This window comes from Cibotium barometz, chromosome 6, assembly GCF_041138505.1.
Source record: "Cibotium barometz isolate CiBa-2024 chromosome 6, ASM4113850v1, whole genome shotgun sequence".
Lineage (NCBI taxonomy): Eukaryota > Viridiplantae > Streptophyta > Polypodiopsida > Cyatheales > Cibotiaceae > Cibotium > Cibotium barometz.
The window spans coordinates 61,955,471-62,027,559 of record NC_141051.1 but is presented as its reverse complement, the minus strand read 5'-3'; the positions used below and the strand labels follow the sequence as shown (position 1 = coordinate 62,027,559).

The window sequence follows — 72,089 nt, the reverse complement described above, 5'->3', positions numbered from 1 at the left end:
AAAAGTTCCACTAAAGACACTAAATTCAAGTGGGAAGACACTATTAGATTGTATTTCTAGGGTCATGACTCGTCACTCTTGAATCATCTATGATATAATTTGAGGGCACAAAGAAGAGTCTATTTTACCGTGCAACAAGACAATGTATAAAAATATTATATCTACAAGAAGAGCTAGAAACATGAGAAGATGCATGTATGCAAGCATTAATCCTTTTAAAATGAAGATCATGTAAGAAGTATTGGTTTACTTAAAAATAGAAACAAAATGAAATCCCGTTCAGAATTTAACACATTGTATAAACTATCATTGAGGTAGTGGCTCATTACTCTATTCAGAAAAGCTCAAAATTTTAGTAAAAAACTCACATAGTAAATTTAAATACTCTAAAAGTGTTATCAAACTCAATGCCACACTACTTTTTCATTTAGTTAGTGTGCCTTGCACATGCTTTTAGTAAGATTTTGATGAAAATCCTCATAAACAAGTTACAAATGCTTTTTATACATTTGTAAAAGATGTCTTGCCTACTCTATGTCTCTTCTCTCTCTCCATAAAAATTTGTTTTTTTCATGTAATTTTCCTCTCTCTAAGATTTTGTCCCTCCCTTTCTCTAGATTGCAAACTATAAGACTCTATCAATGCAAGTTTATTCATGGGTGAATAGATAAGAAAATAAGTTTAACCATAAAAGCTTAACAACACCCTCATTAATCTTTGAATTTTTCATTTCTTGTAGTAAAAATGTGAATCCTTAAAATGATAAGATGTGGAAGTTACATCGACCATTGTAATTTGAGATTTAAAAATTAGAAAGTACTAATGAAAAACATTTAAAAATAACAAAGCCAAACAAATTCAAATTGACTTTTAGTGCTTCTAGGCTTTATCATTTATTTTAAGTGATAATGTTTATACAATTTTGTGTTTAGAATGTCAAATAGTTTTAATCTCTCTAGATATTTATTTCTTTATATCCAATGTTATACATCTTTTAAACTTTCCTTCAAGCTCCATTACCCTTCAATAGGATACCAAATCTTTTTAAAAAAATGGCATTAATTAGTAAAGAATATGCCAAAAACCTGCTTGATATACAAAAATTGAATTTTTTATAAAATTTTAAGGGTCTATCTCTCTCTCTCTCTCTCTCTCTCTCTCTCTATGTATATATATATATATACACACACACACATATATATATATATATGTATATAAAGCTCTCCATCACCATGGGCTGTGGCTCTCTTTCTCGTGTGCCCTCTGTCTATCCTCTCTCTCTCTGTCTTGAGCAAGTCCTTCATGCTCTTGCTAGCCATTTCTTGCTAGCCATTAGGCAGGCCATGGTTTCTACACGCTCACGCAGGGGGGATGAGGGGAGGGAAGGAGAGAGAAGAGTGCAGGGAGAGAGACATAAGCGATGGGGAGAGATAGAGAGAGAGAGTGGGAGAGTGGAAGAGAGAAGAGAGAATGGGAGAGGGGAAGAGAGAGAATACTTAGGGAAGAAAGAGTGTTAAAGGGGAAATTTTTTTAACCCTATTAAATTAATGCATGGCCATGCATTAATTTAATGCATGGGTAAATTAAAGAAAAAAATTTCCAGTGTCTCTATTAATTAAAACAAGGTTGAACAAAAAAATTAAAATTGAAGGGCTTTTAGAAGGGTTAAACATTGCAAATCTGAAGGGTTTAATGTAGACCACCTGCTTGTATGCTCACCTCACCACCCTACCCTAGCTCCATCTCTCTCTCTCTCTCTCTCTCTCTCTCTCTCTCTCTCTCTCTCTCTCTCTCTCTCTCTCTCGCGCGCGCGCGCGCGTGCGCGCTTTGTTCTATGCACACGCTCTTGGTCTCTGTGTGTGGGCAGCAGGTAGGAGGGTGATGGCAGCATTAGAGAGTGGAGGTGGGCACTAGGGCGTGATGGGTAGGAGGGGAGGCGATGTGTGTGGGCAGCAATAGCAAGTAGGAGGGTGATGGAAGCAGTAGAGAGTGGGGATGAGAGAGAGTAGAGAGGCGATGGCACAGCAGATGAGAAAGAGTAGAGAGTGGGGATGAGAGAGAATAGAGATAGGGGAGAGAGAGAGAGAGAGAGAGAGAGAGAGAGGTATTAACGTCGGTAGAATGCAACACGAGGGCATATACGACCAACAGTGGGACTTGAACTTGGGTGGATCATAGCCTTTATAAGGGCCCTCGCACTAGCCAATCTACCCTGAATGTGGGTGGCAGAAAGGTAGTGCGAGGGTCCTCTTTTATTACACACACACACACACTATGGGAGAGAGAGGTATTCATGTCGGTAGAATGCAACACGAGGGCATATACGACCAATGGTGGGACTTGAACTTGGGTGGATCATAGACTTTGAGAGAGAGAGAATAAGTCCATTAGGAATTTTTTAAACCCCCCATATGGCCCCATAGGTAAGTTGGGGGCATTAGTTAATGGAAAAAATTTGATGTGTATAGGGGGGTATAAAAAATCAGTTTAACCATAAAAGCTTAACAACACCCTCATTAATCTTTAAATTTTTCATTTCTTGTAGTAAAAATGTGAATCCTTAAAATGATAAGATGTGGAAGTAACATCGACCTTTGTAATTTAAGATTTAAAAATTAGAAATTACTAATGAAAAACATTTAAAATCACAAAACCAAACAAATTCAATTTGACTTTTAGTGCTTCTAGGCTTTATCATTTATTTTAAGTGATAATGTTTATAAAATTTTGTATTTAGAATTTCAAATAATTTTAATCTCTCTAGATATTTATTTCTTTATATCTAAGGTTATACATCTTTTAAACTTTCCTTCATTAGCCTTCAAGCTCCATTACCCTTCCCTAGCCTTTACTACACTTAATCATGTAACACTATTGCGAGCAAAATAGGTAACTGACGAGGGTTACCTAAAAAGATTCCGTAATACCATATTAGAGAATTTGGGAATCTCCCAATTCCCATTTTTGAATACTAAAAAAGGGGGACATGGAAAACATGTTTGTAAGTTTCTCAAAGCCCTATCATGTGATCTATCATTGGAAAGCGCTTGAAAAATGGGATCTAAAGAGCCATAAACCACTCATTTTGGATTAATGGTGTTCAAGTTATGGAAAATCCAAAGTTTTGACCACATGTCCCAAACTTGTCGGAAATTCCCATATTCCCCAATATGGTGTTCTCTCCTAAAATGTGTGAAATCTCAAAAATGGCTTAAAATTTTAGTTTTTTGAAAACACATCTAGAATTCCATGTATAAATTGAAAAAATACATGAATTTTGCTATTTTTTTCAAGATTGAAAACACGTGTGACCTTTGTAGATTTATAAACTATTGTTGTTTGCGACATAAAAATAAACTTGACTTACAAAATTACATAGGAGTCTACATAACTTAAAGAAATATCAATCTTTTTTAAATAAAAATTATTTTATAAATTTCATGAATATAAGACACTTTTTTTAATGGACTTTTTGGGACAAATTCTACCACTATACATAAATATGCACATTATTTGATAAGCACTCAAAAAATATTAGAATATATAACAATATAAGCTCCATAATTTATGAAAAAATCTACAAACATCCTTGAGTCTATTTCTAGACCCAAATAGAAAAGCCTTTAGTATATACTTACCTTGAAAGTTTGCATGATATAATCATTTGCTCTATTATTTATAAGCAGATAATGGGCATGATATACAACCAATGCTAAGAGTTTAAAGAGGTCAGCTTATAGGTGTGCAAAGGTAGACTTATATTCATATATATATGTAGAAGATGGTAACTATGGAGCCTCTAAGTAAACCTAAACATGTTAAAAGGAATATTTTTTCAACAGGACAATCTTAGAGGCAGACATCATGTAGCCTATGGGTGTAAATTTTGACCCACATAGGCATTTGTTTTCATGAAGGGAAATTTTGTTATGCAATATGGATGAGGGTGGTGGGAAGAAATTGTAGCCTATATCATGCACATATGTGGTGGTAGCAAAAATCTATAGTATGCATATGTTGATGTTTGATCCCAGATAGCCATTATCATGAACATAGGTGATGGTATATCTAAGAGTAGTGTAGGAATGATTTCTAGTTTTAATTATTTATAGTGCATGTGAAGGATGTTAAAAAATGGTATGTCTAAGGGTAGTGTAGAATGAGCTCTGGTTATAATTATCTAGAGGACATGCAAAGGATGCTGAGAGATGCAATCTTCACTCATGACATTGTCTTTGTGTACGAAGAGAAAAAAGAGGAGCTTAGGGATTCTGGAATGGTGGTAGAGAAGAGCTTAGAGCTTTCACGATGACGGTAGATTCAAGGTCCCCTATGCTGGAGAGCATACTACTGCACATAGACATGGCAGAGTCCAAGTTCACATACACACCCCTCCTCGACATATATGGTCGTACCACGTGTATTTGCTTATAGTTCTTCAACTTTAAAATTGAATTGTAGAACAAAAATCAGGATTGGCCAATTAATCAACTTGTGGTATTCCAAATCAATGGAACCTTGTACATTTGGATTAAAACCAATGGATTACAGGTCATCATGGATGATCTCATCTAGCTCTTCTCTTATCATGATTTTTTGGCATCTACTATGTAGCGATATTATTTATGATACAAAGGTTACATGGTTACATAGACAAGCATTTTTTTTAATGACCTCCTCTCAAATTTGTAGTCAAAGGTTGCAACCATATGTGTTTTTCACGTCCTTAGCCGTAAACCTATGTTCTACCTATATCACCGTATCTTAGGTATATTTTTTCTTTAATTCTACACAAACATCAAGTTTTATGAAAAAGTTGATGTTTTGCATAAAATCGATGTAAAACATCAACTTTTTCATAAAACTTAATGTTTTGCATCAACTTGATGATGCAAAACATCGAGTTGTGTGGAAAAGTTGATGTTTTGCATCAACTTGATGCAAAACATCAACTTTTAGGCTAAAAGTTGATATTTTGCATCGAGTTGATGCAAAACATCAATTTTTTCACACAACTCAATGTTGTACATCGAGTTGATACAAAACATCAACTTTTCCACACAACTCGATGTTTAGCATCGAGTTGATGCAAAACATCAACTTTTTCATACAAATGACCTGTTTTAGAAATTCCATCCGCGTTAGCATACTCAGACGACCTATTCCATAAAATTTGAGTACCAACACGACTATGTTTCGATGTGATTTGCTGATGTCATAAAGTGATCTTTGTGACGTCTGCAAATCACATCGAAATATAGTCGTGTATGTACTCAAAATTTGTGGAATAGGTTGTCTAAGTACGTAGGCCGTTTATGCGTAGGCCGTTTATGAAAACTGATCTTTGATCCTCCTACTTTTTTCTCCAGAGCATTTGAAACTTGATACCAAACATCAAGTTTTGTGGTACTTTTCCACACAACTCGATGTTTTGCATCGAGTTGATGCAAAACATCAACTTTTCCATACAACTCGATGTTTTGCATCAAAGTTGATGCAAAACATCAACTTTTTCACACACCTCCATGTTTGATGTTTTGCATCAACTTTCATGCAAAACATGGAGTTGTGTGAAAAAGTTGATGTTTTGCATCAACTTTGATGCAAAACATCGAGTTGTATGGAAAAGTTGATGTTTTGCATCAACTCGATGCAAAACATCGAGTTGTGTGGAAAAGTTGATGTTTTGCAATGCAAAACATCAAGTTTTATGAAAAAGTTGATGTTTTACATCGATTTTATGCAAAACATCAACTTTTACATAAAACTTGATGTTTTGCATCAAAGTTTATGTAAAACATCAAATTTTGTGGGAAATTGATGTTTTGTATAATGTTGATACAAAACATCAAGTATTGTAAAAAGGTTGATCTTTTGCATAGAAAGTTAATGTTTTGAATATAAAGTTAATGTTTTACATCAACTTGATGCAAAATATCAAATTTTCGTAAAAGTTGATGTTTTGTATCAAGTTAATAGAAAACATCAACTCTTAGTTGAGAAGTTCTTACTCAGCATTAAGTTGGCCGCAAATGTTATAGCTAAAATATCCTTACTATGTGTAGTAACCAGTAGGATTTGAACCTAAGTCCCTGCCTGATATTTTATAAAAAAGTATTTTGGAAAGTATAAACTTTTGTTTCTTAAAGAGACATTTTTTATACTTTCTAAAATCATTTAATAACTAAAATTACCATTTAACCCCTTTTTTTGTCACATCGAGGACACATCTTCTTTAAAAATGAGTGTGGAGTTATTTTTCAAAACTAGACAACTTTTAAATAGCTTATTCATGATGTTTTAAAATTTATATGTACATAACGAACTCTTTTTAAAAAAGTATATATTATTAATTAAGAAATTGTGATACTCAAGAGCTTCAAAATGGATTTTAATACTACTCTCATCATCATCAAGAGCCAAAATAGGGTTTTACAATTAAGATAATAGTTGTATCAAGATAACGCATTTGTAATATAATTATACAAATAGTTTTTTATAGTTGCACTCTGTAAGTAGCACATCCTCAATTATGCTAACATGGCAGATAACCCAAGGAGTCTAAGCTTCAAGTGTACACATAGAATAAAAAAATTGTATTTGTAGATAGTGAAGAAGAGGATGCCTCGTCTACCTTCTCAGGGAAAGGCACGTCGACTAGTGATGGTGTAGCAATAATTATGAGGAACCATACCTATGCCATAAGCTATATGTTTAGAAAATAGCTTCTTTTATAGTTGTATCATTTTTTAAATGGATTGAAGATGGAAATAATAAACATTTTCTCTATTTTGGCATGTTTTTTGAAAACTTATTGTTAGAGTTTTAATTATAATCTCAAAAAGTAAACAAAACGAAGTCTTTTTTTTCATGTCAATTTTTGTAAGGAACATGTAAAGTGCCCAAAATGCTATCGTTTTTTGATAGTGTTGTACGCATGCGTAGACCACTTTTTAAAAAGAGGTAAAAAATTTTAAACTTTTTTTATGGAATCTTTGAAAGATGGCAAATGTTTCTCGTTTTCAAAAAATATTACCTATTTTGTCCACAACAGTGTTATGTAAGACTCAAGATGCTTTAGGAGATTCACTTTCTTTATCTCTCTTCTTCCTTTTAAAATGATAGCCCTTTGTTACATTACAAAAAAGGGCTAATGATGGCCCAAAGTCTCATCCTTTAAAAAAATATAAAAAAAACATCACTTTCCTACATGACAAAAAAGGGCTAATGATGGCCCAAAATCTCATCCTCTAAAATTTTTTAAAAAGCATAATTCTACGTCCTGCAACCCAGAGCATATCAACAATGAGATCTAGGGGTTTCTTTTCCTAAGCACATGACTTTGAAGAATGAACATCACTCTCCACTATAGTCCTATCAAGGGTGGACTAAAAATATCCTTTATTTTTTAAAGCTTCCGCACCTTAATGCCTCGTTGCATCTCTAGAACAAGAATGAAATTTTATTAAACACTACTTACTAGTTGTTAGATTGATGGAGGATCAAAGACTAATCCACCCCCCCATGACTAGTTGGCGTGACTAATCAGACAGAGAGAGAGAGATGGTTAAACAGAGATTGTACACAATGTCAAGAGTTCATTTGGGAGATGCATATATTCACATATGATTGAGAATACAAGAGAATGAGGCCTATTAAAAAGGCAAGACATACAAAGAGTTGAATTTCTCCACGACTAGGCATAGAGATAAGGAGGTGGATTTAATACTTTTGGCATAGAGATAAGGAGGTGGATTTAATACTTTTGGCATAGGCTAATTTTTATGCTAATGTAGAGAAATAAGCCCTTGTTCCTAACACCCTCTTCAAGGGCTTGCCACAACCTTCCACTCAAGGATTAATCGATTGGTCTTGGAATCGTTTCTCATGTTGTTAAGAGGGTTAGCTAGGGTAGGTACAAAAGTGGAAACATGGGCCATTAAAAGATATTTTGAAGATAAAAAATGGTGTGTAAAAGAGTGGTTCAACGGTTCATGGACATGGAAAATAGCGCTCAGGAGTCCAGAGGAACATAACCAACAATCACCACCATGAATGTGAGGGTAATGAACAAATCCCTTGCCAAAAAGGTTAACCCCTCCTAGATTCAAAATGCATGCTCATTTGGCCACATCACAAAAATTTATTGAGAGAATAAGAGTTATGCCCTCCTAGAAGTGAGAATCACAATGATAAAAAAGTGCAAAAGATATTATAGATTATTTAACTATACATAATATTGTGGTTTTTTGTTTTGATTTTTTTATTTGAATAAGAAAATGATATTGCATAATCTAGTTTATAGTGCTAGGACATGAAAAGGTAGTGTAAAATTGTGGGAAAAAGCCCTTATCTAGCTAATTTTTTATTTTACTGTGTGGGAACTCTCTCTTATATTAAGAGGGGAGAGTCAAGGGGGGGACTTAGGAGAAAAGGCTGCCCACATTTGAATGTAAGCATAGGCTTTACCGAAAGAAATATAAACACGCCGCGCAAGACTGAGCCCAAGATCCCACAATAATGAAGTAACAATTGCCAAGTTAGACCACACTTTCACGTCACGGATGATGTTTGTCCGATCTGTTATTAGCCTAAAAGGCTGGCACTAGACACATTGTGTATGACTTCAACACTATTTGCTATACTGCCCCGTGGCAATGATGCCGTCCTTGAGAGACTCGTTGCAGTGTTGGTAACTCGTGAGTGACAGAGTATGCAATCGCAAGCTGCAGCTTTTATAAGAGGAAGGTGGCTCTTCTGAAGAAAATGAGTTGTAGAGAAAATATTCAGAGAAGAAGCACACGGTTGCAGGCAGAGGAGAATGCACATGAGACCACACGACTCTTGTACCCTCCTTCTTGCTTGTGCAAAGATTACATAGATATGGTGTTGCTTATTGTGTTGTTGACCTTGGCTTCATTTTTTGTTACTCTACTAGTCTTCTACTCATGCACTGCTGCCCTACTAGTCGGTCCAAAGCTACTACTATTTGAATTGCCAAAGCCTTTGAATAGAGACTTTAAAGCCTTGATTAAAAATTCAAGCTCTAGTCCCACAGGACTTAGAAGAGAAATTGTTTATACTATCCATTTGTGTGGCATTTGCTCACAGTTCTTCTCCACCACAAAATCACAAATTATTTTGTTTCCCATCTCAATGTGGTCTCATGCCTTTCGTTTTTATAAAGCCCATTTTTCCATGCATGAAATTTCTTGCACCATTTTCAAATTGCTCATTATATTGATAGATATATGTCTTTGGGATTCCATGCATCCCATAACATGCTCCACAACAAACATCTGAACCATCAAATGTAAATGCATAATGTATCTACTCAAAAGGATTATGACATTGAGCCATGCCAAGAGTGTTGTACACATAATTTTTACAAGATTGTAAGCATTATCTCCAGTATTCACTACATAGCAAAAAAAGTACATCACCTCAAATCATTTGCTCTTACAACAATCAATGGTTAACACAAGCCTCACTGACTCAATCATTGTTCTTACATTACAAGCATGGATTAATGTATGTTTGGGGGTCCTGTTGATAATGTGATATCTCTATTTCTTTGATAGTGGTATAGCATCTAAGAATGTAGAATGGTCCATGCTCTCATTGCTTTGAAAGTTGCATAAAGATAAAAATGGAGGCTCATCAAGGGTGGTCACCCAATCAATTAGCCACTTTGTGAGGGTAATTCTATCTACCTCTTTCCCTAATGATATTGCATCATACATTTTCTCAATTCCCACTCCCACACAATCTTCCCCAAGTACATCAAAATTAATGGCATCAAATGGTAATACATAGAAGATAACTCCCTCATCCATGTGATTCTTCTTTCTTTCATCCCACAACACCACCCTCTTTTCCTTCCAAGCTTATCAATAGTTGAATGGATCATATGACACCATTGATGGTCTGTTGAATTCTTCATCTATAGTTACAACTAGGGTCTCATCATTTGATACCTCACTACATTCTTTGAGAGGTTCTACAATGGACTAGACATCCCCCCTATCAACAGGTTCTACAATGGACTAGACATCCCCCCTATCAACAAGTTCTAAGGAGTATTTGTACGACTTGACATTGCCTAATGCTTCTCCAATTTTAGTTGCACCCATGCTTGGAAAGGACAACAATGTGTCTACCTTGATGCACCTCTCTATTAAAATCGAAACATTTTTTGTCCCGATTTTAAGACACTGACAATATTCATGTCTATATTTGTAGCACGCGCGATGCCAACAGTAACAAGCTCACTACTTGCAAACATGTTAACATTGTCCCCAATCTCTCTATCTCTATCTCTATCTCTATCTATCTATCTGTCTGTCTAATAGATCTCTCTCTCACACATGCACACACCCCAATTAGTAGTTGATTTTTGGATGAGAGGGTTTCTCCAAATATGAAAGACGTTTCCAGGCAGCAGGTTTGTAGAAGGCAGTATGAAGTGCATCCTACCCATTATCTAGAGATCTCACTTAAATACATATCTAACATAGAACTACTTTTACTAATGTATCATACTAAACAATGCTTAATAGTATTTTTATTTCTTAGTACTCTATATCACATGCAACTATGAACATAGTTGTTTTCAACTCAATACTTACCATGTATATAGTACTTTGCATATAATACTTACATATTCTACAAGGATTCCTTAGTACATACTAGATTACATAATACTTTGCTAAGTGTTTCACAATTGACAACACACTACCTTTTAGCGTAATGCACTTTACAGAGTCCTTAGTGCACACAAAAGGAGGAAAATTTTCCATAGTAAAAAAATTCCCTATCCATGGTAAAAGTACACAATTTACTGGATACATATTTTTTACGAGTTGCTTTAAATATTTTTTATGGAATTTTGTGAATTTCTTAGATCACTTTTGAGCAGTTATGTATATTTTTTTGTGAATTTTGTGAATTTCTTAGATCACTTTTGAGCAGTTATGTATATAGTGAAAGATGTTATAGCTTACCGAGTCCTCTCACATGCTCTACTTTTTCCTAGAGAAAGGACATTGTTGTGTATCACAAGCTAAACACTTGAGTAGTGCTAATTCAACATATTTGCTTAACATTCATTTTGTATATAATTCAACACATTCATGTGCACTTAAGTAAAGCTTTGATTACTTTTAGATTGCATATTGTATTAGTTCTAACATAGACTTCTCAAACACTTCCTATACGTGTACACTCATGACGCCTTTGCTTTAGAAATAGGTTAAGAACTAGCCTTGATTATAGAGTGTCTATAGGATTTAGCTTCAAAGCTTGTGGGTATGGGAAGGTAGAAGTCTGTGGTCGCTTTTTGAGCTATAAGAGTTGTGGAAGCCTTTGTATCATGTATATCTTGGAATATAATGAGCGTAGTTTTCTTTTTTGCTGAAAAAAGGGAAAAAATATATGTATTAGAAGAGCCCTAGAGTCATTGTATGGATCACATCACTTATTATCTTTTGGTACACATAAACGAAATGCAAGCTTTTGTAATAGGTGCTAATTTCCTGGCCTTTATGGTTTATGCAAATGTTTGCAGGTGCCCATCAAAGGAAGACAACAAGAACCTTCTGAAGATTATCAATGCCTGATTGCCTTGAAGTGTGAGTAATAGGGCGGCAGAGTGCAATCCCTATGGAGATCAAGCGTACACAACCTTTGTATCCATGGAGATCAAGCATACATAAAGGAAGACAACAAGAAGGCTGTCAATGCATGAATTTTCTTCTTCAAGTGTGAGTAGGAAAGAGTGCAATCCCTATGGAGATCAAGCATAACCTTTGCATCCATGTCCTACCCACATGGATGAAGGACATAATTCCATGAAAAGAGTGCATGGTAACATGCTCTTGCCTTGGCATCTTCTATCACACTACATGCCATTTTGAGACATGTCCAACTTGAGCTTACTCCCCCAATGCAAAACATATCGCCTTTATTAAAATGTAATCCTCTTCGAGAATTGCAAGAGGAAATAAGAAATAGAGAAACTAGCTAAGAGGGAGCTTTTGCTACCCACAGATACTCTTACCATGAGTTAGCGTCTACAACGTGGGGGCTTTAGTTTTGTGTATGAAGGTGTGCTACAAGATGCAAGGAGGGTACCAATGAAGAGACTGGAGGTGCTATGACATCCGCAAAAGGAGTCCCACGCAGAGATAGGAGGTGTCAACACCATCCTTCTCTATGGCTTTTGCTTCGAAAAGGGTGTCAAAATCAATAGTAAGTAAGATGCTATATCAAAACACCCTTGTTTTAATGTGAAACGGGTGGGTCAACCATGTTAGTGTTCGGCTCAATCATCTATGTGTTGTAAAAAATAGGTATCATTGCGACTGTAAATCAAGTGTGTCCGTCTGTGTAAAGGTTTGGTCCTTTTTAAAGAAGAGAAAGTTAAAAATAAGCTTTTAGCAGAGTAGAGAGTCTCTCAAAGATATACACTACAAGAGAGAGAGAGAGGGAGAGACTAAAAATTTTTGGCCTTAGCAAATGTTAAAAATAAAACCGTAGACTTATCAAAGCCCTCTACCCCTCCAAATAGAATGCCAAGATCAAACGATAATCTATTGACTCTTGAGTGTTTATAGTTATCCACTAAACTAGGACTAATTATATCTCTAGCTTTTTTTTAAATACGTCTCATATATGAGGAGAAAGTATATGAAGCATTTTATTTTTTAAAAAAGTTTTAACTCTCACTACACAAAAATAAGTACATTCAACCTTTTAAACAAGTAGCATCCCTCCATATATTATTGACGTTTGCCATGGTCTTTCAATGATTTACATAGAAGTACATGTAGATACATATGTACAAACATACACAATGGAGGACAAAATAATCTCACTACCCATCATGAGTACATAAACCAAAATCAGGTGATCATCATCTCAATATAAAGAATTTAAATCTCATTCGAGGGTTCTGATCCAAATGCCCGAAACCGATTGTAGTGGAGAAAACCTCTACCAGGCTTACCCGTTGACGACAAGATAGTTACATGAGAAGAACCTGTGTTACATCACCAATTTTGTAAATTAGTAGCATTGAATGTTTTCCAAAACAAATTTCAGCATCAATCTGATTATGAGGAGAAGTTCATTCACATTGCAATCTTACAATGAAAATCAACCCAGCCTATTTGTTGATTTTCAAGATCATGTTCTATAGAATTAGATCTGTCATCACGAAAACAAGCATTCTCCAAAAATGAGCCTTGTAGAAAGAGAAGTTTAAAATCTGTGAAAATCATCTTACATTATATGCTCATTTGAGAAGAGAAAATTACCTCCCAATATTGTCAAGTGAGGCCTTCCGACTAGAGAGCTTTGAAAAAGCCGATGCCGAAATCTTTGTCCTGCAGGGATAGTATGTGTGGCGATGCATATACAAGCTAAAAGCATTAGATGTAGGATTCAAAAGAGTAAAACTAAACATCAAGAATATTTAAAAAATATTCAAAGCCCCTAGGGCACATATATATATTTACCTTGCCATTTGGAACCTGGATGAAATAATCACGGGGTTGTACTCTCAATGTTGACCCACTCTCAAAAGTAAAAACTACAGGAGGAAAATCGTCCTCCACAATGATAGCACTAAGTGTAAATACATGGTCCAAGGTCGAGTAGCCTCAACAAAAACCTACCTAGCCTAGTGCCCGTCTGCATATTGAGCCTCTGACCATTGACTAAGTAGCTCATGCTCAAGAATACAGGCATACAGTTTGGCAAGGCTATGACCAATCATAATCGTGCGTGTAAGATTCCTCTTTGTACCTTTTGAGATGTAAAGATATAAGAACCTCCCCTTTTGTTCTTGTAATCATTCCCCTCTCTCAAATGGAAGAAAGATCTTGTTTTACCCTGTTTTGGCCTAGAGAGAGAAAATGTCTACAAAGAGGTAATTCAAAATTGAGATATATCTTTGGATATAAAAATTCTCCTAATGTCTAAAATGGATTTCCTTGAAACAAAAGTTCAAAATGAACTTTCCAATGTGCATTAGGAATTAATTGAAAATGGTATAAGGGACCTTAAGGCTAAGGGTCTAGATTTTCAGAAATTTTTAGATTATGGTCCAATTAAGGCTCCAATGGGCCAATTAGATTAATCCAAGTGTTGGGATGAGGTAAATCCAAAGAATAAAACAAAATACCCAAAAATGAGTAAATGCTCACATAAGATGAAGAGTTGACTGAGTACAAGGTTTATTAGTTAAAAATTAAGCGATATTACTAAAAAAATGAGATATTTTGGAGAAATGATGCATTTTTGACACCTTGGTAAGGAGAGGGGGACCTTTGTGGTAGGTGCCTTTTTCACATGTGTGGATGGGTTTTTTAATTCAAAAAAATGTGATATTTTTATCTCTCCTCTCTCCTGGTTTAAACTAAATAATAAACATTATTTCTATTTTGGCATGTTTTTTGAAAACTTATTGTTAGAGTTTATTTAAAATCTCAAAAAGTAAGCAAAACGAAGTCTTTTTTTTCATGTCAATTGTTTGTAAGGAACATGTAAAGTGCCCAGAATACTATCGTTTTTTGACAGTGTTGTACGCATGCGTAGACCACTTTTTAAAAAGAGGTAAAAAGTTGAACTTTTTTAATGGAATCTTTGAAAGATGCCAAATGTTTCTCGATTTCAAGAAATATTACCTATTTTTTCTGCAGTAGTGTTATGTAAGATTCAAGACACTTTAGGAGATTCACTTTCTCTATCTCTCTACTTCCTTTTTAAATGATAACCCTTTGTTACATTACAAAAAAGGGCTAATGATGGCCCAAAGTCCCATCCCTTAAAAAAATATAAAAAAAGCATCACTTCCCTACATGACAAAAAAGGGCTAATGATGGCCCGAAATCTCATCCTCTAAATTTTTTTAAAAAGCATAATTGTACGTCTTGCAACCCAGAGCATATCAACAATGAGATCTAGGGGTTTCTTTGCCTAAGCACATGACTTTGAAGAATGAACATCACTCTCCACTATATTTTTTAAAGCCTCCGCACCTTAATGCCTCGTTGTATCTCTAAAACAAGAATGAAATTTTATTAAACACTACTTGCTAGTTGTTAGATTAATGGAGGATCAAAGACTAATCTACCCCCCCATGACCAGTTAGTGGCGTGACTAATTAGACAGAGAGAGAGAGAGAGAGATGGTTAAACAGAGATTGTACACAATGTCAAGAGTTCAATTGGGAGATGCATATATTCACATATGATTGAGAATACAAGAGAATGAGGCCTATTAAAAAGGCAAGACATACAAAGAGTGAATTTCTCCATGACTAGGCATAGAGATAGGGATGTGGATTTAATACAACAAGAAGGCTATCAATGGATGATTTCCTTCTTGAAGTGTGAGTAGGAAAGAGTGCAATCCCTATGGAGATCAAGCATACACAACCTTTGCATCCATGTCCTGCCCACATGGAGGAAGGGCATAATTCCATGAAAAGAGTGCATGGTAACATGCTCTTGCCTTGGCATCTTCTATTACACTACATGCCATTTCGACAGCCTGTCATCCCACTGGCCGCATATCACCCAAGATCTCACCAACCATGCCAGTGGTGTAAGTGTGGGGCCTATCCCCAGGCGGGTCATCAGTGTCCACCGCCTCACTAGACGAGCTCGATATCTCAACAGAGGAGAGGTGGGATCAAATTTGTGCTTTACTTAATAATGAACTATGATAGGACTTGACTACTGGCCGCTATAAAAAGTAGACTTTTGTATATGGTTATGTGCAGTTTATAAATATAAATATAATTAAGTTGGCTTATTTTAATGTTCCTAAAGATTCTCAAACTTTGTCAATAGAAAAATGCTCAAATTTATCTCCTAAATATTGTGGTCCATTTTCGAGTTATACATCGGATTGGCACGGTTGCGTTTGAGCTTAAAACTACCTCCACATGTTAGAGTTCATCCAGTCTTTTATATTAATAGATTGAAAGGGAAACTGTGAGGTGAGTGAGGATTACACAGTTATTCCCAAGAACTCGTTGAAGCCGAAGATTTATCCTATGTTCCACATGAACCTGATAAGGTACTTGAATTCAGGGAAAGGAAACTTTCTAGTTAACTAATCCGTGAGGTTAAAATTAGGTGGAAAGATAGAGAAATAGAGGTTTTGACTTGGGAGTCGGCTGATATTTTTCAGTGCAGTTATGCTTTTTTTCATTGCAAGAGTGCAATGTTTTGAGAGAGGGGAAGTACGTTATATTCACATTATGTGTGCATCTACTAGGAGGCTAACCCACATTAGGCTTGTGAGCATGGGAGCATGGGAACAAGCTCTAGTGGAGCTGGGTTAGGACTAACCTTAAGGGTTAAGGTTAGGGTCAGGCATCCAAGGGTCACACATGGGAAATGGAAAGTCAAGAGTCACTTGAGGGCCCTCCTATATAATAGGGACATGGGGCACACTCACGAGGGGCTTGGGGGCTTGGAGGCTTATGCTATGGTCTCTTGTGTAGAGTTCCATATCTACTCACCTACCATTTCACACTATAGCTACATGCTATTGGATTGGAGTTATACCTCTTGTGATGGTATGGGACATCAAGGTAGAGGTATGATGTATTTCATTTATAATTCATGTGTGCATCCCTTGGGCTCGGGGGTGGTTGGGTGGTTGGGTTTATGCCTGATTTATGCATTTTTATGCATAACAATTATCTAGAGAGATCTTAGGGTTTTAACACATATGAATTGACATGCTAAAGCCACAAGAGACCGGGAAAAGGGAGGGACAGATAGGATGGTCTGTGTATGAGACCCCACCAAGGGAGCCAATGAGAGTAGCCTCTCATATGGGAGTCGTAACACCTATAGATCTATTAAGTATGGAAACCAATCTATTTGTGCTAGTTGATAAGAACTGCTGTAGCTTAATAGAAATCCTCCAAAATAATCTGAAAAGAACAAAGGAAACTATGGAAGCCCTTGAGATACATAGAATTATCATCTACAAGCTCGAAAACCAAAAGTTTCTCCAAGGTATACTCAAGCTAGAAAACCCAACAAAGGATCAAAGATTTAGCCTCCTTAGGTAAAATGAGATATAGCAAGGGGGCTAGGGGGAATCCCTTACAAAGAGATCGAGAGATATAGAAGTGCTCTCCTCTATCATCACATGCCAGTATAAAACTATGAGAGCAACACTATACAAGCATAGCACCCCTTTGATCCAATCTTGAGAGAACCTCATGCATCAAGGGTTCCTTCCAAGAAACCCTAATTAACCCTATCATATGCTTTCTCAAAGTCAAGTAGTAGAATGGCAAAGGGCTGGTTACTCACTTTGGCCCATTACACTACCTCCCAAAAGGACATGTTCTAAAAATTCTCCCCCCTTGTAGGAACCCAATTTAAGTGTCATGAATCACATTTTTCAAGATCGGCTACGACCTTGTCCTTACTCTACCTTCTACTCTAAGGTTTTCAACCTACGCAATACAACCCTCTCACGATCAATAATCTCATGTCCCACCTACAATGCGTATGCATCCTCTTCTATTAAAAGAACCAAATCAGCAACATAGAAAGGTGAGCATAGTTACATCATGCATCTCGTCGTCTGTTAGAGGGAGGACGGATTTCTATGAATGTCACCCTCAATCCAAAAGAAACTACCATATATAGAGTGTATGAAACTCTCCCATGTGGCTCTCTCTGCAGGATGCACCATCCCTTTATGTCCTCCTCTTTGCTTTGTTGGTTGCTTAAACATATTAAAATCTCCCCCAATGATCCAATGATCTCCATGCAGAAGCCATTTTGTGAGAACATTCTATGAGAAGCTTCAAGAAAGAGGTCCTCTCCCCTCTATGATTGGGTGCCAAATACTAAGAATAGCAACATGTATATTGTCCCATACATAACAATAATCCACTATGCATTTCTCATCCCTTCTTACGAGGATGGTGTCTCCATCATTGGAGGCCAACAAGACCACAAAGATATTCTTACAGAACATTGAGTTAGTAAAGGAGCCGCCAACAAGTCTCACAGAGATGTCAACTACAAGGAGGGAGATTGGGAATTTCTACGCAATGTGAAACATAGTGCCTTTATTAAAATGTAATCCTCTTCACTCGGGAATTGCAAGAGGAAATAAGAAATAGAGAAACTAGCTAAAAGGGAGCTTTTGCTACCCATAGATACTCTTACCATGAGGAGTTAGCGTCTACAATGTTGGGGCTTTAGTTTTGTGTATGGTGTGCTACAAGATTCAAGGAGGGAAGTAGTGAAAAGACTGGAGGTGCTATGACATGGGCAAAAGGAGTCCCACGCAGAGATAGGAAATGTCAACACCATCCTTCTCTATGGCTTTTGCTTCGAAAAGGGTGTCACAATCAATAGTGAGCAAGATGCTATTTCCAAAACACCCTTGTTTTAATGTGAAATGGGTGGGCATTGGGCTATGCCAGGTGAACCGTGTTAGTGTTCGGCTCAATCATCTATGTGTTGTAAAAAATAAGTATCATTGCGACTGTAAAATGAGTGTGTTTGTTCGTGTAAAGGTTTGGTCCTTTTTAAAGAAGAGAAAGTGAAAAATGAGCTTTCAGCAGAGAGTCTCTCAAAGATATACACTACAATAGAGAGAGAGAGAGAGAGAGAGAGAGAGAGAGAGAGAGACTGACTGATAATTTCTGGCCTTAGCAAATGTTTTTAAAAAATCGTAGACTTATCAAAGCCCTCTACCCCTCCAATTAGAATACCTAGATCAAAGGATAATCTATTGACTCTTGAGTGTTTATAGTTATCCACTAAACTAGGACTAATTATCTTTCTAGCTTTTTTTTCAATACTTCTCATAGACGAGGAGAAAGCATATGAAGCATTTTTTTTTTTAAAAGTAACTCTCAGCATCCCTCCATATATTATTGTTGACGTTTGCCATGGCCTTTCAACGATTTTCATAGAAGTACATGTAGATACGTATGTACAAACATACACAATGGAGGATAAAATAATCTCACCACCCATCATGAGTACATAAACCAAAATCAGGTTATCATCAATACAAAGAAATTAAATCTCATTCGAGGGTTCTGATCCAAATGTCCGAAACCGATTGTAATTTGTAGTGGAGAAAACCTTTTCCAGGCTTACCCATTGTTGATGACAAGACAGTTACATTCTGCTGGAGAGCTTTGAAAGTCGATGCAGAAATCTATCCTGCAGGCATAGTACGTGTGGCGATGCATATACAAGTTAAAAGCGTCAGATGTAGGACTCAAAAGAGTAAGACTAAACACCAAGAATATTAAAAAATGTTCGGGCACATATATTATTTACGCTGCCATTGGAAACCTAAATGAAATAATCAGGGGGTTGTACTCTCAATGCTGACCCACTCTCAAAAGTAAAAACTACAAGAGGAAAGTCGTGCTCCACAATGATATCACTAAGTGTAAATACATGGTCCAAGGTCGAGTAGCCTCAGCAAAAACCTACATGGCCTAGTGCCCGTCTGCATTAAGCCTCTGCCCATTGTTCAAGTTTGGCTAGGCTATGACCAATCATAGCCTAGCCAAACTTGGCCTAGTGCCCGTTTGCATTGAGCCTCTACCCATTGCTCAAGTTTGGCTAGGCTATGACCAATCATAATCATGCGTGTAAGATTCCTTCCTCGAGCTTTTGAGATGTAAAGGTGTAAGAACCTCCCCTTCTGTTCTTATAATCATTCCCCTCTCTGAAATGGAAGAAAGATCTTGTTTTACCCTGTTTTGGCCTAAAGAGAGAAAATGTCTAGAGAGAGATAATTCAAAATTCAGATATATCTTTGGATATAAAAATTCTCTTAATGTCTAAAATGGATTCCCTTAAAACAAAAGTTCAAAATGAACTTTCCAATGTGCATTAGGAATTAATTGAAAATGGTATAAGGGGACCTTATGCCTAAGGGTCCAGTTTTTCAGAAATGTTTAGATTATGGTCCAATTAAGGTTCCAATGGGTCAATTAGATTAAACCAAGTGTTGGGATGAGATAAATCCAAATAATAAAAGAAAATACCCAAAAATGAGTAAATGCTCACATACGATTTAGAGTTGACGGAGTATAAGGTTTATTAGTTAAAAATTAAGAGATATTACTAAAAAAATGAGATATTTTGGAGAAATGATGCATTTTTGACACCTTGGTAAGGAGAGGGGGACCTTTGAGGTAGGCACCTTTTTCACATGTGTGGATGGGTTTTATAATTCAAAAACATGTGATATTTTTATCTCTCCTCTGTCTTGGTTCAAACTAAATAATAAACATTGTCTCTATTTTGGCATGTTTTTGAAAACTTATTGTATAATCTCAAAAAGTAAGCGAAATGAAGTCTTTTTTTTCATGTCAATTTTTGTAAGGAACATGTAAAGTGCCTAAAATATTATCGTTTTTTTATAGTGTTATACGTATGTGTAGACCATTTTTTTAAAAGAGGTAAAAATTTGAACTTTTTTTATGGAATCTTTGAAAGATGCAAAATGTTTCTCGTTTTCAGGAAATATTACCTATTTTGTCCACAACAGTGTTATGTAAGATTCAAGACGCTGTAGGAGATTCCCTTTCTTTATCTCTCTTCTTCCTTTTTAAATGATAGCCCTTTGTTACATTACAAAAAAGGGCTAATGATGGCCCAAAGTCTCATCCTTTAAAAAAATATAAAAAAAGCATCACTTTCCTTCATGACAAAAAAGGGCTAATGATGGCCTGAAATCTCATCCTCTAAATTTTTTTAAAAAGCATAATTGTGCGTCCTACAACGCAGAGCATATCAACAATGAGATCTAGGGGTTTCTTTGCCTAAGCTTGTTACTAGACAATGCTTGTTAGCTGATTATGCTTGTTAGCAGACAATGCTAGTTAGCAAAAGATGGTAGTTAGCAGACTCTAGTAGTTAGCACACACTGCTAGTTAGTAGACTTTGCTAGTTAGTAGACACTACTAGTTAAAAAAATGGTAGTTAGCAGACTCTGCTACCTAGCTAGGAATGCTACTTAGCAGACTATGCTACTTAGCACACTATGCTTGTTAGCATATAAGGTTTGCTAGTTATCATCATGCTGTTATGCTAGTTAGCATATAAGGTATGCTAATAAGCATATAAGGTATGCTAGTTATCATCATTCTCTTATGCGCAAAGCTATCATGCTAGTTAGCATTTAAGGTATGCTAATTAGCATGTCATTTATGCTAAGAAGAATGTCTAGTATGCTAATTAGCATTGTAAGTATGCTAACTATAATATTTGGTAAGCTTACAATATAATATTTGGTAAGCTTACAAGTATCCTTGCTTAATTAAGCACTCTTATATAGAAATCGCATTCATGGTCTGCTCACGAATTTTGTATGTAGGTATGTCATAACAACAGAGCTATGCTGAAGACTATTTGCAGAATGACAAGCTGGGCAAAGAAGGGATTGCAGAAGAGAACCTGCCCAATGAATTAGATATAGAGGTAAGGAATGTGGGGATGGGGTGGAGAGAGAGGAAGCGGAGGGTGTGCCAGATGTTGAAGGGAAGGATGTGCTGAATGAAGGAGATATTGACGATGAAGCAGATGGTCCACATGATGTTGAGGCAGAAGGTGATGATTTCATCTTGGTTCGTCGCTGCTGCGGGGGTACCTCTGCTGCTGCAGCTGAACCAAGCCATGACTAACCTGTGCATGCTGAGGCTGAAACAACGGCAGCGCTTTGTTGCACTGGAATAGTGACTTGAGAATTTTCCCTGCAAAAGCCATGTAATGCATACATTGTTAAGCCCGGCGACTTCGCGCATCATCTTTTGGTAGGATAAAGACAAGGAGGTAAACCTACCACCTCAACCCATACAGGACATGCTTCAAACAGGATAGGCTTCAGAAAGACTTTTATTAACATTAAAGAAAGGATCGAATGGAATAGAAGGCATCAATCTATGATCCATAAAGAGAGGTTCTTTAGAAAACAACTCCGATACAGCCCAAGCAAATAGAATATTAAAGAAACCTTTGCCTAGATAGAAGACATGAAAGACATCATCCTGCAACCATCTAGCAACGTCGGATTTGGATGGAGGTTTACCTCCTGAACATAACACAATAACGCCACACAAGGAAAACAACCCGACTTGACTCCTTAGCAACTTGGGTGAAACCTACAGACATACCTTTCTACCTCTGGTTTGAGGCCTCTCCATGCTTGGGTAATAATCCTATCTGCTACCCTTTCTGGTGAAGACTTCTTACGATCTCTTCCCTCATCCTCTATCTCTGGTTTGAGGCCTCTGCATGCTTGGGTAATAATCCTATCTGCTACCCTTTATTTTTGTATATTTCATTCACAATTAGATCTCTTTATTTATTTTCCTATCATAATAACCATATTGTCATGATATGTTGACTAGTTAAATACTAGTTTGTTTTTTCTTATTATGTAAATCCTTTATAAAATGGAAAAAATCTCCTCCATGCAAGTGTCCACATACACTTGAGTCTCTAAGGTCAGGGTATGATGTATTGGGGGGCTCACTCTTGGAGTTATCAAGAAATTCCACCAATGGGGACCCACACAAAGATTTTAAAAATTCAAAAATATACATGATTCTGCTGAATTTTTTGCGCCCGCCTCCACTCCGAATTTGGACTGGTCATCAAACAACAAAAGTTAGCTCGGGAGCTGAGAAATATGCTCAAATTTTTTGAGAATTTTTGGAGCTAATGGCGGTGAGATATGAATTTTTTATTGGACCCCAGTCTGTCCACTTTTTGGCAAGGTACACCTAGTCTCTTCTCACCTCCCTTACACATTCATCACCTACATACTTACTCATTCCTTTCTCACTCTATCAAACCTGCAAACTCCATGTTCTCTCTCACCCTCTCCACCTTTGCCCTCTCCTTTCCTCTCCATTTGCTCTCATATCTACTCTACACCCATACCTCATCTCCATTTTTCTCCCTACTACTCCCATATTACTAAATTATTTTCCCAATCTCAAAAAATACATAAAAATTCAGCATGAATGTACCATATTAACCTCTGCAAATATGGGGTTTCCATCTACAAAAATCTCCATGTTCTTCACCTCAATCAACTTTTGTGGCGTCAAATGCAAGAAGGAGATCGGCGGTTAACTTAAAGATCTACACATGGGAGAATCCAAGCTTCTTCGAGCTTTCAACCACACAAAGGATCTTTCCAAATCTTTACTCCTCTCACCCATTTTGTACATTGTATTACTAACCTTTTATAGTAATTACTAACTACTAACCACTAACATTTGTAAATAAGCACCCACTCAACTACTTTTAGAGTAGGCATTACTACAAGTTATTTGCTCAAACCTCTACATCACACTCTCCTCTCATCTTCAATAATTCTCTCACCTTGAGCCCACATCCATGTGACTTAAGGGATAAGAAGAGGCCCACTCTCATTTCAAAATAAAAAATCCATAATCTATGATTTTTCATAATAAGATTGATTAGGCTTAATCCTAATTGGGGCTTCTCAAACCTATAAATAGAGCCCCCTCCATTCCTTTGAAAGGGGAGATTACACACATTGTACACCACTCCTAACTCTAGTGTGTAAGGAGATAGTGAACTTGTGAGCTCTCTCTATACATCAATACCTTTGATTGCATAGAGAAGCTTGAAGCTTGAAGCTAGTTATGTCATTGTGAGAGCTTGAGTGATGCCATGCTCCCTATCATAATTGTATCTTGCCTTTGTGCATAAATAAGATTAGTAGTTTGGGTGCAATTATGTACAAAATCTTGGACTCCTCCAACTCCAAAGTTATTTTACCAAAGCGGTACGATGTTTGATTTAAGGTAAACTCGATCCTTGTATTTTGTGGTGTGATTTTATGCTTGGAGGCTTGAGGGCTTGTTTTTGATTTGTTGCTTTTCAATTCATGGTAAGAGGGTTATATGGTGAGAGGGCTCCCGTAACCTTAAGACCAAGTGCATAGTGACAACAAAATCAAGCTTATATTGTCTCTCCAAGTTCTTCTCCAAGTTTGGTGTGCATCCATTTGTGTTATGCTAGTCTCCTCCACACACAATATCATATGTTATGAGTGTTGTTGAGAGTGTGTGTGCCTTTTTGATTGATGTATATGGTTAGCTTGTATTGATTTGCTACAAGGAAAGATTTTTGGTGTCCTAGTTCACACACATAACTAGGTGGTGCCCCTTTTCTTGTTGGGTGTGTGGTTTTGGGGTTCTTATGTTTGTGTGGCGTTGTGCCCCAAGCCCATTGAGCAACACGGGAGCCTTGAGGAGTGCTTAGAGGCCGCTCTTCTTGTTGCCCGCCCCGGACCGCCTCACTGGTTTGTATGCAAGTCGTAACGAGGCAAAAATCTCTTACCTGCGTAAAGAGCTAGAATTGAAGATTATGCAGGAAGATGATGACATGAATATTTTTCTTGCTGAGATTAAAGATCTCAAAGAACAGTTAATTTCTGCAGGTGAGATTATTCCTGATCATTCTCTTGTGCAGACTGTTCTTGATGCTTTATCTGAGACATATCAGACTTTTGCTTCCACGTGGAGACTTCTTACTGAGAACAGACCTGATGCTATCAAGTATGATACTTTAGTCAACAAGCTCTTACAAGAAGCGCAGTCCAGGCAAAACAGGGCCAGGCAGCGTGCAGTTGATCAAGCATTTATTGCTGCCCAGTAGTAGAGAAGAAGTGGTAAGGCAGTCCCTTCCACTGTTTCTTCTCCTCTTAGTAGGTCTGCGACTTCTTCTCCTTCCACAAGTAGCAACAATAAGTCTTAGAAGGCTCTTGATAAAGACAAGAAAAAGACCAGGTGCAACTATTGTAAGGCAAATGATCATGTCATTAAGAATTGTCCTAAGCTAAAGGCTAAAGAGGCAAAGAAGAAAGAGTCAAATGCAGCCACAATAGCGGATGCTTCTACAAATGCAGATTCTGCAAATGTTGTGCAGGATACAGAATGGGCGTTTAGTGTGTATTGCCAGTATGACCCATCTGTACATGATGCATGTTTGACAGTTTCTGTTGACTCTAATGTATGGTATTTTGACAGTGGTACTACAAAGCACATTACCTTGCATCATGATATGTTCACTTGTCTTAAGGCTGTCTCTAATGGGAATACTGTCACATGTGCCAATAATGCTTCTTACCCAGTGAAGGGTGTTGGTAAAATTATGCTTACTGCTGCAAATGGGAGCGCTTTCACACTTTCAGATGCTTTGTATGTGCCAGGGATAAAGAAGAATCTATTGTCTGTCTCTGTGCTTGCTAGACTTGGACTTGTAGTCAAATTTGTAGATGACAGATGTACTGTTCATGATTTGACTTCTGGTGATACGATTATTGCATCTGGCACCTTGTTTCATGGGCTGTATAGACTCAATTCTTATGACAAGTGTGTGGAAGATTCAGCAAATGCAATTTCTGATGAAAAGGCAGTTTCAGATGCAAAACTGTGGCATGCTCGTTTTGGTCATCTGAACTTTGCTAGTTTGCTGCATTTGCAGAAATTTGATATGGTTGCTTCATTGCCCCCTCTTGAGGCACCATTGAAACATGTTTGTGAAGGCTGTATTTTGGGCAAAATGCAGCGTTCTGCGTTTCCAAAGGATGGTTCTATGCGGGCCACTCGCAAATTGCAACTTGTACATAGTGATGTATGTGGGCCTATGCAAACTCCGTCATTTGGTAAACACTTGTACTTCGTGACTTTCATTGATGATTACTCAAGGCATGCATGGGTATATCCTCTGAAGGCAAAGTCCGAAGTGTTTTTGTGCTTCAAACAGTTTTTTCTTATGGTTGAAAATGTATCCAATTGAAGTGTGGGCACCCTCCATTCTGATCGAGGGGGGAGTACTTGTCTAAAGAGTTTGATGCATTTCTGGCTAGTCGTGGGATAAAACACCAATGTACAGTGCCGTATACCCCTCAGCAAAATGGTGTTGCTGAGAGGAAAAACAGGTCACTTATGGAGATGGCACGATGTATGATTAAGAGCCAAGCTTTGCCACATGCGTTTTGGCTTGAGGCTATCATGTGTGCTCAGGGATTTAATATTCACGTGATCACAAGATTTTTTGTGATAATAACACATGTGAACAAGTTATTCACATGTTCTCATGTTACCGTTCACAAAATAACAGGTCACTTGCCATTTGGGAACCCCTTAAAAGCTTGGCTACGCATGGGAATAAGCTATTCACATGTTCTCATGTTACCATCTTCACATAATAGCAGGTCAATGGCCACCTAAGAAGATGTTTTATGCCCGACAAAGATAATTTTTTTAGGCCCTTGTGAAAGCTTTGTGAATATAACATGTGATCACAAGATTTTTTGTGTTATTAACATATGTTATTAACATATTCACATGTTCTCGTTTACGTCAGTGAAATCCCTGTGTGTGCTGCATATGTACTCAATAGGTGTCCCACTAAGGCCTTGCAGTCTATTACTCCATATGAAGCTTGGCATGGTAGGAAGCCTTCTATTGGTCACTTGCGTGTCTTTGGTTGCTTGGCCTATGCTTTAGTGCCTGTGCAACAACGCAGAAAATTGGATGATAAGGCTGTCAAATGCATTTTTGTTGGTTACAGTGCTGAGAGCAAGGGTTACAGATTGTATCATCCGCAGTCAAAGCGTATCTTGATTAGTCGAGATGTTATTTTTGTGGAAGATACTATGCAGCCTTTGTTATCATGTACCAAAGAGACAGGTGTGAGCTCACGGGATGTATTTGATACATTGTTGCCTCTGTTTACAAGTGGAAATTCAAATGTAAGTCCTAATGAGGCAAATATTCAGCCTATGCAGGTTTCAAATGACATCATAGATCAGCCTATTTCTGATGCAGATTTACAGGATGTAATTTCTGAGGATAGGGCTGAAAATGAGCAGGCTAGAAATATGCCTAAATGGCTGGTGCAAACTGAAAAGATGCAGGGGGGAAGAGAGCTTGAGCTCTTGCAAGCACACACACACACTCACAAAACCCTAATAGAGAACACACAAGGTGAGAGGTTGAAAATCTTCTTCTTCTCTACTCAACACTCAACACACCATATACAAGATAAGAGTACACATAATATGAAAGGTACTCAACCAATACATACACGAGTTCTCTATAGTGTGAACCTGACTAAATGAGCTGGCGCTATAACTATGCGAGTCTCTAGAATGGCTGTCACACAGCCTGTCATCCCACTGGCCGCATATCTCCCATGATCTCACCAACCATGCCAGTCGTGTAAGTGTGGGGCCTACCCCCCAGGCGGGTCATCAGCAGTGGCCACCGCCTCACTAGACGAGCTCGATATCTCAACACTCCCCCTCGAGCTCAACTCCATCTCATGTACACCAAGCGAAGCCCTGAATCTGCAGAGCTTCTCTGTACCCAATGCTTTGGTGAAGATGTCAGCTACCTGATCCTCTGTGCTGACATAAACAAGGTCAAGGTCTCCTGCTAAGACCTTCTCTCTGACGAAGTGGTAGTGGACCTCTGTGTGCTTCGTACGAGCATGAAAGACTGGGTTCCTGGCCAACTGTATACTGCTAATGTTGTCACAGAAAATGACAACTTGTCTATCCACTGATAGACACAAATCTGCAAGTAGCTTCCTCAACCAAGCTACCTCACATGCTGCCATAGCAGCTCCTCTGTACTTGGCCTCTGTACTCGATAGAGCAACCGTAGGCTGCTTCTTGCTGCTCCAAGTCATAGCAGCACTCCCCAAAGAAAACATGAATCCACTTGTAGATCTTCTATCTGAGATACTACCAGCCCAATCAGCATCTGTGTACCCATGTACACATATCTCTGTCCCAGTCTCATAGAATAGTCCACAATGCAAAGTAGACTTCACATACCTCAGTATGCGTCTCACTGCATCCAAATACAATTTCCGTGGAACCTGCATAAACTGACTCACCAACCCAACAGCATAGCTCAAATCTGGTCTGGTGATCGTCATGTAGATCAAACTTCCTACTATGCGTGTGTACATAGTAGGATCCTGATCTCTCCTGAATCTGCACTCAACTTGCCATTCTGATCCAATGGCACAGAAATAGGCTTACAGCCTGTCATACCATACTTGGACAACATGTCCAAGCCATACTATCTCTACAGTAATCCAATACCATGTGGTGACCTAATCACCTCAATGCCCAAGAAATATCTGAGCTCCCCCAGATCCTTCATCTCAAACTTCTGTCTTAGCAAGATCTTTACATCAAAGATCTCTGCATCATGGTCCCCCGTAATGATCAAGTCATCTACATAGATGACAACAAGCACAACTCCTCTATCACCATGTCTCACATACAATGAGAAATCTGCATTGCCTACATGAAAGCCAATAGTGACAAGATATTCAGAAATCTTGTCAGACCATGCTCTTGGTGCTTGCTTTAAGCCATACAAGGCTTTCTTCAACTTGCAAACATGTTCGGGGTGACCCTCATCCTCATAACCAGGTGGCTGCAACATAGACACCTCTTCTTGCAAATCCCCATGCAAGAATGCATTCTTTACATCCATCTGATGTAAAGACCATTGCTTTGACGCAGCCACTGCTATCACAACTCTCACCGTTGCCATCTTGGCAACTAGGCTGAAAGTTTCCTCATAATCAATCCCATATGTCTGCGCATATCCTTTGGCTACCAATCTAGCCTTGTACCTGTTTATGCTTCCATCACTGTTATGTTTAACTTTGTACACCCACTTGCATCCAATGGCTTTCTTGCCTTCAGGCAATTGCACTAAATCCCAAGTCTCATTTCCATATAGTGCATCCATCTCCTCATCCATAGCTTTCTCCCAACACACATTTCCAACAGCCTCATCAATGCATGTGGGCTCAACAACCTGCACAACCTTTGCCATATATGCATAGTGATGTGCCACATAACCATCATAAGTAAACCTCTGCACAGGGTACTTCACTCTACCAGATCTTCGCAGCTTTTCATTCATGGCTTCCATAGCCTTCTTTACACCCATTAGGACCTCAATGAAAGGCTTCTTGGGCCCTTTTATTTGGCAGTTTAAGGAGTCAAACCTTTTCTCTTAAGAAGAAACGTTTTCTAATTAGAAGCTTCAAAACGGCTACTTTATTCGAATTTGAATTTTGGGAGAAAAATGGAATTTAAAATATAATGAACAAAACCATATCATGTAACATATCTATGGAAAGCTCTTGATGCGTAGATCACGGATCTATAATCTCCGCTCAAATCGGAGCTTGTATGTAGAAGTTATGGAGGTCCGAAAATTGTAAAATTGCCTCCCCCCTTTTTGGGGGAAAAAGTGCACCCTTTGACCACTCTTACACCTCTCTTACAAACCCAACATTTCAGTCCACATGGCAACCCCCCATTTGGCTATTCCTTAATCACCTTGATTAGGCTTGGACAAATTAAAGGGCCCAAGAAGACCCCATTCACTTCCTAATGAGGTGTTCTCATAGCTTGGATCCCAAGCTCCTTATCAAGGCTCATATCTGAGCCACTAGACTCTCCATCAACATGAGAATGCCCTGCAGAAATGTCAGGCATACCAAGGGACTCAACCACTTTCTCTTTTCCTTTACGTGATGTAGTAATCACATTTGCAGGGCTGGTATTATGGCGCAGCCTGCCACTCCATGATCTATCAACAGACCCACTAGATGAGGACTCTCCTGGTCCACTCAAAGACTGTGATTGCTGACCTGCATTCTGTGCAACCACACTTCCACTCACATCAGCCCCAATAGCTTCTTTTTCAGCAGCATACCAGCTGCTCATCTCATCAAAGACAACATCCCTGCTTACCCTCAACTCACGTGTAGCAGGGTTATAACACCTGTATCCCTTTTGCTCAAGGGAGTATCCAATAAACACACATTTTTTAGCTTTTGGATCCAGCTTAGTTCTCAGCTCATCTGGCACGTGCACATATGCAATGCATCCAAAGACTTTCAGATGAGACAAATCTGGTTTTCTGCCAGTAAACCTCTCCTCTGGAGTTACATCATGTATGGCTGCAGTTGGAGTCCTGTTCATGATGTATACTGCTGTAGAAACAGCCTCAGTCCAATAGCAATGCGGCATATTCTTCTCTTACATCAATGCTCGCGCAATCTCTGCAATGTGCCTGTTTTTTCGCTCAGCAACTCCATTTTGCTGCGGAGTGTATCTGCATGTAAACTGTCTCCGAATACCATTCTTCAAAAATTCAGAGAACTCATTGGAGAAGTACTCTCCCCCTCCATCTGACCTTAGGCACTTTACATATTTCCCTATTTGCTTTTCAACCAAAACTCTGAAATTCTGAAAGTGAGTGAACATCTCACTCTTCTCCTTCATGAAATATACCCACACTTTCCTTGTGTGGTCATCAATGAAAGTCACATAATACCTATAGCCTCCCATAGATATGGTCTTCGTAGGACCCCATACATCTGAATGCACAACATCTAGTGCATTTCTGCTCACATATCTGTTACGTGGAAACACATGCTTTGTTTGCTTCCCAAATTGGCATGCTTCACATATTTTCTGCATACCTTCCACTTTAAATTTTGGCAGCCCTGTCACAATTCCTTTATTCTGCATAGACTTCAATCCCTGCACATTTACATGTCCAATCCTTTTATGCCAAATGTCTGTGTCTGCAACAATTTCTGAACCATTTGCAAACATCGCAGCACTCATTTCAGGCATGTCTACATTCAACATAAACATTCTGCCCACTCTGTTGCCTTTTGCAACCAACCTGCACTTGTCTTTGAAATCTTCAACATAACACCCATCAGGGTTAAACCGAACCTGCAAACCCTGCTCAATCATCTGGCCAACTGAAACCAGATTCTTTGTTATGTTCGGTACATGAAGTACATCTACAAGGTACTTCACTTTGCCATCCTGCAAAGACAATGGCACATCTCCAACGTGGGCAATTGGATGAGCAGTGTCATCCCCTGTTTCCACAAAACCTGGTCTTTCCGAGTTTTTCATCTCCTTGAACCACTCCCCATGACTCGTCATCTGGTTCGAAGCGCCTGAATCCACATACCATACATTATCTTTTTGTGCTGCATCAACATTTTCAGACATGGCATTCACGACATGCTGCAGAACAAACAACCTTTCATTATCCTCATTATTTCTGCTTGAGGAGGATGCATAGTTGTTTTGCTGCACTTTCCCATTTTGCATGTCAGCCTGCTGCTTATAACATTCTGCCTGCACATGTCCAGGCTTACCACAATAATAGCATTCACGTGCATCATTATATTGCCTTTGCCAATTTCCACGGCCTCTTTGACTCCCCCTGCCTCTGAATTTGCCTCTTCCACCTGCGTGTTGTTGTTGTTGTTGATTCTGGGACTGTTGCTGCTGCTGGCCATAATTCTGATTACCTGTTCGACCACCTCCTTGACTGCGTCCACGGCCTCCTCTACCTCGTCCTCTTCCTGAACTCGTGTAGAAGGCCTGTTGCTCTGAACTGTTTTTGCTTTGTGAAGACTGTTGGTCTTCACCCAAGCTCTTCTCTTCGATAATCAGCATAGACACCAAATCTGTAAAGTTGGGAATATTTTCCCGAGTCTGAATAGACGTCTTGAACGCCTTGTATTGTGGCCCGAGACCACATAGACAGACTTCCACCTTGTCATCATCATCTACTGATACACCAACAAATGCAAGGGATTCCACAATACCCTTTATCTTCAGCGCATAGTCATTCACAGACATGCTCTTTTTCTCCACAGTATGAAGTTCATTCTTCAATTGTATCTTACGTGCCTTGGTATTTGTTTCATAGAGCTTTACCAAGGTGTCCCACGCCTCCTTGGGGGACTTGGCATCCTGAATGTGCCTAATCATGGTGTCTAGTATACTAATGGAAAGCCAATACATAACCTTCCTGGCTCCTTGGTTCCAGTCTTTAAACTCTTTCACATCTGCAGCAGTCGGATTTATATCCGGTATCTCCGGTGCCTCTTCATGCTCACCTTCTATGTAGTCCCAATAGCCTTTTTCCATCAGGAAATTCGTCAACCTGAACCTCCAAGCATGGAAGTTATTCTTATCCAGCTTCTCAGCCACAATTTGTGTTATGCCATCATTAGACATCTTGCCAAACACACAATTTTACCAAAAACTGACTCTGGTTTTTCCTGCACAAATGCTGTATTTTCTGCAGCGGTACTGTAGTACTCTCAAATGTCACAACCAGTGACTTCAATGTGCATACATACACCCAATGGCAACTGTAGATCTCTTTGCAGCACCCACAATGTCTGCACAGTCAATCTGTCTTCCTGCAGTTCTTAAAACAGAGTTCTGCAGAGAATCGATGACTTACCTGTAGTGCTCGAAATCGCCTGCTTTCTGAAAAACGGAGGTCCAGATGTGCCCAAAACGCATTTTCGGCCCGAAAAACGTAGTCCAATAGGATTGTATAGTTGCCCTATAGCTTTACTCTCGCGAAGAAAGCTCCTCAATCAGAGACCGTTTACCGGTGCCTCCCGTAGAGCTCCCAACAAGGGTGTAGTCACCAACACAATAGGGAAGAGTAGTTGAAGCTCTTACCCTCGTACCGCTTCCTGTGGTTCTCTTGCTTGCAGCTCAGCCCTTAGCATGAACCAGGCTCTGATACCATGAAAAGATGCAGGGGGGAAGAGAGCTTGAGCTCTTGCAAGCACACACACACACTCACAAAACCCTAATAGAGAACGCACAAGGTGAGAGGCTGAAAATCTTCTTCTTCTCTACTCAACACTCAACACACCATATACAAGATAAGAGTATGAAAGGTACTCAACCAATACATACACGGGTTCTCTATAGTGTGAACCCGACTAAATGAGCTGGCGCTATAACTATGCCAGTCTCTAGAATGGCTGTCACACAGCCTGTCATCCCACTGGCCGCATATCTCCCATGATCTCACCAACCATGCCAGTGATGTAAGTGTGGGGCCTATCCCCCAGGCGGGTCATCAGTGGCCACCGCCTCACTAAACGAGCTCGATATCTCAACACAAACCTTGCGTGATAGTAAAATTGATGCACCTATGTCTAGTCGTACTCGTTCAGGTTTTCAGCATGCCTCTTATGCATCAGATTGTTATGCTTTGGCTGTGTCTAGTATGTGTGAAGAGGAAGAACCTCTTTCATTTGATGAGGCACAAAAATCAAAAAATTTGTTGGCTGCAATGCAAAGTGAATATGATGCTTTAATGAAGAATGGTACATGGTCTTTGTGTGATTTGCCTATTGGTAAAAATGCCATTGGATGTAAGTGGGTTTTTAAGTTGAAACGAAAGCCAGATGGCAGTGTTGATTGCTATAAAGCTAGACTTGTTGCAAAGGGTTATGCTCAAGAAAAGGGCATTGATTTTGATGAGACCTTTGCTCCCACTTGTTGTATGACTACCATTCGTAGCATTTGTGCATTGGCAGCTCATAATGGTTGGAATGTACATCAGCTGGACATAAAGACTGCGTTCTTGAATGGAGATTTGCATGAGGAGGTGTATGTATCACAGCCTCGTGGTTTTGTTCAAAGAGGGCAAGAAAACAAAGTGTGCAGGTTGAAAAAGGCTTTATATGGTTTAAAGCAAGCTCCACGAGCTTGGTATGAAAAGATACATGCATATTTGACTGCACATGGTTTTCAGAATAGTCCAACAGAAAGCACTTTGTATGTTAAACGTGTGGATGATGTACATCTAATCATTGCTCTCTATGTCGATGACATGCTGCTCACAGGACCAAATGAGAGTCATATTGCTGATTTTAAGGCTGATTTGAATGCCTCTTTTGAAATGTCAAATTTGGGACATTTGCATCATTATTTGGGGATACAATTTAAGTAGTGTGATGGAGGTATTGCTTTGTGTCAGACAAAGTATATTGAGACATTGTTGCGGAGATTTGGCCTTGAAGACTGCAAGCCTATTGCTACTCCAATGGAGACAGGTTTGAAGTTGAGTCTTCATGATGCTGGAGATCACTTTGATGTCACACTCTATCAGACAGCTATTGGTTCCCTCATTTATGTATAACACCATATTGGGGAATATGGGAATTTTCCACAAGTTTGGGACATGTGGTCAAAAGTTTGGATTAACCATAACTTGAACACCACTAATCCAAAATGAGCGCTTTATAGCTCTTTAGATTCCATTTTTCAAGTGCTTTCCACTGGTAGGTCATATGATAGGGTTTTGATAAAGTTACAAACATGTTATCCATGTCCCCTTTTTTAAGTATTCAAAAATAAGAATTGGGAAATTCCCAAATTCACTAATATGGTGTTGTATGCATTACGAGGCCGGACATTCAGTTTGCAGTCTCACAGGTGAGCAGGTTTATGCATAGCCTAGGGTCTCAGCATTGGAAGGCAGTTAAACGCATCTTTCGCTACTTGAGTGGCACCATACATCTTGGGTTGTTTTATCCCAAGGGGGGATCATTGCCGCCAGATTTACATGCTTTTTCGGACTCAGATTGGGCTGGTTGCTATGACACAAGAGTGTCCACAAGTGGTTTTTGTTTCATGCTCGGTAGCTCATGCATATCTTGGTTGAGCAAGAAGCAACCTACTGTGGCCACTTCTAGTTGTGAAGCTGAGTACAGGGCAGCTTTCACAGCTACGGTTGAGTGTGTGTGGCTCAGACGACTTATGGCTGACTTGGGTGTTGGACAGGAGTCTGCCACCTCTATCTTCACTGACAGTGAGAGTGCATTGGCAGTTTCAAGAAACCCAGTTTTTCATGCTCGCACAAAGCACATTGAGGTGCATTATCACTATGTCAGGGAGAGACTCTCAGCAGGAGAGATCAACTTGGCCTATGTGCCAACATAGGACAACCTCGCCGATCTTTTCACAAAGGCGCTTCCTCGTGAGAAGTTCGAAGCTTTTCGCAAAGTTTGGGCTTGCTCCCCTTTGTGGACTGATCTACTTCGGGCATGGCACTCCCCTATACATGAGTGCCAGCTCTCGTTCACACCATCACTCCCAGGGGGGATATGTTGCCATATATATATAGACAGTGATGTGTGTGAACACACTTAGGACCGCTGGGGCACTTTTTCCCTCTTTAGGAGGTTTTTTCTGCCGGCTTGTATATACGCCCATCCTTCTAAGGCTAACTTATCTTTTGTACATTGACACAATCTAATACATTGTGTGTTGTGTGCATTCCTGCTTCTTCTTCTCCAAGCTTTGTGTGCTTTCCCTTCCAACATAATCTCCCTATTAAGAGTTAACAGAGGAGAGAGGGGAGAGGAGGAAGGAGTATTGGATGGAGAAGGAGAGGAGAGAGGGGAGAGGGAGGATTACCTCTCTCTCAATTTCCATCAGGCGCAACGCGGGAGGGGGGTGCACTACGCTATAGCCAGCAGCAGAGCTGGCGAAAAATCTCCCCCTAAAAAAATCAAAATCCAACAAAGCTAATAAAAGCTTTTTTTTATTTTTTATTTTTTTAAAAAATAAGTTTTTTATTATTAAAAAAAACTTTTGGAAAATTTTCAAAAAAAAGGTTGGAAAAAAAGCCAAAAAATGTGAAATTTGAGATAAAAATTCTTTGAAAATTTTCTTGAAACTTTCTGGCTTTTCATCTTCTGGAAAACCTTTGGCTTTCCGTTTTCCCGAGACCTTTTGGCTTTCCGAATTCCGAAAAATCTTTTGACCTTCCGTATTCTGGAAACTTTTGACCTTTCACATTCCGATTTTTTTTTTGTCTTTTCATTTTCCCAAAACTTTTGGCTTTCCGTATTCCGGGAAAATCATTGGAATTCTGAAATTTTTTTGACCGTTCGTGTTTGAATAAGGGTTTGAAAGATGAGAGAATGGCAATGACACAAAATGCTCGATTGAGGAGGCTTCATTCATTGATTTGAAAGGGAGAGGAGGGCTCCTTTTATAGGTGGAGAATCACCCTCTCTTCCACTGTTACAAATTATAACATAAAAATCTTCAATCCTTCAGTGACATAAGGGTAGATGTCACCATCAATTGTCCTCTTAGGCTAAGTCTTCTATTGATTATAAAATTAAAGACTTTTTGACTTTGAAAGTGTGATATAATAGCCAAGTCTAAGTGGCATGTAGGTGGAGATCCCACTTACACATGGCAGAATTCTCCTCATCCATGCAGGCATTCTAGAAGAATCTTTTCCAATTATGCACCTACACACACTCCTCCACATGCCTTCCACACTCCCCAACTTGTAGCCTTATGGTGAATACCATATTAATAATACAAATAAAATCCATGTGAGCATGAAGGCCCACTTTTATTTTCCACATCACTATCCTATCTACCATACCAAAGTATTTATCAAGCATACTTGTGGCATTTACAATGTGTGCACTCTAAATCAAGTAAAACCATTCTATTTGAAGATAGAATGCTGTTATCGGGGTAGCTGCCAAGCCGCCATATCACCACGCCACTACCGCAATCTTCTAAGACAAGCTTCCACCTTATTACCATTGACAAACCATCAAAATATGCACAAAATTGAAAATGAAAGATATCAATTTTTCATGTCACATCTTTCCCCCCCAGCAGATCCTCCATGTTTGTCTTGGGGGTTTGCTGGCCATGGTGCTCGAGGGTAAAATATCTTTAGCTGGTACTCATTGGCACTTCTGGGAACCTCCTGGCCACTTGCATCCTCTAGAAGATAGGTGTTATTTTTGAACTTTTGCTTTATCCTGAAGGGGCCTTCCCAGCGTCGAAGAAGCTTCTTATCTAGCCGTTTCTCCACACGGCCATCATACCTCATGACTAACCTTCCTTGCTTGAGTTCTGGCTTCTTCTTCTTCCTCATGAGAGTGTCATGCCTTGCCTTGCGCCGTTGTTGTGCAGCTTCCAAATTTTGAAGTGCCTGAAGTCGCCTCTCATCCAAGGTCTCCAATTGTATGGGCATGTGTTTCTTCTTCATTATTCAAGCGTGCAAAAGATGTGCGAAGGCTTGTGATTTCCAATTCTATTGGCAAAATAGCCTCCATTCCATAAACTAATTGAAAAGGTGTGAAACCAAGAGAGAGTTTGTGAGTTGTCCTATAGGCCCATAGGACCTCTGGCAAATGCACATCCCACTTTCTCTTCATAGTATCCACTAGCTTAGACAAAGATCCACAAAGCAGTCCATTAGTTTTTTCTACTAAACCATTACATTGGGGATAATAGGGAGTTGACATAGCATGCTTTATTTTTAATTTCTGCACCAAAGCTTCAATCAAGTCATTCCTAAAAGACCTCCCCCCATCCATAAGGATTTCTAATAGACACCCAAATCAGGCACATATGTATTCCCTGAGAAAGGATGCCACAGCCACCACTGCTTTATTATTGACCATTGCCTTTGCTTTTGCCCACCTTGTTGCATAATCTGTGGCCACCAATATGTAATACTTCCCATGTGAGGAACGAGGAAGTGGGCCCACAAAATCTAATCCCCACCTTTCAAATGGACCATATGCTGGGATAGGGTTTAAGGATCCAAGAACCAATTGCTTATGCCCATATGCCTGGCATACTTCACAGCTTCTGCACCACTCATAGACATCTTTGCTGAGTCGAGGCCAATAATAACCTGTGTTAAGGATCCTCCGAGTTGTGCTGGCTGAGGCAAAGTGACCTGAACATTCATGACATAATTCCATGATCCTTTTAGATTCTTCCAGGCTCACTACCCTCCTAAGAATCTTATCCTTACCTTGCTTGTAAAGAACATCCCCTAGAATTGTGTAAGGATGAGCTTTCCTTGTGAGCCTTTGCTTCTGTTGGGATGATTCAATCCAGGAGGGAAGTAACCTGTATCTAAATAGTGTTGAACATCTTGGAGCTCAGGCCAACCTATATCCATTAATGCAAGAATAGCTACTTTGAAAGAAGCCAAAGTTTTAGTAGCCAATTCATCAGCCTTTTGATTATCCTTCCTATTAATATGCACAAATTTACAAAACTCAAAAGCTTCTTTTAACTCCATTGCCCTTTTATACAATTCTTGGAGATTGGGACTCCTTGCCTTATATTCTCCTTTCATTTGTCGGATTGTGAATCCCCTTTAACCTCTACCTCTTAATTATGGGATAAATGAACTAACCTTGCTAGCTGTGGCATGACTACGAGTAACATGATTAATAAGCTAAACTTGGAGAGTCAAAACTTGAATAATAATGAGATCAATCCACTTACATCGATGATAAGGATTCCAACAATCAAGGCCTATAATTCATAAAAAATATCACTGGTTGAAGTCTTATTGGAACTTTCTTATAATTAAATTCTAAAAATTTGATGCAAGGCTATAATTCCAATAATTGTTCCCTAGTTTAAATTTCATCTTCTAGGTTGTATTTTAATTGGTTTGTGAGAAATCCATAGTATGATTGGTAGCATGCTTAATCTAGGTGAGATCAAGGTAGAGCTTTTGTGTGGATAGATCTCATCTCGCAGTATGTGTGATTTAAGTTGCCTTGTGCAGCACATGTGGGTCAAGGGTGATGGGACGGGCATTTAGTAGGCATCCTTATGCAATTTAGAGTCCATATGGTATATTAAAGTGGATATAATGCATCAACTTTACACACAAAGTTGATGCACTGCATCGACTTTGTATGTAAAGATGGTATCATCATATGTCAAAAATAAGATAATAAAACTTTATGTTGTATGTAAAGATGGTATCATCATATGTCAAAAATAAGATAATAAAACTTTATGTGAAAAATGAAAACCTAGGATTGTTTCTAGTAGATAATTCAAACAAGACACTTTAGGGGCCTACAAGGTAGAAGACCATTTTGTACAATACGAGAAGGCCTCAAGGACCCACGATGGGAAGCCAAGAACATCTTATGATGGTCCAAGCAAGTTCAAGGAAATTAAATTGGGAGGCCAAGGGGAAGATCCAAAACCCATCTACATAGAGGAAGACCTCTTTGCGACTGTGCATCTCAATGCCATCAATAGTCTCAATACCGGCTGCACCTTGGGGGTGAGTTCTACAACTTTGAATGGCCCAAATCCATGGTCTTTTAGTTTTTTCGTCTTAGAAGAACTGACCTCATACATAAGTACCAGGTTGCCTTACTATAGCTCTTTGGATTTTAGGTTGTTGTCAAATCACCTTTTGCGTTTCAACCAATCTTTCTACTAGAGCATTCTCTCTTAGAAATTCTTTGATAGGTATCCTTAGGTGGGGTACCAAATATTCCAGAGGCATCACTGCCTCAATTCTGAAGGCAAGCCAAAAAGGATTTTGTCTCATGGCTACCTTATAGGAGGTCTTACATGCCCACATCGTAGGTTTTAGCTTAAGTTCCTAATCATTTTGGTTAGCTTTCACAATCTTGGTTAGGATACCACAAATGAATTTATTCATACTTTTTGCTTGCCTGTCGGTTTGAGGGTAGTAGGGTGATGACTTATGATGTATCATCCTATCAAAACAATACGTGCTCATTGACTGTGTTGATATGCCTCCTATTTGTGAGACCCAAATTTGGATATGATGTGCTTGTATAAAAATTTAGTAGTTATACAAGCATTTGCTATTCGAGTAGCTTTTACCTTTATCCATTTTGTGAAATAGTCAGTAGTTGTGTACCCACCTTGCATTTGTCTTCACGAAGTTGGTCTTATCGTCCAAAGAAGTCTATTCCCCATTTCTCAAAGCACTATTTCATGATGATGATCAAAACCAATGGCATCATGTCTTGTCCATGGGGAATGCTAAAGTGTTAACACTCCTTGTCACATTGTTTCACAAATTCCATGGAATTGCCAAGCATTGTTGGCCACCATAATGGGGCCTGCAAGCTTTTCCTTGCCATTACTTCACCTAAAAAATTTCCTCCGACAATTCCGCTATGGGCCTCTTCTAGGATGGTCAAGAATTCATCCTCCTTGACACATTGTCTGAAGATGTGATCTTTGCCTAACTAATACAATTGACTAACGATTAAATGATAAGGTGTGATTAGCTTAATAAGTCGTGTGATAAGGTGAGATTGAAATCCATAGGAAAGATACTCGGAGGTTTCTTCACTACATTTTGCTACATGATCTAATTTGAATAGAGCACCATTTGCCGGTAATTCATCATCAACACCAATGGTGGGCAGATTCCCTGACATGTGGTCTACCAGTTCATGTTGTGATCCTTTTCTCACTGTGACTATAAAGTCAAACTATATCAATAGCAAACAACTAACATGTAATTCAACCCATCATGTAAGGCTTGTTGACCAGATACAATAGAACTTTATGATCCACAAAGAAGATGACCTTATTAGCCATTATACACTGTCCTTGATATATCATCATAGAATACAATAAACCTCCAGTAATAGCCAATGTGTCCCATAATCCGTTGTACTCTCTTGTAGTTGGTTGGTGGCAGTAGCTCTAGGATGAGTTTTACCTTACGATCGTTTTTGGAGATCCCATTTTTGGACACAATAATATGCCCAAGTATTACTCCATGCTTTACCCAAAATTGGAATTTCAAAGGGTTCAAGGATATGCGATACAATAGACACATCTTAAACACCTTTTTGAGGTAAGATAGATGGTCCGTGAATCTACATAGAGATCATCAATAAATACCTCCAACCATTGTTGCATAGGTAATCCTTGAAGGCTATGCTCATTAAACTCTAGAAGGTTGTGGGGGTATTAGAGTCAATCCAAATGGCATATGCAAAAGTTCCCCATGTGGCGCGATGAAAGCACTTTTATATTGGTCCTCATGTGCCATGGATGCCTAGTTGTATCTCGAGAATCCATCCAAAAAGCTATAGTCTTCTGCACTTGCCACCCTTTCCAAAACGTGCTCTATGTATGGCAATGGGTAATGATCCCTATGAGTCACTGTGCATGTTTACCTTATTCCAGTCGACGCACATGCAAAGCTTCCCATTTTTCTTGGGTACGTTCACAATTGGTGATACCCAATCCATGTGCTCAATTTCATACTAAAGGGCTGAGTATTTCAGATTCATTTGGTGTTGCTTGACTATCCTTGAACCTTCCATGATAGGGATGGTGTGTTGCACCACTTCTAGCGGCACTCCATTCATGTCCTCATAACTATAAGAAAAAAGTCCTTGAACTCTTTTAACATAGTTATGAATGCCTCTTCTTCTTGTAGAGTGAGGTCCGTGGCAATGAAGATAGTTTTGGGGTCCTCGCCAATCTCTATAATATTCACCTCTTTCACCTCTTTTAGGTCCATCATATGAGGATTCTATTTTATCACCCCTCAAAGGTTGTGCTTGTAGGTGAACTTCCTTCCTCTCATCAACATAAAAAGACTTGAAATGTCTAGGAACTTTCTGCAAATTAGGCTCCTCGTCATTATCCTCCGCTAGCCAAAGCCTTTTTTTTTTGCATCCTTGTTGCTAATCTTGTGACTTTAGGGGGATCTTGGTTAGCTTCTAGCTCTCGCGGGGTTAGTAACATTACCTAGCTTAACTAATTTCCCCAATTCTTATAAAATTCCTTGTGAACTTCAATGGCTTTGATGTATCTTAGCCATTGTGCATCCGTGGGTTCTCTCCTAAAAATCCCACTTTAATTAGCTCGATAATGTTTCTTCTTCAACCATTTCCAAAATTTCAGCCTTACAGTTGAAATTGAGGCTTCTTTCTTGTCATCACATCTAGATTCTTACTCTTCTAAAGAGCCTTCCTCAGATTGGTTCATCTGATTGAGGGTCCCAGCACCCACAATATAGTGACTGGCATCTCATCTTTCTCATCAAGTCCCACAAACTTCATCCTAATTTTTTCCATGACATCTATCATGGCTAATATATGCATCCAATTCTTAAGAGCCTTCCTCAAACTTGTTTATCATTGAGGGTCCCAACATCTGTATTATGGTGACTTGCATCTCATCTTTCTCATCAAGTTCCACAAACTTCAACCTAGTCTTTCCCATGACATCTATCGTGGCTAATATATGCATCCAATTCTCACAAAAAAGCATCATTAAAAAGAGAAGCATACAAGATGTTCTCTTCTTGTGCGATGGTTCTAGTGGCTCATGGGTTGCACATAGTTGCAAACAACAACAAGGTGGTTTTGTCTATAGTTTGTGAATCGTTTCCAAACAACCCCCCGTCCATGGGATGCGTCTTCCAAGTTCGCATGTCTACTTTCAAGATTTGTAGATCCTTCCATAGATAGATGTGATATGTGGCTTAATCATGTACCGATTTGTCATTTCTAAAAAAAGGCCTTGTAAGAATCACATCGTATGAATCTGCATATGTCAGGTAAAATTCATCATTGCAAACGTACAACAGTAAAAAAAGAGAAGACTTTCATCTTCAAGTGCTGCAGAACTCCTATTAGTTATGAGTGTGACATGGTACCCTTAGCCATCTTTACAATGAGATTCTTCCACTCTAAGGCTGGATTTTCCCATTTTTTTCCAACATTGTTTTGTGACAACACTCACTCTATCCCCCCCATCTAGGATCACAAGATCATGATAACCCTTATGCACCATTGGAAGTGTTGCATTTGTGTCATGACTCTCGTGATATTTTCCCATTTGGTTACTCGAGATCTAGACAAGTTCGGGTTAGGTTATCTCTCCCTTCCTCCATATCTACCGTTCTTTGCCAAGAGATAAAGGTATTTCTTTGTCAGTGTTGGAGGATTGGCTTGCATTTGGATATCCATCCAGTCTTTCAGATCAGGCCACAATGAAGGATTTTCTCTTACCAAGGTTCCAATTCGCATTCTGATTTCTATAGAGAGAAACGAGTATAACCCGGATACATCCTTGGGTTGGTTTCGTCCAACCTCATTAATGTATGAGTATAACACAAGATTTACTGAGCCATAAAGAGGATATTCCCCTACTTCATCAAACATCCATGAGAATAGGTTGTTTCTTCCTTTATCTGCTGAATTAGAGTGTGTTCTAAAATAGACTTTGGAACATTTAGGCGTTTGGCTTCCCTTATGATATTTTACCTAGGATGAATTGTTTCACTAGCTCGAATATTCATCAATCAAATTCTGCCTCTCTTGGACACTAAGGCTTGTGCAACTTCTAGCTTTTTGATCTCCTTCTGAGCTTTCGGGTATTCACTCACTCCCCTCGGTGTCCAATTTGATTTCCTCTCATGTTACTTCCTCATCTTTTCTTGTCAACACCTTTTCCTTATTCGGCTCAGTGGATGCATGGTCTTAATCATTTCCTCATCCAAACTTTCCTGAATTGCCACTATAGAGTCTCCTTGTCCCACCTTTTATGCTCTTCTTCTCCTTCTTGGTGTTTACATAGAAAACTTAGCCTTAAGTTAGCCTTTAATGCTTGCACACGAATTATGACATTGAGTGGTGTTGTCACCACCCTAGATCGCACCCCAATCATTTGGAGTCCCGTTGTTGGATTGGTGGTTGTCAAGACTCTCCAATGCCCTTGTAAGGAGAGTCCTTGATTAAACGGTCAATTCTACATTTTACACTACTCAACCCAAGGTGTGTGTTGACTTGAGTAGTTTGCGAGTTTGTTGCATTGATCTTATGATGACACTTAACCACTCATTGAGGTCCCTGGCAATGGTAGTATTGCAGCAGGGCTCGCCTTGTTTTGGTATTAATCTCTCAACCCTTCGATTACACTACAACTTGGAATATTAGTATTGGTGTATTCCCTTGCATTAGGAAATACTCCAGGGTTACCTCCCAATTGTCATTTATCTCCTCCATAGTTAGTCAAGGCTCTTGTATATATTCTCCTTCCTCTAATTATTTGATTAACTGGTGTTTTACAAGGTGCTAGTGGTTATGATGGTAGAACAGGCGGCGATAGTAGAGGTACTTCTATACATTCCCCTCATCTGGTTTTCCACATTTAATAGGTTTCTCCTAGTGCAAGCCCTAGCTCATGTGGTGTAGGTAAAGCTAACTATTGCCATGTAGAAGGCAGCTGAGGCACTTAAGATACTTGCATCTATTGAGGTAAAGCTAACTGTTGCCACATGTAGAAGGAATTGAAAATCCAAATATGGGATGAATCATGTTGGCAAACAAAAGATTAAGGATAAAGATTAAGTTGGATTAAACCACACCCAGAAATCTATATGAGAGAGAGAGAGAGAGAGAGAGAGAGAGTAGCACACTCAACACACAATCTTTATTGCACATGATATTACGAACCATACAAATGAAAGGCTTCTAATATAGATAGCCATTGACCCAATCTCCTTTACACATCATCGTGCCATGTGGCAACAATCTTTATCCCACATCTTCTTGTGGGACTCTCATAAATCACATCCCACATAATATCTTATCTCACCCATATTAAGATGTGTTCCTACACAAACATAACTCACACAAATATCTTATGAGAGTCCCACATCTTCTTGTGGGACTCTCATAAATCACATCCCACATAATATCTTATCTCACCCATATTAAGATGTGTTCCTACACAAACATAACTCACACATCAAAACCTGCATTGCACATTTCAACACCCCTCCTCAATGTAAAACTGGGTATTCACAATCTCTCTAACCCAATTACCTTTAAACTCTCACCCTTGACAATTTTGCATTGCCAATCTCAACACTCTCCCTGAGTGAAAATTCAAGTGTTCAACAAGTGTGTGTGCATGTATCTAGCCAACCTAGACACCTCAAGTCCATTTCAAGCACCATTTTGCTCAGGCAGAGCCACCCAAGTGCTTTTTAGACATCCATGTGTCTATGAGAAGGAAACAACCCATAAAGTGTGATGTCCATATATGCACAATTCAATGCACACCACAAATACATCTATTTTGAGCTCCCCAAGCTCAGCCAGGATACCCTCATAATTTCGGGTGAGAAAAATAAATTTTACAAAGCATTTTGGCCAAATCTAGGCACCGAACCCAAGTAAGATGGATTCACAACTTATTTTTGTAAAACCGATATTTCTCTATTTTTTTCCTTATGTGTGTGTGATCAAACCCTTATGGTAGAGATATCAAAAAGTTACAAGAGTGCTATGAAAAAGCATATGAATAAGGGTCTCAATATGGGCTATGTGACTATATTTTAATACTTCTTCTCAAGCCTGTCAACAAGCCTTTAAAGGGAAATGACACTTGAAGGTATTTAGGGGCCTCCAATTTTAAAAAAAAATAAAAAAAATGATTCTGTGAATCTCTGCGTCAAACCCTACTCTCCAGCTTTTGACCTGCACGATGGGGCCATAGTCACAAGGTCGTCTTCTTCCTTGGTGCTCTTTCTTTGCACAGAGCTGCAAGGTTTCATGGCGCTTATTTATTTATTTTTTGCTTGCTGCTTTGCACGAGCTCCGATCAGCCTCTTAATTCGACCATAATTATTGCCATGCTGCCTTCTTATTCCAAGCTCACCATATCCACGACCTCATTTGCGAATCGTTTGTGCTCTGCAATCTCCTTATCTTGCAATGCCTCCTCACCGCCATAGCTTCTTATGATGGCTGTGCGTGTCAACCTTTTTCTTCACTGCCATAGCTTCTTCTGACAGCTCTGCCTGTTAACCTTTTTCCTCAACTGTGGCATGCGCTTCTTCGCACGTACTAAGCGGCCATCTATTTACCAACTGACTACAGTTATCATCTCACTCTCTTCCACAGCTATTTTTGACATGAGCCATCACCATGGTCCAGTGTATGTCCTCTTCAAAAGGGCACCCATTACCTCTAGCCTTGACACCTGATGAAGTCATGACAACAAGTATTAATTTTTTTTTTTCGTTCAGCTTCTTCTTCTTGCTTTATCAAAAGTCTCATATTTTCTACCTCCAATTGAGAAACTTCATCTTCCAACTGTACAGCATAAGCCTGCTTTCTTGCTCGAGAGTGAGCAACCGATTCCCTGTCCTGGATCATTCTCTGCTGCCACCTTTCTGTCACCTTGATTGTATTCCATGTCCTTCAATAAGGACACTAGCTCTTCTATGAGATTCTAAGGCCTTATAAGACCTTTACACACTAACTGGTTGTTTTTTTCATAACTCCAATGGACAAGAGCCCTTACTATGAGCTCATGAGGCTTCCAACATCTTATCATAAAATTGTAGCAATTTCCTGCATTGCCTCCCTTTGAGGCATCCAAACTCATCAATTCTTGGCCAAATATATGGCCACAAAATTGTCTATGGCTTCCCATATGTTGGTATTTTAGAGGATAGATTCCTCTCCCCATGGCTTGCTTAGTGCACCATCCTTGTACATTGGAACATGTGCTCCTTTTCCATGAAGCACTTTACAAGACTGAGCATTTCCTCGAAGACCAGAACCACTTGCCCCTTCTTGGACAAGCTTTACATCTCTATATCCTTGACAAATTACAAGGAATGAAGGAATAAATCCACGTTCCTTTTCAATAGCAACCCTTTGCCAAAATTTGAGCATTCCTACATTCTCAAACAAACTTATGAGGCAAATAATCACAAAAGGCCAACCTTATTTGGTGTAATCTTCTTCTTGGCGGCTTCTTTGATGATGGCATCATCCTCCAATATCTCTACATTGCTGAAAATATTCAATCTTATCTCACCTATATTAAGGTGTTTTCCCACATAAACATAACTCACACATCAAAACCCGTTGCAATTTTACATTACACATTTCAACAGAAAGCAACTGAGCCACTTGAGTTACTTGTATCTACTGTGTCACACATAAGTACCTACACATACTAGTATCATGGTTCCCAAGTTGCATACAGTGCACGTATAGTACATCAATAGGTAAGGTCTCAACTAAGGACACTCAGTGCTTATATGATCTTGCTGACATATTGAACACCACACCAACTTTCACCCAGGGAATAAATGCTAGTTTGTGGGTTTATCCTTCACCTCTTTTAGCTTTATCTTATCGAGGAATGTAGTTCTTACCTCATCTAGAGTCATATGCTTTATACATCTCTTTGTGGTTTATCGTGCTTATTTGGCCCAGTTCATGTGACGAAGCAACCATGGTAACCAATTTAGTATCATCAAGTTGTGATATCCCAAGCATGTTATCCTCAAAGTCGATGGCTAAATTGTAACAATCATCAAGCAATGTTGGTTTAGCCAACAACAAGTAGTCATGTATCTTAGCATCCCTTACTCCCCTACATAAGCATGGTAGCCTATTGCTCATTTTTTAACCTCTCTCGAGTTTCCACCTAGAGTTTAGGTTCTTGAGACAAGATATGCCGTCTCTCATCGACTCATGCTCCTCTTGCTTAATGTATTGAACAATAGGGCTTCACTTATCTCTGCTTCGTGCAAAACTGGGTATGAACACACTCTTAAGTTTTGCAAAAGTAATCCCATCTTCCGACTTAAGCAATCGATACCATTGATGTGCTTTCCCTTTTGGTGTAAGAGAAAACATAAATTTTTTTGTCTTGTCATTGATCAGCAGTCTCACATATCGATTTGAATATCTCCAGGTGTTATATGGCATTGCCATCATCACCGAGAAACTTTAACATTAATCTTGCCACATGATTGGACTTTAATCGTGTTTTTCTTTATGGTGTCGGTGGAGTACCTAACTCCCTAGCAAGCCCCATTCCTATTTCTTTGACCATCCTTAAGAGATCTACAAGTGTTACGACTCCCATATGAGGGGCTATTCTCATTGACTCCCTTGGTGGGACCTCATATACACACCATCCTATTTATCCCTCCCTTCCTTTGGTATCTTGTGGCCCTCATGCTCCTCTTGCTTAATGTATTGAGCAAGAGGGATTCACTTATCTTAAATTTGTTCAAAACTGGGTATGAACACACTTAAGTTGTGCAAAATCAATCCCATCTTCCGATTGAAGAGATCGATACCATTGATGTGTTATCCCTTTTGGTGTAAGGGAAAACACAAATATTTTTATCTTGTCATTGATGAGTTCACAAGTCCCACATATCGATTTGAATATCTCCAGATGTTGTATGGCATTGCCATCACCTAAAAAATTTAACATTAGTCTTGCCACATGATTGGGCTTTAATGGTGTTTTTCTTTGTGGTGTCGGTAGAGTACCTAACTCCCTACCATGCCCCGTTCTTATTTCTTTGACAATCCTTAATAGATCTACAAGTATTACGACTCCCATATGAGGGGCTACTCTCATTGACTCCCTTGGTGGGACCTCATATACACACCATCCTATCTCCCTACCATGCCCCATTCTTATTTCTTTGACAATCCTTAATAGATCTACAAGTATTACGACTCCCATATGAGGGGCTACTCTCATTGACTCCCTTGGTGGGACCTCATATACACACCATCCTATTTATCCCTCCCCTTCCTTGGCCTCTTGTGGCTCTAGCATGTCAATTCATATGCACCCTTGTTTGGGTCGGGTGGTATTGGGATAGTTTCCATGTTTTTATTTACGCCATCATCCAGCATTACCCCTCCCAGGCTCCCTCTTTATAGCCACAAGGTTCTCATATGTTCTTAGAATTCCGGGGTTTGTAACATTGCATCTACCTCAGCGATGTAAGTTTTCTCCACATCTCCTTGTTTTGACAAATCCTCATTTCTTAAGAGAGGTGTTGCGAGAGTAGCTAGGCTATCTCAAGGCTTCTCCGGAATAGGCTCTAGCGGTGGCATACCCTCCTCCATTGCCAGTTCAAGCTCTCTAGTACTAACTTGTGTTACCAAGTTCTCTTTATGCCACAATCCCTTGAGACTAGAAGAATCTTCTCCATGTATTGTCGTATCAGAAGCACGTCTCTCGGCCATCTCCTTGTGGAGGTCTATTATTGGATGAGGAGTCCACACGAGCTTCTTTAGCTGATTTACTCACATACAAAGAGGGGACAATCTTGGTAAAAGAGGTAGAGAAACAAAGAAAAAGAATGGAAGACCAGTAGCTTGCTAATGCTTATGTACTAACTTGTGTTACCAAGTTCTCTTTATGCCACAATCCCTTGAGACTAGAAGAATCTTCTCCATGTATTGTCATATCAGAAGCACGTCTCTCGGCCATCTCCTTGTGGAGGTCTATTCTTGGATGAGGAGTCCACACGAGCTTCTTTAGCTAATTTACTCACATACAAAGAGGGGATAATCTTGGTAAAAGAGGTAGAGAAACAAAGAAAAAGAATGGAAGACCAGCAGCTTGCTAATGCTTATGTACTTTTTTTAAATGGCTCTTTTAAGAAGGCCACTGGAGGAATGGTTATTTTTGATCCGCAAGGGAAAGAAGTGCAAAGATAAGGGTTTCAACTGGAGGCCAAAAGAAATAATGAAGAAGAATATTCAGCCTTATGTTAGAGCTTAAAGGTATGACTTATCCTTGGAATCAAAAGGATTGTAATAAAAGGACATGCTTTGTTGGTAGAGTTAAGAAGGTGTTGGAAGTATGGAGGACCACTTGAGCATGTTCATCTCAAGGCTTGGGTAGGACAAGTGAGGAGATTACTTGGACGTTTTAAATCTTAGAGCATCCAACATATACACAGGGAACATAATCATGAAGCACATGAAGCTACTCAAAATGCAATTGTGGTTGTGGTATTTGCAGCTAAGGTGGATGGACCTTTATATCAAGGAAGAGAACATCTTCATAAAGAGGAAGCATTCCTCATGATAGGGAAAGTGCCTCAGGATGATGTGCCAAAAACAAAAAGGCACCATTTTGTTAAGAGATATCAAATTTTTTGTCTTATTAATGATGCTTTGCTTATGAAAGGGCTAGATTTAGTGTTGAGAAGAATTCTATGGAGAGAAGAAATCTATCATATCTTGGAAACGAATCACAAAGGCGGCTGTGGAGGGTATTTCGCGTTCAAGATCACATTGTAGAAGATACTATTAGAAGGTTATGTACTCAAAGGGATGTATTTCAATGGTGCAAGTAGTGTTTCCAATGCCAGAGGATGGGAAAAAGAGTGCTGAAGTTTGAACCTAGAAATGTCATGCTTGCTTTTAACCTCTTAAAGAAGTGGGGGATTGATGCAATTGGACCATTGCCCATGACTAAACATGGAAAATGTTACATACTCACCATAGATTACCTATCAAGGTGGATAGAAGCCAAAGCTACAAGAGCAGTCAATGTAAAAGAGGTATCCAAGTTTGTGTATGAAGGGATTTGCTACCATTTCAGGGTACCACTAGAGCTCCTCTCGGATAGAGGACCTGGCTGCAAAAGTGAGTTGATAGATCATTTATGTGAAAAACTAAAAATTCAACATAGGTATGCCACTCCATACTATCCTCCATGCAATGTAATGAATGAAAGATTCAATGGGGAATTAATACACATGTTAAGCAAAATGACACAATCTCATGAAAGGACTTGGGACTTGGAGCTCCCTTGTACACCCTGGGCTTATAGAATTGCAGTGAAGGAGGGTACTTACTTCTCTCCTTTCCATCTTCTTTAAGGTGCTGAAGCATTGTTGCCTATTGAGGTGGAAATACCAGCTTTGAAGTTCTTGTTAAAAGAAAATAAGGAACCACAACACTATTTCAGGAACATGCTCCTTGCACTACAAGTACACAATTGGACATGATGCATGCTTTGGAACACTATCAAAAGACTCAAGCGAAAAATCAATGGAGGACCAATGAGAACATCAAGGACAAATGCATTGGTAAGGGTCATCTTGTGCTTCGATATAACAACAAGCTAGATAATACTTTCCAAACTAAGTTTCAAACAAGGTGGGAAGGTCCTTTCAAAGTACAATAAAGATTCTCCAATGGCTCATACCAGTTAGAGGAGTTGGATAAAACCTTGCAGCAGAGAAGAGTCAATGGGTATCAGCTAAAAAAGTACATAGCAAGGATAGCAAGGTTGATGATGGTTACAACCAGTCAAAAAAATGAGGAGAAGGATGGAGAAAATTGATGTGGAGGCAACTAGGAAGAAGATGACTTCATGCATTCAATGCATCAACTATTGGAAGGCTGCAGGACATGAATGTCCACTGGCTAATGGGTGGGAAAAATATTTTAAGTGGATTTTGAGAACCCCAAAGTGGATAAAATAATACTGGGATTTAATGTAGATAATTTTAGTGTATATTTAATGTCATGTTTTCTTTTATATAGGCAACCAGTTGTTGTGAGGTTCTTAGCTTTGATGCATTCTTTTTCTATGATGTCATCATCTTTGTACATATAGCATGGTGTGACTACATTATCACAAGCATGAAGAAAAACACAAGATTGTATTCTGACACTGGCATCTGGAGAGCTTGGTACTGGCACATGATTTCTTCATCATAAATACTCAAAGATGGGTTATTGCTAAAAGGCTTGCAATAGTCCAATGGACACACTAGTGGAATGATGATGATGATACATTGGCAATATACTGATGCTAGCGGCTAATGTATTGAGGATCTCTATTGTGAGGCACTGATATCATTGAGACAAGATGCCCATACCTTTGATAGCCATTTCCCTTTGCATATATTGAAGGTGTTTGATGTTCGTATTTTGATAATATGCTATCTATACTTGTTTTTATACTTACCCACGTTAGTATTCACTTATCTATTGTGAGTGTAATAGCGTTAAGTGCCTATCTAAGTAAGGTGTTTAATTATACTTAGGGTGTGTAGGGGCCGTGTGAATGCTTGCTGTTATCTTTAAAAAGCTTAAAACTTTAGGCTTTAAGTTCTGAAAAGAAGATGATAAGGATAGAAGATGCTGGGCTGGTGAATACGGCCCATGCAGAGGTAAAGAGAGATCACGCATGATGGGATGCATCAATGGATGGTGAAGAGGAGATCAAATCAGGTGCTAGTAGGCATGCCACGTGTGTGGGCACTCGTAAGGATAATGGGCTACCATTGACAAAAGCAATGGTGTGGAGGGAGATTGAAAAGATGCAGGGGAGAAGAGAGCTTGAGCTCTTGCAAGCACACACACACTCACAAAACCCTAAAAGAGAACACACAAGGTGAGAGGCTAAAAATCTTCTTCTTCTTCACACAACACTCAACACACCATATACAAAGATAAGAGTACACTCGTATGAAAAGGTACTCAACCAAATACATACTAGGGTTCTCTGTAGTGTGAACCCAACTAAATGAGCTGGCGCTACAACTATGCCAGTCTTAAGAATGGCTGTCAAACAGCCTGTCATCCCAGTGGCTGCATGTCACCCATGATCTCACCAACCATTCCAGTGGTATAAGTGTGGGGCCTATCCCCCAGGCGGGTCATCAAGTGTCCACCGCCTCACTAGATGAGCTCGATATCTCAACACTCCCCCTCGAGCTCAACTCCATCTCATGTACACCAAGCGAAGCCCTGAATCTGTGGAGCTTCTCTGTACCCAGTGCTTTGGTGAAATTGTCAGCGACGTGATCTCGTGTGCTTACATAAACAAGATCAACGTCTCCCGCCAAAACCTTCTCTCTGACAAAATGGTAGTGCACCTCTATATGCTTCGTGCGAGCATGAAAAACTGGGTTCCTGGCCAACTGTATACTGCTAATGTTGTCACAGAAAATGACAACTTGTCTCTCCACTGACAGACCTAAATCTGCAAGTAGCTTTCTTAACCAAGCTACCTCACATGCTGCCATAGCAGCACCTCTGTACTCGGCCTCTGTACTGGATGCTGCTTCTTGCTGCTCCAAGTCACAGCAGCACTCCCCTAAGAAAACATGAAGCCACTAGTAGATCTTCTATCTGAGATACTACCAGCCTAATCAGCATCTGTGTACCCATGTACACATATCTCTGTCCCAGTTTTATAAAATAGTCCACAATGCAAAGTAGACCTCACATACCTCAGTATGCGTCTCAATGCATCCAAATGCGGCTTCCGAGGAACCTGTATAAACTGACTCACCAACCCAATAGCATAGCTCAAATCTGGCCTAGTGATCGTCATGTAGATCAAGCTTCCTACTATGCGCCTATACATAGTAGGATCCTTCAAAATCTCTCCTGAATCTGCACTCAACTTGCCATTCTAATCCAATGGCATTGAGATAGGCTTACAACCTGTCATACCATACTTGGACAACATGTCTGAGCCATACTGTCTCTACAGTAATCCAATACCATGTGGTGACCTAATCACCTTAATGCCCAAGAAATATCTGATCCTTCATCTCAAACTTCTGTCTAAGCAAGATCTTTACATCAAAGATCTCTGCATCATGGTCCCCCGTAATGATCAGGTCATCTACATAGATGACAACAAGCACAACCCTCTATCACTGTGTCTCACATACAGCGAGAAATCTGCATACATGCTATTATAGTTATAAGATATTCAGAAATCTTGTCAGACCATGCTCTTGGTGCTTGTTTTAAGCCATAAAAGGCTTTCTTCAACCTGCAAACATGCTCGGGGTGACTCACATCCTCATAACCAGGTGGCTGTAACATATACACCTCTTTCTGCAAATCCCCATGCAAGAATGCATTCTTTACATCCATCTAATGTAAAGACCATTGCTTTGATGCAGCCACTGCTATCACAACTCTCACTGTTGCCATCTTGGCAACTGGGCGCAACTGGGCTGAAAGTTTCCTCATAATCAATGCCATATGTCTGTGCATATCCTTTGCCTACCAATCTAGCCTTGTACCTGCTTATGCTTCCATCACTGTTATGTTTTACTTTGTACACCCACTTGCATCCAATGGTTTTCTTGCCTTCAGGCAATTGCACTAAATCCCAAGTCTCATTTCCATATAGTGCATCCATCTCCTCATCCATAGCTTTCTCCCAACACACGTTTCCAACAGCCTCATCTCAATGCGTGTGGGCTCTACAACCTATACAACTTTTGCCATGTATGCATGGGTGGTTGCAAGATCAGGGTGCCCAGTTTTGTCCACTCAGGCACCCTGTAAACAGTAAAAAAACAGGCATTTGTTTACCTTTAGTGGCTAATCTCTCCTAGTAAATGAAGGAATTTCGTTTCAAGTTCTTTTGTTGGAACATCATATTCAAAGTTGGAAATATAGTTGCATAATTTGATTAAGCATTAGATGGTCAAAAGTCCTCATTTTCTTAGGTACAAAGTCAATGTATACACCCTGTCCCAAATTTGAACTGATTCCATAAAATGCTAATATCTTTTACATATAAACTCATATGAGATTCCCACTTTGTACCTTAGATCTTCACATTATATGGAGCTTAACTTGATTTTTCAAGAAAATTTTAAGACATTTGTCTATTTTCTTTAAATATTTCAAGGTCTCTAAAGTGTTATAATATACGCCTATTTTTGTACCCACAATAGCTATCACTTAAAATCCTCAATCTTGTAGATCAAAAGAGTGGGTAGATACTGAGACATTAGTAGAATGTGGTGGTTAGTAAAAATTGCAAATCCAATGGTTGGATTTTTAATGATCTCTTTTTCAAAATTCTTCCAGACTATCAGAAGGCCTGCAAATATTAATAATCTAATTAGTAAAATTACATTTTGATGTGAATCATCTAAAACCTATAGGGACTAGTGTACTTGTAATGGTGCATCTATGGAAAAATAAATTGGATCACTCTAAGTATGGAAAGATCATTTGTTTATTATTTCATCATATTTTTGATTAATTTTGATTAATTAGACTAATTTATATTAATTTAAGTTATATTAGGTTAATTTAAGGACAAGTGTATTTTTTATTATTTGCTTGATCTAATTTTAAGTACCTTGCCCCCCAAAATTTGCTCTCCAAGCTATGTCCCAGTTCTGCATAAACTGGACAAAACTGGATACCCTGATCTTGCAACAACCCGCATAGTGATGTGCCACATAACCATCATAGGTAAACCTCTGCACAGGATTCTTCACTCTCCCAGATCTTCGCAGCTTTGCATTCATGGCTTTGATAGCCTTCTTTACACCAGGTGTTCCCATAGCTAGTATCCCAAGATCCTCATCAAGGCTTACCTCTGGAGCCACTAGACTCTCCATCAACATGAGAATGCCCTGCAGAAATGTCAGGCATACTAAGGGGCTCAATCACTTTCTCTTTGCCTTTATGTGATGTACTAATCACATTTGTAGAACTGGTATTATGATGCAGCCTGCCACTCCATAGTCTATCAAAACTGAACCACTAGATGAGGACTCTCCTGGTCCACTCAAAGACTGTGATTGCTGACTTGCATTCTGTGCAACCACATTTCCACTCACATAAGCCCCAACTTCTTTTTCAGCAGTATACCAGCTGCTCATCTCATCAAAAACAACATCCCTGCTTACCCTCAACTCACTGTAGCAGGGTTCAAGGTTATAACACCTGTATCCCTTTTGCTCAAGGGAATACCCAATAAACACACATTTTTCAGCTTTTGGATCCAGCTTAGTTCTCAGCTCATCTGGCACATGCACATATGCGATGCATCCAAAGACTTTCAGATGAGACAAATCAGGTTTTTTGCCAGTAAACCTCTCCTCTAGAGTTACATCATGTATGGCTACAGTTGGAGTCCTGTTGATGATGTAAACTGCTGTAGAAACAGCCTCAGCCCAATAGCTATGCGGCATATTCTTCTCTTACATCAATGCTCGCGCAATCTCAGCAATGTGCCTGTTTTTCTGCTCAGCAACTCCATTTTGCTGCGGAGTGTATCTGCATGTAAACTATCTCCGAATACCATTCTTCTTCAAAAATTCAGAGAACTCATTGGAGAAGTACTCTCCCCCTCCATCTGACCTTAGGCAGTTTACATATTTCCCTGTTTGCTTTTCAACCATAACTGTGAAGTTCTGAAAATGAGTGAACACCTCACCCTTCTCCTTCATGAAGTACACCCACACTTTCTTCTTCCTTGTGTGGTCATCCAATAAATGTCACATAATCCCTGCAGCCTCCCATATAGACATGGTCTTCGTAGGACCCCATACATCTGAATGCACAACATCTAGTGCATTTTTGCTACATTTTTGTCACGTGGAAATACATGCTTTGTTTGCTTTCCAAATTGGCATGCTTCACATATTTTCTGCATACCTTCAACTTTAAACTTTGGCAGCCCTGTCACAATTCCTTTAGTCTGCATAGACTTCATTCTCTGCACATTCACATGTGTCCAATTCTTTTATGCCAAATGTCTGTGTCTGCAACAATTCCTGAACCATTTGCAAACATCGCAGCACTCACTTCTGGCATGTTTACATTCAATGCAAACATTCTACCCACTCTGTTGCCTTTTGCAACCAACCTGCACTTGCCTTTAAAGTCTTCAACATAACAACCATCAAGATTAAACCGAACCTGCAAACCTTGCTCAATCAAACTGAAACCAGATTCTTTGTTATATTCAGAATATGAAGTACATCTGCCAGGTACTTCACTTTACCATCAATGGCACATCTCCAACATGGGTAATTGGATGAGCAGTGTCATCCCCTGTTTCCACAAAACCTGGTCTTTCAAGGTTTTTCATCTCCTTGAACCACTCCCCACATGACTTGTCATGTGGTTTGAAGCACCTGAATCAATGTACCATACATCATCTTTATGTGCTGCTACAACATTTTCAGACATGGCATTAATGACATGCTACATAACAAACAACCTTTCATCATCCTCATTGTTTCTGCTCGAGGATGCATAGTTGTTTCGCTACAATTTTCCATTTTGCATGTCAGCGTGCTTCTTATAACAATCTACCTACACATGTCTAGTCTTACCACAATAGAAGCATCCACGTGTATCATTATACTGCCTTTGCCGATTTCCACGACCTCTTTGACTCCCCTTGCCTCTGAATTGGCCTCTTCCACCTGTTGCGTGTTGTTGTTGTTGTGAATTCTGGGACTATTGTTGTTGCTGCTGCTGGCCATAATTCTGATTACCTGTTCGGCCACCTCCTTGGCCGGGTCCATGGCCTCCTCTACCTCGTCCTCTCTCTGAACTTGTGTAGAAGGCCTGTTACTCTTAACTGCTTTTGTTTTGTGAAGACTATTGGTCTTCACTCAAGCTCCTCTTCTATAATCAACATAGACACCAAATCTGGGAATATTTTCTCGAGTCTGAATAGACGTCTTGAACGCCTTGTATTGTTGCCCGAAACCATGTAGCCAGACTTTCACCTTATCATCATCATCTACTAAAACGCCAATAGATGCAAGGGATTCCACAATACCCTTGATCTTCAATGCATAGTCATTCACAGACATATTCTTTTTCTCCACAGTATGAAGTTCATTCTTCAACTGTATCTTTCGTGCCTTGGTATTCGTTTCATAGAGTTTTACCAAGGTGTCCCACGCCTCCTTGGGGGACTTGGCATCCTGTATGTGCCCAATCATGGTGTCCTGTATACTGATAGAGAGCCAATACATAACTTTTCTGGATCCTTGGTTCCAATCCTTGAAGTCTTTCACATCTGCAGCAGTTGGATTGATCTCCGGTATCTCCGATGTCTCTTCATGCTCACCTTCTATGTAGTCCCAACAGTAACCCTTTTCCATCAGGAAATTTGTCAACCTGAACCTCCAAGCATGGAATTATTCTTATCAAGCTTCTCAGCAACAATCTAATTTATGCCATCATTTGACATCTTGTTAGACACAAATTTACCAGAAACAGCACTCTGGTTTGTCCAGCACAAACTGCTGTATTTTCTGCAGCGGTATTGTACTACACTTGAATGTCACACCCAGTGGCCTCAATGTGCATGCATACACCCAATGGCCTCAATGTGCATACATACACCCAATGGCAACTGTTTGACCTCCTTGCAGCACACACAATGTTTGCACAACCAATTTGTCTTCCTGCAGTTCTTAAACAGAGTTCTGCATAGAGTCGATGACTTACCCGTAGTGCTCGAAATCTCCTGTAGGTCCTAACACGCCCGAAACGCGTTTTCGGCTCGAAAAATTATGTCCGATAGGACTATGTAGTTGCCCTATAGCTTTACTCCTGTGAATAAAGCTCCTCAATCAGAGATTGTTTGCCGGTGCCTCCCGTAGAGCTCCTGACAAGGGTGTAGTCGCCAACACAAATAGGGAAGAGTAGATGAAGCTCTTACCCTCGTACCGCTTCCTGTGCTTCTCTTACTTGCAGCTTAGCCCTTAGCATGAACCAGGCTTTGATACCATGAAAAGATGTACGGGCGAAGAGATCTTGAGATCTTGCAAGCACACACACACACTCACAAAACCCTAAAAGAGAACACACAAGGTGAGAGGCTAAAAAATTTCTTCTTCTTCACACAACACTCAACACACCATATACAAAGATAAGACTACACTCATATGAAAAGGTACTCAACCAAATACATACTAGGGTTCTCTATAGTGTGAACCCAACTAAATGAGCTGGCGCTATAACTATACTAGTCTTAAGAATGGCTGTCACACAGCCTGTCATCCCACTGGCCGCATATCACCCATGATCTCACCAACCATGCCAGTGGTGTAAGTGTGGGGCCTATCCCCCAGGCGGGTCATCAATGTGTCCACCACCTCCACTAGATGAGCTCGATATCTCAACAGAGATTTCGAGATAAGCATGCAATGATGGAGGGAGAAGAGGAGATTAGATTGTGATGGCATGGCATGCTTACCACAAATGTGGTTGAACACACGGAGGAAAGTTACAGATAGGCATCTAGTGATAAAGTTGAATAATTGTGAGGCCATGAAGGGACGACATGATGGAAAAAAGAAGTGGTGGCAATTGACGACGACTACATACAAGCCGACTGAAAGCTATAAAAGAAGCTCTAGGGAAGAGTGGAGGAGTGGGGACAAACCAGAAGGTTGCCAGATTTGCGTCATGTGTGTTTGTGAGGTATGGACTGCTAGCTCACTTTTTCTATTGTTATTCTCGAAGCTCATCAGTGATGATGAAGGGAAGGTATTGGGTATTCCAGGTCACCTTAGATTTTGCAACGGCTATTGAGAGAGAGATAGTCCATCTTATAGGTTGCAGCTGTTGTTGTAAGAATCTCTCTCTCATCTTTGATAGATTCTTACACACTTTGAAGAATTGAAGCCAGAGGGAGGCTCGTGACAATTTGTCTAGAGGAGGAGCCGAATCTTCACTGATTGGCTTCAATGTGGTTGTGCAATCAGTGCCTAAGGTCATCTACCAGAGAAACTTGTGATGAAGAGGATACTATTTAAATCCTCTTTTATTGTAATAATTTGGTCTCGCAATCCGTCCTACAATAAAATTGTTCCTTTAAAAATGATTCCAGTATTGAAGTGGTTCATAAGACCATATTAGGGAGTTTGGAAAAATACCATTACTTTGGAAAAATACCATTACTTTGGAAATTTTCTTTTTGGTGTATCTTAAATATAGGAATTCCAAAGTTGTTGGAGAATGTGGATTTAGAACCTACTCTTCAAAAGATTTCCAATGATATGTCACATGAGTGGGTTTTAGCAAGATCTTAAAAAGGTTTACCATGCCCCCATTTTTTGATCTTGCAAAATGGAAATTGTGATTTTTTCCAAACTCCCTAATATGGTCTTTTATGTATATGTTATCTTTAATGTAGATCGGGTCTAGATGAATCAAGTGGCTGGTGTTTTTACTCTTGTGGATACAGTGTTGAGAGAGAAGAGGCACACTATAGAGGATCTTAGTGCTAAGCCAATTTTCATAAAAATGTGAGTGTGATTTTGTAGATTTTGACCAAAAGTCAATGCTTCAGGGGTGCAAATCTTATTTTTTCTAGTTTAATCCCTTGCAACATGAACGTTCCAATGACAATAAGCAATGGAATCAATGGCTCTTAATTTTTTTTATATTTTTCAAGATTTTGGAAAATGAAACAAAAGGGTGTTTCTTGCACAATCACGGCTGTGATTATGGAGTTCTCACCATGCAAGTATTGATGTAAATACTTGTTCTGTTGATTTCCTAACTTTCAAACAATGCAAATAACAACTTGAAATGCTTAAACAATACAAAACTATCCTTTTTTTTCTCTCTTTCTCCTCTTTCTTCACAACCTTATCCACATCGTATCTCCTCTCTACCAATCACACAACTTCAAATAGCCATATTAAGAGAAAAGAGACTTGTAAGAAGATGCGAGCGAGTGCAAATAGAGTAGAAAAGATTGGTGGTTCCCCAAAAGTTGGCACTAAAAATGTTACAAGCTACACCATCTCTCTCCTTCTACAAAGGAAAATCCTCACCTTAACTTGTTGTGGGGAACTTGCCAGTGTCCAAGATCATATCTCGGTGGACTCCAAGCTTTGCTAGTGGTAGTTAACACCACTCTCTAGCCTCCTCCTCAAGATGTCACCATGGGGTTGCCATTCTTCATACAAGGACATTCACTCCTCTCTACTCTCACACTCAAGGATACAAAAATGAAAGAAACATGTACCAAGAATGTAGATCTCAACTCTCTCTCTTTCCCACACACCATAGACAACCAAGAGAGCAAGGAGATAAGACTAGACTCAATTGGCACAAAGGGGGATTGTGTCTTGCATTATGAGAATAATCTTATTCATACAATTGGCCCTTATTTACACTTGGGCAGCGAGAACTTAATGAAAGATGAACCAAATGTTTAAAAATTACATGGTTTTGTGGCATATCTAGCTATTCTCATAATTACAACATTTAGAGTGTCGTTACATGACAATTATTATGATATCTATCATATGTAATGGAGAGATGCTGAATTAATCTCAAATTGGGATTAACAGCGTGTATATGTCCGTGTGAGTACACCCTCATCTATTAAAGCCTTAATGAAGGCAACTTATGCTACCCTCACTTGAGCCTATATGTGTCAACTCTCTGTGTATATGTGTATGATTGTTTGTGCTGACAATCACATATACATTGTGTGTGTGCTCGTGTGTGCATGCACTTATGTATGTTTACGTGTATGTGTCTCTATGTGTACATACGCAAGAGAGAGTGTATGCACGTACGTCAGAGAGTGCGTGTGTGTGCATTTATGTGCATGTGTGTGGATGCATAGGTGCATATGCATGCATGTGTACATGTATGTATGTGCACATACGCTTATGTACACTACGTGCATATGTATATGTGTGTGTCCATGCATGTGTGTGTATATATGTGTGCATTGTGCATGTGTGTGGAAGCATGATGCGAGTGTGTGTATATGCATGTACCAGCATGTCAGTGTGTGTATAAGCATGTCAATGTATGTATAGCAGTGTCATGTGCACATGTGTGGGTGTGTGCAATTGCGCACATGCATGTGGATTATTGGAGATTATTGTGTGTGTATCAATTATGTGTCTACGCATGTAAGTGTGTGACTTTGAGTGCATAAATAGTTGTGCGTGTGTGTGTGCATGTGCTTATGTAATTGTATGACTATGTGGATTTATGCTTGCACGTTTCTATATGTGTATGTGTATGTGAGTGTGCATGAGTGCATGCAAGTGTGTGTGCGTGTGTGTTTGTGTGTGTGTGCGCACATGCACACACGTGCACAAGAGTGTGTGTGCATCTGTGTTTGAGTGTGTGCAAGCATGTGAGTGTGTGTATGTGTGCCATGTGCAGTATGTGGATGTGTACACATACGTGCATGTGGGTGATTGGGTGTGTGATAATTTTGTGTGCATGCATGTGAGTGTGTGTCATTTTGTGTGCATGTGTAGTTGTGTGTGTGCATGTCCATATGAAAGTGTACGACTATGTGGATGTATGCTTACGTGTGTCTATGTGTATATATGTATATGAGTATGCAAGAGTGCGTGCAAGAGTGTGTGTGTGCGTACACACGAGAGTGTGTGTTCATCTGTGTGTTTGTGTGTGTGGATACACGTGTGTATGTGTATATGTGCATGGATGTGGATGATTGTTAAGAAAAAATATTTTTAAAAAATAGAAATGGTTATTGCTTTTACTTTTTTTTCCCATTGGTAGAGATGTATGGTGACGGGTGCTCACTTATTATACCCTCAAATAGATGCACCTTAGATAAAATGATGGGATGTTCTAACTTTTAAACAATGATAGAGAGAAAGAGAGATACGTTTTTATTATATAAGTGACCTCCCTACCTCAGTGTCCCATTTTTACACTAAAATTTAAAATTGAAATGAGAACTCTCTCTTCTTACATGTGATAAAATGAGATGACCATATACAGTGACATCTCTATTCTTTATATTATCTTAAGGAAGAGTTTCACAAAGTTGCCACGTGTGGCAAGAATTTGGAGGTTCGAGAAGGAGAGGATAAGGTTTGGGTAGAATTTGATTTTGGAAGCCTCAAAAAACTTGTGAAACACGGGTTCCCAACTAAGTGTAGAGCGACATCTGGGTGAAGTGTAGAGAATATTCAATTGACACTAAGCTGACACGTGGGTGGAGCGTAGAAAATTGAGATTCAATTGACTAACTGCTAGGCTTTGCCAATACGTTATTTTCAGGACGGCTCAAAAGAAACGTTCAATGCAATTTTACGTAAACCTTTTAAACTCTAGAGTTGTACTGTTTGCGGCGACCTCTACTACAATATGCAAGAGCCAGCACTCTATTTAACCACATTTTATATTAAACCCTTAACGCATCTCCAAGACTAGTTATCAGCGTAGTGTTGATACCACTGCCATATAGATTTGTGTAAACCTCTTGTGCTAATTTAGAATACTCAAATCTCTATCTCTTTCTGTTTTGCGCATATATATAATATGTTCACCATGAGCAAGCTTACTTTCACCTTACTCTTTGCCTTCACCCTCTGTAACGTGACCTCTGCAAGAACTCGCTATTTCAATTTCACGGTTGGTTAAACAGGAATTAGTCCCCCCTTGTATTTATACATATTAATCGAAGCTCTAGCAGGGCTTTTGATCGTATTAATGATTGCCCTATATTTAATCCTGGGCGCTGACCATGATTTTTGGTGTTGTCAGATACAAAACACCAATGTTACGCGCCTTTGCAACACGAAGTCTCTCTTGACTGTGAACGGCGAGTTCCCCGGCCCAACAAATTATGTGAGGGAAGGAGACAAGGTGGTGGTTAACGTCACAAACCTTGTTTCATACGGCATAACCATACACTGGTATCAATCCATCCTGTCTCGCAATTATTATAATTTACTAATTGTTTATTGTGACGAGTATTTATCTGTAGACAAGCAAGCGCATGGTGTAACGATCTTTATGTAGGCATGGTGTGCGGCAGCTGCGCTCGTGTTGGGCTGATGGGCCAGCCTTCATCACGCAATGCCCCATCCAAACCAACCAATCTTATGTGCACCGGTTTCAGATCCTTGAACAAAGGGGCACCCTCTTCTGGCATGCCCATACTAGCTGGCTGAGAGCCAGCCTTTATGGCGCTTTTATCATTCTCAAGAAAAACAAGACCCCCTACCCATTTCCCAAACCCAAGCAAGAGCTCCCCCCTCTTCTTCTAGGTTGGATAAACCTCAATCATTCTGCTTATAACTTCGTTTTGAAAGAATTAAAACCTCTTCAAAGAAAAGTACACAAAGATTTTATGCCTCAAAACAACAGTTCACAAACATCTAGCATTATACACAATCATGGCATCTCCTACTCATAAATCACAGTACTGTTTTTGTCTAGGTGAGTGGTGGAACGCGAATGTGGAGGATGTTATAAGGCAGGCACTTATTGAAGGTGGAGGTTACAACATCTCCGATGCCATTACTATCAATGGACAACCTGGGGACCTTTACAACTGCTCATCTAGTGGTATGTATCGTAATGGCTACCTCGATCCACAACTTCCTAGTTTAAGAAGTTGATGCCTTCTAACATGAATGGTTTCCCCTAAACAACCAAGGCCTTGTTATTGTGGTTTTAAGTATGTGTCCATGTAAGCAATGGAAAGATTTTAGAGTAAGAGTGTATTCACATGCATAGAAACATAGGAATTCTGTCGAAGTGGCTCAAATAATAGGTAGACACACGAATGCATAATGTGAGTCGTAATGTGAGGTATTTTCATGGTGGTCTTATCGAATGGCTGGAAATTGATGTGCCTTCGATTTGAATTTTTCCGAGGCAAAGATTTTAATTCGTATGCGTGTGCATGGATATGCATGCAGAGACAGTGGTATACAATGTGACGCAAGGAGAGACGGTAATGCTAAGGTTAATCAATGCAGCCATGAACTTCCACATGTATTTCGCAGTGGCCAATCACAACCTCACAATTGTCGAGGCCGATGCAGAGTATGTGGAGCCATACACGACAGACATCGTAGTGCTGGCGCCCGGCCAGACCTCCAACATCCTCCTCACAGCCAACAAGTCCATAGGCCAATACTACATGGCAGCTTCCGTCTTCTCGATGCCCAATGCGTCCTTCGTGCCTTTTCCCACCATCCCCGCCACGGCCATCCTCAACTACAACGGCTCCACGTCCGGTTCCACCAACTTGACTTTGCCTAGCTTGCCCTTGGCCAATGATGCCGACTTCGCCAATAGCTTCTACTCCAGCCTCAAGGGCAAGAACTACTCTCAAGGCTACTACTACTACGATGTTCCCAAAACCGTGGACGTGGACCTCCTCCACACTATAGGCTACGCCCTCCAGCCTTGTCCGACCGGACCCACCTGCCAAGGTCCCAACGACACCCTCATCAGAACCTCCATCAACAACATCACCTTCGTCACACCTAACGTCTCTCTCCTCCAGGTAGCACATCATCCCTTTACCATATATATATATATATTTCAAATGCTGTGCATGAAACAAATTTCTTATTATAGTGACTATCTAGAAATCAAATAGACTAGTCGGCCAATGCGTGCTCTGCACGTTTCTAAGAAATTGAAATTCGAACTTAACCTTCTCCTCTTTTTCCCGAACCTCCAAATTTATGCCACGTGAGAGTTTTGTGAAACTCTTCCTTAAGATAATATAGAGAAGAGAAGAGATAGAGATCCAACAAATTCAAATTTTACCCCAACCTCCTCTTTTCAAACCTCCAAATTCATGCCACGTGGCAGCTTTGTGAAACTCTTCCTTAAGATAATATAGAGATATAGAGAAGATAAGTTTTCTTGAATATCTAAAATCTATAGAATTTTTTAAAACTAGTCAATGTCAATGTTAAAAGAAATGTCTCTTTGAAAATAAAGGTAGTGACTATATATTGAAATAAACGTGTGACTATAAATCAATCTACATCATAAATTTGAATCTATACGCAAAGCTAATAGATAGAGCCTTTTTTTTTTCTCGGGAAGAGACTTTCAAATAATAAAAATTTTGATTTTGTGTGTTATGATCTTAGGACCCACACATATAGGCTTGTCTTTTTGAGAGGTATGAGAGTAAATTTTGAATACAATAGATAATCAATGGAAAATATACAAATGAGATAAGTGTGAAGTCCATTGTCGGTGTAGGCCTACTACTACAACTTAAGCGGGATTTACACGACGGACTTCCCGGACGTGCCACTGTTCCAATACGATTACACGGCGGTGAACCCGGACATAAAGGTGGCGTTGCCGGGGACGCGGGTGCGGGTGATCCCTTTCAACAGCACTGTGCAGGTGGTATACCAAGACACAGCCACGCTCTTCTTCGAACAACACCCCATCCATCTCCACGGCCAAAACTTCTATGAGGTGGGCAGGGGCAACGGCACTTTCAACGCCTCCACTGACCCTGCCTCCTTCAACCTCGTCAACCCTGTCGCCCGCAACACCGTCTCCGTGCCCGGTGGCGGCTGGGCTGCCGTCCGCTTCAAGGCCCTCAACCCAGGTAATCATAATATATATTATACAACACCTCGTACTTTATTATCAATCGTGATTACCTTAACATTTCTCTCTCTCTCTCTCTCTCTCTCTCTCTCTCTCTCTCTCTCTCTCTCTCACACACACACACACACACACACACACACATCAGAGTTCCTTTTCTTCCACAACAAGTCCTCTACCTCATCGCATAATATGATTTTCCGTCTTTATTCCTCTCGTAATCCGTAGAACACTTCATTGTTCATTGCTACTCTCTTAATTTTCCTTGAAATATTTTGAGTAAGTCCTTAATTCTTTTTCCCATTGTTGTATAATAGTTAGAACCAAGGATTGACTAGGTCTACTATAATATCAGTCGAGACTTGTGTGAGGTTTAATGCCATGTGGTTTCTAGTGATTGTTCAATTTCATCTTTGATGTGCTGTAACAAAGCTTAAGTGGTAGTTAAGATTCAACTCTAATTTTGACTAGTTGAAATGTTTTGCATAGCTTCTTCCAATTGTCATCAAAACGTTTTCACTTCAAAGTTTTTCTTTTTTTTAAATAATAGAGAACCTCATGTACCAAGGCTGCATTTCAACTTCTTTATAATAAATTTTAGGTGTCATTGCTCTCAATGGCTCATTAAAGACATTCGTGTTCATGAACTAAATCCATCACTTGTACATGTTCCAAGTACTCTTTCTGTTGCTACTTGGCTATCTTTATGGTTAGATGGTTTATCTATGAAGATTTGTCTACTATGGTGGCATATCTTTATTCATGAACTTGTACTTACCTCCGCGCATTAATACTATGGCATGTCATAGCCTCGTCATAGCTCATAGTGTATGCTATGTATGATGTTGTTGATTGATGATTTAAAGCTTTGTGAGTAAAATGTTATCGATTTAAGATGCCATTTTGGTCTTTGTTAGGGCTTGAGAACTAACATGAATTGTCCTTCCAGTTATATCTTCTTAAAGGAAGTTATTTTGTAAAGAGAAATTTCTCATCGTAAAAAATATTTCTCATGATGGATGATGTAATGTGCAGGGGTTTGGTTTGTGCATTGCCACTTGGATATCCATACATCATGGGGGATGGACATGGCATTCATCACCCTCAATGGGGTGGGAGAAAATGAGATGTTGCCACCACCACCAGTCGATTATCCTACTTGCCAGTTTTAAAAACACATATATAGCATCACAGGGGATGGACATGGCATTCATCACCCTCAATATGGGGTGAGAGAAAATGAGGTGTTTCTACCACCACTAGCCGACTATCCTACTTGCCACCAGCATTAAAAGCATACATATAGATATGATATGATTTGATATCGGTGTGGTTAGCCAGGGTTGTTTTACACCCTGTCGCCTTTTTATATTAAACATTTGCTATTTAAATGTGCCTCTTGGACACTTCAAGTATTTGCCCTACAAGCCACTAGATGTTTTAACCACCATAATCCAAGAAAGTGTTTTGCATTATGGTATATTTAATGGTTTGACATGTATGTGTCCATGGTTTTTGTGATTATGTTGATGGAATCCATGTTTGTTTGTTAGTTGTTAAGTTGTTAACTTTTGTATTTCTCATGTATTACATCCATTATAAGAGAAGGAGAGTGTAGTTGTGCCCAGGTTCATGTAAAATAAAGGAAATTTTGAGGTGAAAAATTTCATGGCACGACTATACATGTAGTTATACATGCAACTACCATGTGTGGCTATATGCCCATTTACTTTAGGAAAGCCAACAGTATGCTTGTTTGAGCACCACACTCCCATGGAATGCTTTCCTCTGGCTTTGCCTGTTGTGCCGACCACCTCATAAATGCTACCTTGGCTATAATATTCCATGGACCTGTGCACCTATCTTGGGAGAACTAAGTGCTCAGATGCCTGAGCCTGAATGCTCTATCCAATGTTTCATATGTAAGCTTTGTTGTGTAGTAGCCACAATGTGTATATTCTCGCATAGATCAGCTGCACGCATAATTGTTGAGATAGCAAGTTCATTTGAATAGTGTGAGTAGTATGACATGTGTGCATTAGTGATAGGAGTGTGTGAATAATAATTACCCGTGCCCAATAATGGCCAAGTGTGTGGACATTCGGTGTTCATTAGTGTGATGTGAACTTATCGTATGTGTGTGTGGATTTTGAAGATGGAGAGTGTGCGAAGGAGACTGGAATAAAACAATGTCTTCTTCTATTCTTATCTATGGTCATGTAAGAGCTAATCGGGTTTTATGCAAGTGTTATTTGTACATCCCTATTCTATTTATATGCTATCGAAGCATAGGTTACTCTCACAATGAGTGTAAAACCTAAACCTCAATTGGTTGGAGATTAAATCTATGAAGGTCACCATTGAAGTTTTGAAGGTCACCATTAAAGCTGTGAAGTACCATTGGAGTGGAAATCGAAAGTAAATCATAGAGCTTGGCCAAGAGGTGAGTTAAACAAATTTCAAGTATTTAGAATCCAAAGTAAGAAAAGTTGAAGCTCTTTGTTGAAGCTTCCAAGTGGAAATGTATGTAAATGCATCGTGTTGATTTGCAAACCTATAAAAAACAAAATTGTAGATTTCCCAAACAGCGATAACTTTTGACATGCTACTTAGAATCTAACTATAAAGTAATATATAAAAAGCTTGTTTTGTGTGGATGTGTTTAGACTACTCAAACATTAGATTTAGATCTTTTAGCTCAAGTTATGAACAAAACAAGACAAGGGTATGCTGCTGCAGATTTGGGATGTCTGCTGCAATATTTAGTTGAAGTGTTCATGTATGTGAAGTTTTCCTATAGGTTTGGTTGAAGCTTGATGTTGCGAGTTGAAAAGTTAACAAATTGGAATGTATGTTGTGATTGGTAAAAACATTTTCTATTGCTATATGGTATTGGAAAGCTCCTGGATAAAGCTTGATGTTGCAAGTTCAAAACTTGACAAATTGGAATGTATGTTGTGATTGGTAAAAGCATTTGCTATTGCTATATGGTATTGAAAAGCTCTTGAGAAGCTTATTTACATGTTGCAAGAGGGGACTGATTTAGAGCTTACAGGAATTCTACAAGATAGTTTTTAAGCTTCTGCTTGATGCTTAATGTAACTATATGTGTGTGTATAGGGAAATGAGCATGTCGGAGTGTAATGGGGACATGCACATGGTTTGAGAATGGTTTCCAAAATATTTTTGCATTAAGTGAATGTTCAAGTGATGTTGGGTGCTGAATCTAAATTGACGAGATTTGTGCATGTAAATGTATTAGTGTTTTTGGCGTTGAACGGCATTGGTTACATTGCTTGGTTGAGTGTGTTGAAGCATTTTATTTGCAAACATGGGTGATGGTCGGATGCAAATTATGGGTGAAAAGGTTGACTAGAATAACTTCTAAATATGGAAGTACCATATTCAACAAATTTTGAAAGAAAAAGGCTATTGGAGCTTGGTGGCACGTGATGTGCAAGAGCCATAGCTTCCTATATGTTGAGATATGTGGGGAGTGAGTCACATGAACAAGAGAGGAATCATGCACATTAGATAAAGGAGTAGACTAAGGGTCTAATATCAAAGGTTGATTTAAATGGTCACTTTTAAAAAGTGAAGTCAATGGTCAAAAGGTGACACATGGAAAGCACAAGGTTGCACATGTAGTGTAAGCATTAATGAACACATGGTTGGCACTAGGGTGCACAAAAAGCATGGATTCGAGTCCTTCCCAAGACTATAAATATGGGTGTATGAAACTTGATTGTTGAAATGAGATTATGGAGTTTGTGCCTTAATCATTGTGTCATCGATTAATCTTTATCTTAATCTGTATTAGCATTTTCTTAGTTTTTCATTATGGATTTAACCACTTGCTATGAGCCACCCTAGATTCATGTATTCTAACATGGTATCAAAGCCACCTAGGGCTGGCCATAGCAATAAATTAGATAATTTTTTTAAAGAGGTGATCAAAAAAAATATTTGGTTTTTTATCTTTGCTATTAGGGTTTCTTAGATTAGGGTCTTTTTCTTCTTGTACTTAAGATAGAAAAAAGAGACGTGGTTATGTGCTGTTGGGTGCTACAAGCAACAAGAGGAGGTTGGCCATTAAAACACTGGCTGGGTGCTATAAGGCAAGAAGCTGAAGACAGAGGAGGCACGAGCAAAACAAGAAGGCACATCAAGGCACCAAAGGGAGGCATAAGAAGGCGCCAAAGTGCGCACTCAGCAGAGAAAAAGAAGGAAATTCCATCAACCATTCACAACTCGACTGTGAACCAAAGAAGACATTGAATCAGTCCTATAGATGTGGGGATGTGTCGAAGAGAAGAAACAGCTAGCTAGACACGACATCTTCTCCGGCTGGCTAGAGACACCGCGCTTACGAAGTGAGGGAGTAGCGCTGGAGAGAGTGTGAACTCATCAGTAGAGTCAACAAAAAAACGCGTGACCTCATCAATAGGCAAAAACAACAACACTATCGGCGATCTCCAACGGCGCCATCAAGAAGGTTGCATCACACATAGCAGATTGCAGTTAGCGTACCTTCAAGCACATGACACAGCTGGAGACTGTGTGCAAGCTCTTGAGCACAATGTAGAGATAGAAGAGCAGCTTATCTTGAAGTAAGCCATTTGCCAGTAGCCACGCCCAAAGGATAAGGTTAAAAACCTCCTTTTTATTATTAAAAAAAACATTAGTGTGAAGAGACTTAATCTAAGGTGTGTTCATATGGGTGTTGAAAGGATTGAGTATATGGGCACATTAAATTGGGCTTCTTCAACATACATGATTTGTGCAAGAGTGCTTTCATCATCAAAATCTTCATCAACAAAAACCATTACCAAAAATGTTAAGCAACCTCCACCAAAAACCTTTGTAAAAAAAGCCACAACCACATGAGTATGCGAGCAATCTTTAAACTCACCGAAATTTATGACCAAGGAGGAGTACAACTCCCAAGTGTGTGGATGTCCTGCCCCTGGACAAGGTTCCAAAAGGATGTGTAAGCAGCCAAATGAGTGCGCAAAAATCCCTCACTACCCAAGGCCACCAAATGAGTAGGTCAAAAATCATTTGAAATGTTGTAACACTCGACCACCTGAGAGTAGCCCAAGATGCACCCAAGGGGAGTGAAAAACAAACCACCTCCAAGGAACCTCTAATCTAGAGAGTATCCAGGCCAAACAAGAGCCTCTGAGTCACCCAACCAAGTTAGAATTAAGGGGGGTGGGGGAAATGAAATTTTTAAACCTCACATCCAACCACCTTGAGTAGCCCAAAGATTTGGCACACCAAGGGGGGATGTTGAGGTATATGGTGCCAAAGAGCACAAGGAAGAGGTAGGGAGTGAGTCACATGAACAAGAGAAGAAGCATGCACATTAGATAAAGGAATAGACTAAGGGTCTAATATCAAAGGTTAATTTATATGGTCACTTGTAAAATGTGAGAGCTAACGGTCAAAAGGTGACACATGTAAAGCACGAGATTGCACATGTAGTGTGAGCATTAATGAACACATGGTTGGCACTAGGGTGCACAAAAAGCATGGATTGGAGTCCTTCCCAAGACTATAAATATGGGTGTATGGAACTTGATTGTTGAAATGAGATTATGGAGTTTGTGCCTTAATCATTGTGTCATCGATTAATCTTTATCTTAATCTAGTATTAACATTTTCTTAGTTTTTCATTATGGATTTAACCACTTGCTATGAGCCACCCTAGATTCATGTATTCTAACATGGTATCAGAGCCACCTAGGGTTGGCCATAGCAATTAATTAGATAATTTTTCTTTAAGAGGTGATTAGGAAAAATATTTGGTTTTTTATCTTTGCTATTAGGGTCTCTTAGATTAGGATCTTTTTCTTCTTGTACTTAAGATAGCAACAAGAGACGTGGTTGTGTGCTTGGTCCTACAAGCAACAAGAGGAGGCTAGCCATTAAAACACTGGCTGGGTGCTGTAAGGCAAGAAGTTGAAGACAGAGGAGGCACGAGCAAAATAAGAAGGCACATCAAGGCACCAAAGGGAGGCATAAGAAGGCGCCAAAGTGCGCACTCTCTGTATAGAAAAAAGAGGGAATTCCATCAACCATTCACAACTGGGCTATGAACCAAAGAAGACATTGAATCAGTGCTATAGAGGTGGGGATGTGTCGAAGAGAAGAAACAACTAGCTGGACACGGCATCTTTTCCACTAGGCAAAATGCCTGACCTCATCAGGCAAAAACGACAACACTACACCGGCAATCTCCAACGACGCCATCAAAAAGGCTGCATCACACATATAGCAGACTGCAGTTAGCATACCCTCAAGCACATGATACAGCTGGAGACTGCATGCTCGCGAGCACAATGTAGAGATAGAAGAGCAGTTTATCTTGAAGCA

General features: G+C 39.4%; 1 protein-coding gene and 1 long non-coding RNA gene across 3 annotated transcripts; both read left to right on the top strand.

The window, feature by feature from the left end:
- Positions 1 to 62,521: 62,521 nt before the first annotated feature.
- Positions 62,522 to 67,126, top strand: LOC147637950 (laccase-4-like). 2 transcript variants are annotated; one of them, XM_086799792.1, is made up of 7 exons: positions 62,524 to 62,747; positions 62,880 to 63,031; positions 63,138 to 63,385; positions 63,558 to 63,686; positions 64,043 to 64,635; positions 65,352 to 65,712; positions 66,747 to 67,126. In XM_086799792.1, the coding sequence occupies exons 1-7, from the start codon at positions 62,655 to 62,657 to the stop codon at positions 66,881 to 66,883; spliced, it is 1,713 nt and encodes a 570-aa protein (XP_086655918.1). In that variant the 5' UTR covers positions 62,524 to 62,654; the 3' UTR covers positions 66,884 to 67,126. The 2 variants fall into 2 exon arrangements, with proteins under 2 accessions (XP_086655921.1, XP_086655918.1); XM_086799795.1 differs by lacking the exon at positions 66,747 to 67,126 and having other exon boundaries at positions 62,522 to 62,747; positions 65,336 to 65,712.
- A 388-nt stretch (positions 67,127 to 67,514) lies between these two features.
- On the top strand, positions 67,515 to 71,329 carry LOC147637949 (uncharacterized). Its single transcript, XR_015266113.1, has 2 exons — positions 67,515 to 67,930; positions 68,078 to 71,329. It is a non-coding gene; the product is annotated as an uncharacterized LOC147637949 (long non-coding RNA).
- Positions 71,330 to 72,089: the final 760 nt, after the last annotated feature.

Excerpts from the sequence above, each read along its gene's own strand:
- LOC147637950 (XM_086799792.1), top strand. The coding sequence starts at position 62,655 with ATGTTCACCATGAGCAAGCTTACTTTCACCTTACTCTTTGCCTTCACC. Across the intron at positions 63,032-63,137 it reads TACGGCATAACCATACACTG|GCATGGTGTGCGGCAGCTGC; the intron begins GTATCAATCCAT and ends ATCTTTATGTAG. Across the intron at positions 64,636-65,351 it reads CTAACGTCTCTCTCCTCCAG|GCCTACTACTACAACTTAAG; the intron begins GTAGCACATCAT and ends TTGTCGGTGTAG.